We start from the raw sequence: 72089 nt of genomic DNA, 5'->3' as shown, positions 1-72089 counted from the left end.
CCATCCTCCATGGCCATGTGTGAACATGTGTTGGGCAGATGTGTGTGATGGCCGTCTATGTCACATGTCTGTGTTGTCCCATATGACATACACCCATAGATGTCAGATACTCCAGTACTCCAGTGTCCACAGGGTTATACAGACAAAGAGTTGTATGTTTGGTATGTGGGGTATGTTTTATGGGATAGTGTGACAATGTTGCAGTTGGACAACTACATGTCTGGGACATGTCATCTGGCACATCACAATGTCTGCACTCATTGCAGGGGCACATTCCACAATGGTGAATCATGTGGGGTGCCCATATCCCAGCTCACTGTGTAGTACTGTTTGTGTACCCCACATGTGTTGTTCTGATGTATAGTACATATTCCTACATTGACAACGCCTCCACCGTTGTATGGACAGCTGTCCACACATCTAGCAATGACAGTTACTGTGGTTTCATGTTGTTGTTTCATTTGGTTTGTATATATTGCACATGGGTAGCCAGTGTGATTGATGAAAGCTGCGACCTGTATATCATGACTGGACCATACATTATGTGTACATGTGTTAACTGGCCACATGGCGAATAGATCTGTGCATTCACATGCCTGATACTGATAACTGTCTCACCTGCAACGGACTGCTGTCTCTGCGGCATGCCAGAGGTACCTGTATAGGGGTGACACAGCAGTTTGATCATTATCCATGACTGTATGACAGCTACAGGGTGCACTTTGCATGTTAACACATTCGCCACTACAATAGCATATACTATGGAGTATGCATATGTGTGCATACACAGGGTAGCATACCATAGTATGCGGCATGTGTGTAAACATACCTTGCATATGATGTTACATTACATAGTGTACAGTGACACATGCGACTAAATGGGATATAATATTTATATGTGCAGTAGTGACTTACCAGGCAACTCCAGGCTCTGTGGTTGGGAGACACCCACCTCCACAATGGCAGCTAGAGTTTGTGGATGCTGTTCTGATGGGGTCCCCAGGCTGGCCAGTAGCTCCTCGGTAGGTGTGAGTGGGGGCTGGGTTGGTGGCCCACCACCTGTTCTACCTTGTTCCCTGGCGATTGCACTGGCATGCTGTTTTGCATGTCGGATCAGGTCTGTGCAGTGTCTGCGCACCTGCTGGTAGGTGCAGTTATGGCCACCTACATCATTAACCCTCATGCGAAGTTCCTGCCACAGGTCATCACGCTGCTGGGCATGCTGTGGCACATGGCTGAACAGTACCTCATAGTTATCATGGAGGTATGGTATGAGGGCATCATCCTCCAAGCGGCTGTATGCCGGCAGTCGTGATCGAGACATTATCTGTAAGACATAATGGTGGAGACAGGTCACAGCATCTCAGAGATGCACAGAGATACAGATGCACATTCATGTGTATTACATTTAGTACTTATGAACAGTTGTCTTTGCAAATCGTCATGACACTCACACGACTGACATTTTTGTTTCACACACATGTAACATCCGATGGGGATTGGATATTATCACCATATACGTGTGTCACCTCATTACATTGCTCATACTCCATTTGAATGCTGTCTTGATGTGGGCATGTCTGTTTGCCTGTACTGGTGTTCTTACCTATCAGCACATGCCTGGATGTGTGCACATTAATGCTGATGACCTTGATGCTGTGTATATGTCACATATCATCACATACACTGCCTTCACGGACATGGGCAGTGACAATGGAGACATGCGCACGGAAACCTTTACATGCATGTGTTTTGCCATATACATCTACATGGCACTGTACAACAGTTCAACATCCAGCCACGTATCGCCGGTGTTGCACATGTGATACACATGGGACAATGGGTAGCCGGATGGTATTTGCAGGGATGGTTATCAACTATAGCATGTACAGCCAATATCATGTAGTAGTGTGTATGCCCTGGGCCATGTATGGGCATAGGATGTCAGGTTTTCTAGCTGTATCCGACAGCCATGTCCCCGCCGACAGGTGAATCAGTGCCACATTACTGATCCAGACAGTCACTGATACATCTACTATGCGGTCATCGCACCATGTATGACAGAGATGACATGTGCAGCATTGCTGGACAGGGTTGCATGGTATGGCAGGAGTATTTCATATGTATGGCACAGGGATCTGTCCAGCATGTGGCGACCCTTGTACTAGGAAGGTGGCTGTCCATGACGTATGTCTTTCAGATCAGGATATGTACGTGTAGCATGTCCAACATCACAGTGTTGCACATGTCTTTATGCAGGGTAGGCAGCATGCTGCATAGTGGAGATGAGGATTGCGAAGGCTGGTGTCGCCCATCCAAGCATGGCCAATACCCCTTAAAGGTGATATGTGATCCAATATTGGTCACGTGAGTGCTGAGTATGGCTGTCCAATGATCTCCATGCTCATGGATGGCACCCTGTCATGACTTGGGTTGCCTCTTATGACTACCTAACAGGCCTGGTGATGTCACTAGCTCAGGGAGGTAAACTGCACAGAACTATCCCTTACACACAATGTCCATAATGTTGACCGCTGCCCAGGTGGTAGTTAATGGGTACAGGGTTATTAACACAGTGGTGACAATGCAATAAGCAGCTGTCAGATTGTGCACATATGTCACGCACCTCACCCACAAAGCCCATTCTGTATGTTGTCCACAACACTGAGTCAGCTATTCACATTCTCACATATGCAGATGCCTCCCATTTGTCTGTGTGGTATGGGCTACAATGACAGGGGAGTACAAAACATTAACCCTGTTTTAGTGTAGCTGCCACTGGTGTGATATGCACATGTCACTCAGACACCTTTTGTAGTGTTGCTTCTGTGAACAGGCCACTGGTAGAACACTCCTGTGACATACGAAGGTACATGTAGTACACTGAGTGTAGGTGGAACACAGTATGGGTGATGATGTCCTCTGATCTGTCACAGGTATGCTATGTAGTGTGAATTCATCGGTACTGTCATCTACATCTGTACTGCTAACAACATCTACGTTGCTTAAGGTTCATAGGCTTTCAGACCATACTCAGCAGGGTAATAGTGCTGTGCCTCCCATTATGAGTGGCATCTCCACTTTGTGGGTTGTGATAACTGTCAGTGTGATCCATTCCATATTTTCACAGACTGCCATGAACCTATGTTTTATATGCCAGTGTATGTGTAGAGTAAACTGTTTTACCATATGTGCATTATACGACCAGGGATTTGAACAGGTCACATGCAGCCGGAGTGTACCTTGTACCATCATAGTTATGGTAACAGGGGCTCTGTCATGTTCATGGATATGTGATTGTGTACCTATTGGGGGGCAGTGAGTTTATATTATCCAACACCCTATCTGTATTGCTTATTCATGCTCAGCACTTGTTCAGAACATGTACACACTTCATGAGCTACTAATTACTATATCACTCAATCCTACTCATTTCCTACATGTAAACACTGTTTGTCCTTACATTTCCAGCATGCTTACAGTACAACAGCTGTTGTACACATTTACCTCATATATCTTGTGAGTAATGGTTTACTAGACAGGCATGTCCAAATGTCAATTACCAGTGTTATTGCCTGTCTATATGATGAATGTGGGCAACATGAGGCAATATAGCAATCGTCTCATGTACACAGTCAATGCTCACCTCCTAACATACGACACTACAGCCTGTGGGAGATGCACATATGTAGCCATGCTGGAGGTAATGCTCTCTCCAACCAAGACTTACCCTGACAATCATGTGGAGATGTTAAACATTTGCAGCACACCCCACTCATCACATAGTCTCAGTAGATCTCCACCACCACAGGCCACACATAGTAAAAGTACAACATTTGCGGAGCCTCTCCATACTACTCTATGTAGGCAACAGAGGCAACCCCCATCACCAAACACAACACCAATTACTTATAGCCCACAGACTCATGTGTGCCCATCAACTACAGCCAATAGGGTGTTATAACATACCCAACACACTAGTCATAGGTGACTCTGTAGGCGGTCACACTGATGTCCCACTCAGCAGGCCACACAAGGCGATAGTCACTGTCATCTGGCTGTCAGGTAACAGGATCCACAACATAACCTATGCACTCAGGTCACTCCTCAACAGGTACAATATGACTGTCATTCTCCACGTTAGTGTGAATGCCCTGAGATGTAACTTCCTGGACTACATGTACAGGGACATGCAATAGCTCTCCAATCTTGTAGCCCAGGCAGGTATTGCCCAAGCCCTGAGAAGCAGTCTGCATTAGTCCAGACTGATGACACAGTAGAACAACAGAATTATTCACTTCAACAGTTGCCTATGCTTCTGGTGTCATTCCAAGGGTATCCAGTATCTGTCTGCTTTGAATGACATGGTCGACAAACCACAATGCATTGGCAGAGATGGCCTGCACCTGACAGCCCTGGGATTATGGGTAACATCTAAGGCTCCTGCTGCTCCTATACTGCCTCTTTTAGACACATTTCAGAAACATATTCACCACCAGAACAGGTACAGGCAAGCAAAACCTGAGGGTATTGTTACTCAATGCTTGACATCTTCATCTCAAACGCACTCATCCGAGGCACTCCTTATAATGGACCACTTTGATGTCTCTGCAGTGACTGTGACCTGCTTCTAGACTCCAGAGAGCACCCCTGCACTGACAGGCTATTACACAGACCACACCTTTCAGTCATGTAACCAGGACCAGAACACCCACGGCAGAGGTGTGTCCATATTTCACAGGGATGTACACACCTCCATGCTGGTTGCTTAGCACGATGCATCAGAGGCAATCCAAGTGCAACTAACTGTGGCCAGAACTGCTATACAAATTGTAGCTTGCTACAGATTCCACACCATACACCACGGTTAACAGCCCTCATTTCTTGGTGTACTGGAAAGTAGGGTTCAAACAGGAACTACTGATGTGACACTGACACTACCCCACAGCTAACTGTGATACCTACTCATGTACCGACACATTAGGCCAACACTTTCATGGATTAATAATCTCCATTCAGCTGGATCAACCTATATACACCACCACCAAGGCCAACTATATCCTAGACCTGGACATTACCAACATGTATGACTGGTGTTACACACCTGGGGTTATCCCCTCATTGGTCAGTTCCGAACATATGCTAATCACCCTTGTTATCCACATCCTGGCACCACACCCTTCACGGAATACACGGTACAATATTTCTACAAAGCCAACTTCAAGTTTTGTATGACAGACGTAGTAAATGCCATGACACCTGTGCAGATGGACAATATAGTTACAAACGCAGAAACATTCCCAACTGCACTTCATTAGCACTTACACGACTGCATGAATCATGCTATCCCAAACAGAGCCATGACAGTACCCACCATATAATGGACGCCACTCTGGGGGTCCACTGCCATGGACATACTGCACGACAGAAGGAGACAGTTGCAAAGTAGAGTACACTCCCATGGGTGGGGTAGCTCCCTTGTCAGCCTCAGTAGTATTCTGAGATCCCTTCTTACATCCTCCAACGCTAGCTACATAAACGTTACTGCGACACATTCAAAGGACTACCACTAAGCATTATGGAGGTAGGTCACTACTCTCGATGGCAATACCCACATCTGCTCTGACATACAACGGTTAGGCAGAAACATTACAGAACCGACTGATATTGGCAACAACCTGGCAGCTAACTTTACACCCCTCTCACACCCTAAAGGGCCCAGATCTATACAGGATCAATACAGAGTCCCTGCGGTCACAACTACGCATTTCAGACCTGCTCTCTCTAAAGCCTGGAACACACACTCCATGTGACCATCCAACATCCCAGGCTGCGATTTACACAAACCTCAGAACGACATGGCTTCCCACTTGGGCACCAGATTCACTAATAGCCTTGTATCAGGCATTGTGGACCCTGAATGGTGCACAGCAACAGTTATCACACTCCACAGAGGTGGCGCCACAATGGACCAGAGGAACTATTGCCCTATACGCCTGACTAGACTGTTCTGCAAGGCTATGGAGAACATCATCATGGAAGTCATTCACAGAGACATTGTTGGCCTCCAAACCTTTGATACCACCCAGGTTGGATTTGTTAGGGCCACACCATGGCTCCTACACCTGGTAGAGTCCTTTGAGACAGTTACCAAGGTAGTGGATGATGGTAAGGAAGTCCACACAGCCTACCTTGTCCTCTCATTGGCTTTCAACACCATTCACCATTCTGGTATTGTCAATATACACATCCACCTGCACAGCGGCCCATACGTCTTGAAATGTTATGCAAAGTGGCTTACAGACAGATACGCACTCAAAAAGTAAAAGAAACACAAACCAGTAACAGGAAAACTCCACAAGCAAATACCAGCGTTGCTCAGCTTTCAACTGTAATGTCACAAGCAGCAGAAGTAAATCCCAACTGGAACAATAGAAAAAAACAGATGCAATCTTCAATAAGCAACCCAGTTAGTACGATAAATCCTTTATTTGGACAAAAAGACAAGCTCAAAACAAGCGCTTTCGCCTGGTTGTACCAGGCTTTATCAAGTTCATTAACACAAATAGTTCCAAGTCTTTTATACTCTTGAAAGTTGATCATGTGATCTTAATAACTTAATTGATTAATTGTGAAGTTGCTAGGTAAATTACTGACCTTAAATGGAAATAGTACAAATTTTGTTAAAGAAATAAAAATATAATGTTCAGCCTAAGAATAATAATACTTCTGCTGCTTGTGACATTACAGCTGAAAGCTGAGCAACGCTGGTATTTGCTTGTGGAGTTTTCCTGTTACTGGTTTGTGTTTCTTTTACTTTTTGAGTGCGTATTTTTCCCCATGGCAGAAGACCCAGCTAGCTCTGACTTTTTGGACACTCCTTTACTTTATAAAAGACTTGGAACTATTTGTGTTAATGAACTTGATAAAGCCTGGTACAACCAGGCGAAAGCACTTGTTTTGAGCTTGTCTTTTTGTCCAAATAAAGGATTTATCGTACTAACTGGGTTGCTTATTGAAGATTGCATCTGTTTTTTCTATTGTTCCAGTTGGGATTTACTTCTGCTGCTTGTGACATTACAGTTGAAAGCTGAGCAACGCTGGTATTTGCTTGTGGAGTTTTCCTGTTACTGGCTTACAGACAGAACACACGCAGTGAGAGTAGCATACCGCAATTCCTACTGTACATCACTTACAATTGGCATACCCTAGTCCTCGGTCATAGGGACCCTCATGTTCGTTATATGCTTCCCTGAGGTACAGTCCAGCACAGAAAGACTTTCCCTGAATAGGTTTCCAGACGACTGCAAACTAGGGCCCATGATTGATTCACCAGCTAATACACACACCCTCCATACGGATATCACCGTGACGGATACCTGGTGTCAGTAACATGGCCTCAAGCATGCCAGAAGGTGCATAGACATCCCCTTTGGATTATAACAATCACCCAGTGACTATCACATTGGTGGTAGTCCCCTACATACATAAGACATTATAAGGGATCTTAGTACACATGTAGATAGCATCCACTCCTTTGATAACCTTATTGCCAAGGGGGCGTGGATATCCTTCTGCATGGCCACCCTAATCTGTAATGGGTTTGCAGCCAGAACAAAGGCTGCCATTGTACCTCTATATTCCTGACTTATGAAACACGTTCAAGGGTACAACACCCCATTTGGGGTGTGCCTTACGGGACAGCAATGGCTTTAAAAACCACAACATTAACGCACCAACAGTATTACTCACCTCCAAAGGATGACATATGCAGCACAACTACTGAAACCCCAACTGTAGTCATTTGCATACTGCATACTCAGAGGTGACCTCTACTGAACATACAAGGTCCATGTCCACACCAATATTGATGGATATGCTCCACATAAGCAACATAAGCAAAAGCCACTGAGAGCAAAATGCTCTGGGATATGTACCCAAATGCAATGATGAGTAGCACGTGCTGGAGGGATACATTCCTGAAACAGACACTCATCATGCTTTGGAACATGATTCCTATGTACATCAGGCAGGGACCCTCACTAGCACTCTTCATGAGATACCTCGATGGGTGGATGGGGAACAGACATGTACGCCAGGGATCACTGCAGTGGCTGTACTGTACACAGTTTCAGGAAACAAATGGCTGCACTGTTCACAGGCACAGGACACTAACCTAGGGAGGTGCCGCCAGTGAAAACACTGTATTAGGGCTTACAAATGGACTTGGCCAGACAGCATAGTACCTTACTATGAACCTATGAAGCTATTACATGTCCTTTGTGCATGGATAATTGAGTAGCTCTTCCATTTCAATTAGCTATCATGTTGTTACACTGTCTGGTGACTACAAGACATATGTATCCTGTTATTGTGTATTGTACATTCCAATACACATACCTTATGTTTGCATAATATAACAGTCATGCTATGTAAAATATTTGACATATCTACCTACAATACTGTACTTTTCACATTTTTGAAACCATATCCCATAATGCAAAGCATAATTGCACAGCAGGACCACCTTAGGAATGTTATTCTCGTTATACGCCCATACATATGCCTACTGTTACAGTATATCTACATAAACTATCCCCTGTTATGGCATGTACTTGTTGGACAAACCCTACCACCGACAGTGGCTGGAGTAGAATTGTTATGTTTAAAGCCCTTATGTAGCATCCTTTGTGGTGTATGAGGTGTTTACCTTGTGGCCCATAGCAGTACACACAATTTCTACAAGCGTAACTATGCTCAACAAGACATCACTACATAATTCCTTTTCCCACTGTCTGCATTGCGTACACTTTCATTAATACAGAACAGGCACTACATACACTAACATATTGAGTGTTCTATATACCTTCTTAGTGGTCCGAGCATACGATAATATCTATGTTACTCCTTTCCTCTTTAAATGATTCAATGGTATGAGCATACGGTTTGAATGTATGGCAAGCCATCGTTTTATACGTGGATACCTGTAACATGTGGTATCCTGCCACCAATTGGTGTTCCGGAGTAAATTATTACATGCACATCAGCTGTGCAGCTACTCCATTGGCCAATTACATGGCAACAGTGGGGTATAATTGAATACTCCACTTGGGCATTGTCCTTTTGCCCTACCTTCAAGGGAGACAGTCTGTATGTATTTTATTGTGATGAACTGCAACAGCTATATGGAGAGACACAGATACTTTGAATTCATGTCCACTGTGGATTGTGTGTGATGGCTAGAGTAAATAGTTCTACATGTGAGTGTAGCTGTTATCTCAACCGTCTGATACGAGACTATTGCAAACAAAACCTGTAACATCGGCGTCTGTTCCATTGTACAACAGCAACGATTTCACATGGCGCCATTACAAGTGTGTCTCTCACAAGGTATGTTAACACTTCTGCAGATGTCATTGAGTGAGTGGATGTTTGTGATGTTATTACGGTCTGTATTGCAATTGTTTCAGGTGTGGGGGAGATGTAGGTGGGTGTACATAGCAGATAAAAGTTTGTGGGGACTGCATTTATACATATTCCATATGTGTGTGGGGGCCCCTTCCCTAATTGAAGACCTGTCATTTGTTAGACTAATACTATGGTTATTGCAGGCTTATTCATTAAACCATTGTTAATTGGTTCCTATATAGCATGCGGGTGATGTTGATCCTTCAAACCCTCTGAAATACATCGATATGTACTGAACTGTTGCTACATGAAAGCTGTCTCGTGTATTTCTGTCACAGATATTTGCACTCATTGCAATTGTGTTGGTGACTCAAACTGTTTGGCTTGGGTTGCCACCTTTTCAAATGGCCATAGTGGGACATTTGCAGGGCACACATCAGGGTTTAGAGGCCGACACATACCCACTGTCAGTACAAAGGATAGAACTTACTTTTGCCCTAAGTAAAACCTTATTCTTGTAGCACTTTAGTTGCTTATTATGTTTCTTGTACAATTTACATATTTGAGAGACAGAAATAACTATTTAATGCAACTATTACTTAATATATGGGACATCATTATGTCCTACAATCTCGGTACATTTGCCCTTTGTAATATTTGTTGTCAGGACACAACTGGCCAAAGAGGGACTGTCCCTCTCAAAGTGGGACAGGTGGTAACCGTATGCCTAAGGCCGGCTATGACCACAACTACTGTAATAATCTACCTCCGAGTTAGCACGAACAGACCCATGATGCAAACACACACACACACACACACACACACACACACACACACACACACACACACACATTACAGTCCCACGGAAACACACACCACACTCTCAACATGTACTTACACACACTACAGCAATTGGAACCACACTTAAACACAGTACCTACCTGGACCGCAGCACCGGCAGCAATAACTAAATGTCCCTTAACACCGTGATAATATTACTCGCGGTTATAGTGTTCCGGTACTGTAGTCTTTTGGTCTTTAAGCCTCGTGATTACGCGTGTCGGTATGTAAAGCATTCGGTATTTGCAGTATCCTATTCATTTGTACCTCCATGGTTGTGTACAAGTCATTAACCTGTGTATATATTCGCAGATATATGTATTTCAGTATATATCGACATACATCTCTCTATCACCCTTTCTATCCCTATTTTACATATATATATACATATATATATATATATATATATATATATATATATATATATATATATATATATATACAGGGAGAGTGTACACACCTTTCATTGGGTACATGGTGGTGTATTACGTTTGCTGAACTCCGCCCTTTTGTGTTTTAACCTGTCACAATACACACCTGCCATTGGTACATCTCGGGTAGCTTAGTGGTAGGTGATTGTGTACATGGTTGCGTGTTGTACTCCTGCCAGTGGTCGTTTTACCTCTCAGAGCAGGCACTGTTAGTACAAGGGTGAATAATGCTGGTTTCACCTGTTCTGGACATCTTTGACCGTGATCTGTGTGGAATTCGGCAAAGCTTAGACCTGTTTTGCTCATATCTGTGTAATTATGTTTAAACGACACTTACCATCACTTGCCGCTGCATAAACCCGTTAACATGTGCTTACACATGCTCTAATGACCTACATCTAACATCCATTATTCGTGCCATCGGGATTACGTAACGGACCTTGCAGGACGTGGAACCGGGTACATACATGACACAGTCAGTGGCTTTACCACTTGGCCATCTGGTGTTTGTACAGGTGTTAATGGTGTTTTGTATGTGGACTGTACTATGGCTGTTCCTCCATACTGCAGTCAAATGTGTAACTCAGTTAGTTTACATATGGATGATACCAATTCATGGTATGTCCAAGTGATGTTTAATGGATGTGCTCCAGCATTGGGAATCTATGTCAGAGTGAGCCACACACTGTAATGTGCTACAAAAATCTTGTTTTCCCACCTTACTGAACTAGAATAGTCCAGTCTTCAGAGTTTGCTGACCTCTGGGCTTTGTCTTGGTTCCTGTGCTATTCCATATCCTTATTTGGATAAAAGGAAGCGTCTTTGTTCACCAGTGGGAGTGGGGATCACTGAGCGGCCTGTTTGTCCCTAGAGGAGTGGTTCCAGCCAGAAACTTGTAGTCTATTGGCCATTTTGGGTCAATTCCTAGCTCTTTTCAGCCCCCTGTAATAAAGCTTTACCGCTTTTAACTGTATTCAACTCAGCACAGCTCCTCGTGGTGTCCTGCAGAGTTCTACAAGCAGCAGAGAGCAAAAGAGTGACTTTTTCCTGATTTAAGTATTTTTTCTGGCTTTTGATTATTTACTGCTTAGCGACTGCATTTTCACCTGTTTATACAGCTCTGCATTCTATTTAAACTGTTTTTGTGTTGATTAACTGTTTTGCACTTTTAAAAAGTTATTTGTTGCTTAATTTTACCTGTAGGCTAACACACTCAAGTGCTAGCTTTAAAAGCATTTATAGCATTTACTGTCTGTTTTTCCTCTGTTTTCTGCAAAAAAAAAAAAAAAAAATCTTGTTTTCCCACCTTACTGAACTAGAATAGTCCAGTCTTCAGAGTTTGCTGATCTCTGGGCTTTGGCTTGGTTCCTGTGCTATTCCATATCCTTATTTGGATAAAGGGAAGCTTCTTTGTTCACCAGTGGGAGTGGGGAGCACTGAGCAGCCTATTTGTCCCTAGAGCAGTGGTTCCAGCCAGAAACTTGTAGTCTATTGGCCATTTTGGGTCAATTCCTAGGTCTTTTCAACCCCCTGCTATAAAGCCCGCTTTAGCGTGCTTTGGTGTGATTTAGCGCAGAGTTGCCCATAGAGCACCATCGGGCAGCGCCAGTTAAACAAGGTTAAACTATTTCTGGCTCCGTAAAGTCTGCTCTTCAATTTTTCCCTTAGAACTTCTCTACTTGCAATCTAAACAGTCTATTCTCTATCTCAATAGCTCAGCACTTGCTCCTAAAGCATTTTTATATAGGTAAAGTACTTGTATACTAAACAAAGTACTACATTAGCCTAGAATCCCCTTGAGTACCCATTTCCCTATAGGTCCCTTCTGACTCAGTTACACAGCAAACTTTTTCACTTTTTCTAGCATGTCGAAGGGTCAGTTGCTAGCGTCCTCTCCTGTTCAGCTGGTGAATCTGGGCATCTTGAGGCAATGTTACAATTGCCTCATGTACACAGACAACCCACTCCTTCTCCCACAAAACACAAATACATGTGAGAGATGCAACTATATAGCCAAACTGGAGGCTGAGCTCTCTCAACTCAGGACTGGCAAGACCAGACAGGAGGAGAAGGAAACCATGCACACCACAAACCCAGTTTCACATAGAACTATCACAACTGCAAAACAAACACATAAACACACAAAGACATACCGGAGGCACTGATCAAAAATCTACCAAAACTACAGAGGCCTCCAAAGCAGACACCCAAGCAACTGCCACCTCAAGACATAAGACATGCAACACATAGTTCTCAAAGTCAGTGTGCTAAACAGTCACAGCCCTTAAGGCCAAACACAATGCCAGACACACTTGTTATAGGTGACTCCATAGTCAGACACACTGACGTCCCACTCACCAGACTGAACAAGGAAAAGATCACAGTTAGCTGCCTGTCAGGCGCTAGAATCCGCCACATAACACAAGCACTCAGGTCACTCCACAGCAAGTACAAGTATGACTCAGTCATTGTCCATGCCAGTGTGAACGACCTGAGACGTACCTCCCTGGACTACATGAAAAGAGACATAGAGGAGCTCTCAGATTATGTAGCCCAGGCCGGTATGACCCTGACCCTGAGCAGTATCCTACCCTCACCAAGAATGATGCCACAATACAGAGACAAAATGATCAGCTTTAATAATTGGCTTAATTACTGGTGTCATTCTAAGGGGATCCAATGTCTGTCTGCCTGGGATGACATGCTTGACAAGCCACGCTGCTTCAAGGGACGGCTTGCACCTGTCACCCTGGGCTTCCGGATATTGGCAAAGGCTCTTGCCACCCCCATAGTGCCTTTTTTAGGCAAGGCTCAAATGATAAACCTACCGCCCTAGAAAACAAAAATGGAGAAAAATTAAGGGTAATACTGCTCAATGCCAGAAGTCTAAACCTCAAGATGCACTCGAAGCCCTCCTCAGTATGGAGAACATCGATGTTTGTGCTGTGACTGAAACCTGGTTCAAGGCTCCTGAGAGCACCCCAGCACTATCAGGTTATACCTCATATCATGCGTTCCGGCCCCAAAATCTGGACGAACTACAAAAGGAGGGGAGTTTCCATATTCTTATAGGATACCCACACCTCCAGGTTAGTGGCAACGCATCGAAGCATCGGAGACCATCCAGGTGCAATTAACCATAGGTAAAACTGCCCTACAGTTTGTAACATGCTACAGACCACCTTCTCAAACACAGGAAACCCACACAGCCTTCCTGAAGACACTGGAGAGTATAAATGTCTCCAAACACCATCATATTGGGTGACTTCAACTACCCAAACATAGACTGGGAACATTACTCAAGCCCCAACACCCTAGCCCAAAGGTTCCTTGAGTTCATAAACTCAAATGCTATGGAACAACTAGTCACCATTCCCACAAGAGGAGAAAATATACTAGACCTGATCATCACAAACATGGGGACAAAATGCTCCACACCGGAAGTATATCCCTCATTGGTGAGATCAGACCATAAATTAATCTCACTGGAGATCCACATCCCGCCCCCCCCCGCAAAAGACCACAGTGAAGAACTTCTCAAAAGCAAACTTTACACTTCTTAAGACTGGAGTGGTATCCTTCAAGGCCCCCGAGCCAGTGGAAACCACAACCCACACTGCTGAAACCCTTACAAATGCCTTCTACGAGCACCTCCAGGAATGTATGGATCAAGCAATCCCTAATAAAATCAAGACCTTTTCCACCAAAGGCAGGCGCCTGGTCTGGTGGCCTCCAGCCATAAACAAACTCTACAACAAGAGGAGAAAGCTACTACATGACAGAGCAAAATCCCTAAATGGGAAGGCATCTCTGATCAATACTAGCAAAAAACTACGATCACTCATAAAATCATCCAAGGCCAACTTTGAGAGAAAAATCGCTAATGACACAAAAGACAATCATAAAGCCTTCTTTAGCTATGTTAGAAACCTGGGTGGAAACTCCCAGATATGCTCAGAATTAGTCCAAAATGATAAAAAAATCACTGAACCCACAGACATTGCCAACATACTGGCAGACAGGTTCAGTGCAAATTTATCCCCTCCATCACCCCCAAAAGGAGAAATATCTATCCCACCAGAGTCTAGCCTCACAAACATCTCAGATGCCCAGGTGAGAGCTGCTCTCTCTAAAGCAAAAAACACAGCATCAATGGGACCAGACGGTGTCCCCGGCTGTGTGCTACACGAACTCAATGAGGAACTAAACCCACACATAAGGCTGCTGTTTAATCTTAGCCTTACTACAGGATACGTACCCAAAGAATGGCATACGGCAACTGTGGTCCCACTCCACAAAGGGGGTGCTTCTACGGACCCTGGAAATTACCGCCCCATAAGCTTGACGAGCCTTGTCTGCAGAGCTATGGAGAGGATCATAATGGAACTCATAAATAAAGACATTGGGGACCTACAGACACTGGATCCTACCAATTTGGCTTTGTCAAGGGCAGATCCTGCCTCTTGAACTTGGTCGACTTTTTCGAAACAGTCACTAAGGCCATTGATGAGGGTAAGGCAGTTCACACAGCCTACCTTGACCTAGCAAAAGCATTCGACACAATACCCCACTCGGGCATCATAGCAAAGCTCACCAGCTTAGATGTAAACCCATATGTCACAAGATGGGTTGCAAACTGGCTCAAGGACAGAACACACAGGGTTAGAGTTGCTGGTGCCATGTCAGACTCTAAGCCGGTCACGAGCGGTGTCCCACAGGGCTCAGTCCTGGGCCCCCTCTTGTTCGGCATTTATTTTTCTGAAGTGCAGGCAAACATAGGGGGATTGTAGCTGACAAAATTTGCAGATGACTGCAAACTGGGCACCATAATTGACACTCCATCAGACACAAACATCCTCCAGAAAGGTCTCATAGAAATGGATAACTGGTGCCAGAGCCATGGCCTTAAGCTAAATGCCAAAAATGTATAGTCATACCCTTTGGGAAAAACAAGGTAACCCCTAATTACCACATAGGTGGTAATCCATTAAACACGGAAGAAGTTATCAGGGACCTGGGGACCCAAGTTGACAGTAACCTCTCTTTGACACTCACATTGCCAAAGTGGTTAGGAAGACCTTCTACATTGCCCACCTGATCATGAAGGGATTCACATCCAGATCAGGAGAGGTCATTGTACCCCTGTACTCTTCACTTATCAGACCAATGATTGAGTACAACGCCCCATTCGAATGTACCTTACCCGACACCTGCAGCAGTTGGAAAGACCCCAAAAGTTCCTCACCAAAAGGATAAAGGGGCTCAAACATATGTCATACGATGCCCGACTGAAGAAACTCCAGCTCTATTCAGTCGCATACCGTCTGCTCAGATGTGATCTGTGCCTGACATACAAGGCCATGTCCAACCCGGAATTAATGGACATGCTCCACCTCAAAAAATCCAAATCCACCAGAGCCACGAGAGCAAGAGACTTAAACCTCAACACGGATATAAATAGGACGTGCTGGAGGGACAGATTCATCACCCAGAGACTCCCTACACTATGGAACAGAATCCCAGTCCATGTGAGGCAGAGCCCCTCACTGACTCTGTTCAAGAGAAATCTTGACGAGTGGATGGGAGATCGTAGGTTTACCCCGGGAATCATCTCTGTATCACTGCTGGACAGAGGCACAGCAAACTAATGGGTATAGTATTCTCATCCTAAGGGGTGGTGAAAGCCACACACACTCTGGCTAGGCTTATAAATGCCCTAGGGCAGATAGCCTAGTATGAACCTATGAACCTATGAACACCTTGACACAACCATAACTGGAGAATGCTGGGGTGGCAGATACCTGTCATGGGTACTTCCCATGCTTTGGCACTACATCCCTAATTACATTATATGGAGGCCCTCATTAACACACCAGGGAATCCATGCAGAGTAGGTGGGGAACAGTGGTTACACACGTGGATCCCACAATTGGCTCTGCGCCACAGAGGGACAGTTGGTTAATCGATGGGGTGGCGATAGCAAACACATTTTGCCTAGGCTGCTGAATGGACTCTGACAACAAGGCATGTACCTACCGATGTACCTAGGAACCTATACATACAGTATCAACATATGCTGTTAGCTTCGTTTACTGTTCAGGTGTTGACTTTCCTTGTTCCAATAGCTGTTGTGTGTGCAATAGTTGAGGGCTGCCTATGTAGGATTCACACAGTAAGCCACCTATACATTACAATTTGCAGGTGGTCATGTGTGTGTGTGCCATCCGTTTTACTGTGTGTGCAGGTGGAGATGTGTGTCAGTCCATAGGGGCCTACACTGTCAGTGAATGTGCTATACGTTCCCTCTTTGCCAAGGCATGGGCATATTGGGCATGCCTCCATCTGCCTACTGGGGCTGGCACAGGTTGTTCGTGGTCTGAATCCCTCTGTGTCTGTGATGGCCTTGGCAATTGCAGTGGGCTGTGAGGGCCTTCACCATTATGTCCCTGCTACAGCTGTTTCCGCAGGATCATATTATGTAGCATGGCACATACTATGAAGATGTGGGTACACATGCCTGGAGAGTACTGCAAGGCTCCACCAGATATGTCCAAGCAACGGAACCGTGATTTCAGCATCCCAAACACACGCTCTATGATGATTCTGGTTTTTGCATGTGCCTCATTATGGCGTTCTTGCATGGGTGTGTGTGCATTTCTGATGGGAGTCATCATCCATGGCTCCAGTGCATAGCCAGCATCCCCCACAAGGTGGCCATATGGGATGTCCCCCCTGACAAATATCTGATACAGCTGTGAGGCATGCCAGATGTGGGAGTCATGGTAGCTTCCAGGGCTGCCAGCACACACATCCGTGATAATACCCTGGGCACTGCAAACGACCTGGCAGTTGATGGAGTGGTATCCCTTGCAGTTTATGTAGCGCCTACCATGGTCTCCGGGTGTGACTTGATATGTATGTGCGTGCATTCTATTGCACCCAGTACCTCCGGGTAGTGTGCCACATGGTGGAAGAGACGTATATTGCTGGCCAACTCCTCCTGAATTCGGGGGAAGTATATATGCTCACTGGCATGTGGTAACATGGCATCCAGGAACTGGTGGAGTACCCTGGATGCTGATGCCTGTGAGATCCCCATGATATCTCCAGTTGGCCTTTGAAAGGTACCTGTGGCTAGTATTCTCAAGCTTACACATACCTTCGTGTCCACTGGGATGGGTTCCCCTCTGTTGTTTCTGGATCTCAGGCATGGCCGGCACATCTCAACTATTTGCTGTATGATGTCCCTGTCCACCCTGTAACGCTTTACTATCTCCAGATCATGTAGCCCCTGCTAGGGTACCCTTGGTCTGAACACTCTTCTCCTCCTCCTCCGGGGCCTGAGGTGGTTGTCAACATCATCCTCCACAACACCTTCAGTCTCCAACACATGCTGATGAATCACAGCTATAGCAGCTCCCAACAAGTACATTGTAAAAGTTCCCCATCTGTTTACACAGATGGTGCAGTATTTGGGAATACACAAGTGTGTGTGAGGTGCCTTCACACTTTATACTATTGTGCTTTGAACACTGATGATGTCATAGGGTGTGTATGTACATTCGGAGCTGCAGAGTATCTTGTGTTTTACCACAGATACTGCTATTGTGCTGCCTTTGGTGTTGAATTACATTTAGCTGCCGTGGATTACCTCTTGCCCTTGCCTCAACTTTTCTTAACAATTACCCTCCCATTGTCTGGCATGCATCCAGCAGCCTGCTTTCTTGTTTTGTACTTTCCCGAACCAGGATTGTCTTGCAAAATGTGTTCTATTGCCGATCTACTGCAGGTTTGCTTTGCTCAGCGGTTACAGTTCTCCTTTCTTTGCAATCCGACACCTCCCCTATCCTGTTCTGCAGGTTGCTGCTAGCAGCCTTGTTAGCTGGCATCAATTGCCCACTGTGAGTTAATAGGTGTTAATTGCTCAGTTGTACTCCAATTACCCTACTGCGGCATTTCCTTATTGTCTTCCCCTAAATTTCCTTTTTGGGCTGTGGTGCGTGGCACGTAAGTCCGCTTACCGGGTTTCGGGCACGTTTTCATCCACATGCACATGCGCTTTCGGGCACCATGTATGCTCTCAGCTGAGCAAAGCTATACCTACATCCACGCCCCTGTCCTGCGGCTTTGCTTAGCAATGGGCAGCCCAGATTTTCATTGCTCCAATGTGCTTACAGCTGCAGTGGCACACCCCACTGCTGATGTCATGTATTCCTCCAGACCACTCCTCGGTGTTGTAGTGCTGCGCCGTATTGTACATCCTTAGGCTGGCGGGACATTTGCGATTCACTATTACTTGCCTCATTTGCATGGCATTGACTACTAATTCATAGTTACCATGCCGAACACTGTCACACGCCCTTAGCAACCCTTACAGCTTGGTTGTGGTGTAGCATGCATACCATTGACTATTATGGTTCATAGGTTCATAGGTTCATACTAGGCTATCTGCCCTAGGGCATTTATAAGCCTAGCCAGAGTATGTTTGGCTTTCGCCACCCATTTTAAATTAATTTTGCTATGCCCTTTTTCGAGGTAAGTATACTGTGCCTCTGACTAACAGTGACACAGAAGTGATACCCGGGGTAAACCTATGATCTCCCATCGACTCATCAAGATTCCTCTTGAAGACAGTCAATGAGGGACTCTGCCTAACCTGGACTGGGATTTTATTCCATAGTGAAGGGAGCCTCTGGGTTATGAATCTGTCCCTCCAGCATGTCCTATTTATTTCAGTGCTGAGGTTCAAGTCTCTCGAGCGTGTAGCTCGATGGGATTTGGATTTTTTGAGGTGCAGCATGTCCCTTAATTCCGGGTTGGACATGGCCTTATACGTCAGGCACAGGTCACCTCTGAGCAGGCGGTATGCCACTGAGTAGAGCTGGAGTTTCTTTAACCGGGCAGCATATGGCATCTGTTTGAGCCCTTTGATCCTCTTGGTGAGGTACTTTTGGGGTCTTTCCAGTTGCTGCAGATGTTTGGTAAGGTACATCCCAAAAGGGGCATTGTACTCGATTATGGGCCTGATGAGGGATGAGTAAAGAGGCACGATGACCTCCCCTAATCCAGATGTGAATCCCTTCATGATTAGGTGGGCTATATAAAATGTTTTTCTAACCACTTTGGCCACGTGGTTGTCAAATGAGAGATTGCTATCAACTTGGGTCCCCAGGTCCCTAATGACTTCTTCTGTACTTAATGGATTACCACCTATGTGGTAATTTGTGGGCACTTTGTTTTTGCCAAAGGGGATGACTATACACTTTTTGGCATTTAGCTTGAGGCCATGGCTCTGGCACCAGTTGTCTGTTTCTATGAGGCCCTTTTGGAGGATGCTTGTGTCGGCTGGAGAGTCGATTATGGCGCCCAGTTTGCAGTCATCTGCAAACTTGGTCAGCCACAGTCCTTCCGTGTTGGCCTGTACCTCCGAGAAATATATACCAAACAAGAGAGGTCCCAGGACTGAGCCTTGTGGGACGCCACTTGTAACTGGTTTGGAGTCTGACATGGCTCCAGCAATTCTAACCATGTGGGTTCTGTCCTTGAGCCAGTTTGCAACCCATCTAGTGACATATGGATTTGTATTTAAGCTGGTGAGCTTATCTGTAATGCTTGAGTGGGGTATTGTATCGAAGGCTTTTGCGAGGTCCAGATAGGCTGTGTGGACCACCTTCCCTTCGTCAATGGCCTTGGTGACTGTTTCAAAGAAGTCAACTAGGTTTAAGAGGCAGGATCTGCCCTTAACAAAGCCAGACTGGGTAGGATCCAGTGTCTGTAGATCCCCAATATCTTTATTTATGAGGTCCATGATGATCCTTTCCATAGCTTTGCAGACCAAGCTAGTCAGGCTTATGGGGCGATAGTTTCCAGGGTCCGTTGAGGCACCACCTTTGTGGAGAGGGACCACTGTTGCTGTACGCCACTCTTTGGGTACATATCCTGTAGTAAGGCTGAGATTGAACAGTAGTTTTATGTTTGGGTTTAGCTCTTCTTGGAGTTCATGTAGGACGCAGCCTGGGACACCGTCTGGTCCCATTGATGCTGTGTTTTTTGCTTTGGAGAGGGCGGCTCCCACCTGAGCATCTGAGATGTCGGGGGGGCAGCAGTCTGCTGGGATAGATATTTGCCCTTTTGGTGGGGAGGGGGGAGAGAAGTTTGCGCTGAACCTGTCAGCTAGGATGTTGGCAATGTCTGTGGGATCAGTGTATATTTTGTCATTTTGGACTAATTCTGAGCATATCTGGGAATTCCCACCCAGGTTCCTAACATAACTAAAGAAAGCCTTGTGATTATCTTTAGTGTCCTGTGCAATTTTTCTCTCGAAGCAGGCCTTTGACGATTTTATGAGTGCCCTTAGTTTTTTGCTAATACTGATCAGAGATGCCTTCCCTTTTTGGGATTTTGCTCTATCATGTAGTAGCTTCCTCCTTCTATTGTATAGTTTGTTTATGGCTAGGGTCCACCAGACAGGTCGTCTGCCTTTGGAGGATTGGGTCTTGGTTTTATTTGGGATTGCATGATCCATGCATTCCTGAAGGTGTTCATAGAATGCATTTATAAAGGATTCTGCAGTCTGGGCCGTATTTTCCACAGGCCCGGGGGCTTTGAAGGATTCCACCTTGGTTTTGAGGAGTGTGAAATTTGCTTTAGAGAAGTTTTTCACTGTGGTTTTCTGGGCAGGGGGTGGGGTCGGGATGTGAATATCCAGTGAGATCAGTTTATGGTCTGATCTTACCAGTGAGGGATACACTTCTGGTCTGGAGCATAGAGTCCCCATGTTGGTGATGATCAGGTCCAGTATGTTTTCCCTCTTGTGGGAGTGGTAACAAGTTGTTCCATAGCATTTGAGTTTATGAATTCTAGGAACCTTTGGGCAAGGGTGTTGGAGCTAGAGTAATGCTCCCAATCTATGTTTGGGTAGTTGAAGTCGCCCAATATAATGGTGTTCGGAGAGACCTTCATATTTTCCAGTGTTCTCAGGAAGGCCGAGTGGGTTTCCTGGGTTTGGGAGGGTGGTCTGTAGCAGGCTATAAACTGGAAGGCAGTTTTACCCACTGTTAGTTGCACATGGATAGTCTCTGATGCTTCGTGCTTTGCCACCAACCTGGAGGTGTGGGTATCTTTGATGAATATCGATACTCCCCCTCCTTTTGTGGTTCGGTCCAAGTTTTGGGGCCGAAAAGCATGGTATGAGGTATAACCTGGTAGTGCTGGGGTGCTCTCGGGAGTCCTGAACCAGGTTTCTGTTACTGCACAGATATCGATGTTCTCCATGCTAAGGAGAGTTTCGAGTGCGTGCATCTTGAGGTTTAGACTTCTAGCGTTGAGTAGCATTACTCTTAGTTTCTTATCCCTTGTGATACCTATGGAGGTGGGTTTGTCTTTTGAGCCTTGCCTAAAAAAGGCACTATGGGGGTAGCAAGAACCTTTGCCAATATCCGAAAGCCCAGGGGTGACAGGTGAAAGCCGTCCCTAGCAAAGCATCGTGGCTTGTCGTGCATATCATCCCAAGCTGACAGGCATTGGATCCCCTTTGAATGACACCAATACTTAAGCCAATTGTTGAAATTGATCATCTTGTCTTCATATTGTGGCATCATTCTTGGTGAGGGTAAGATGCTGCTCAAGGTCAGGGTCATACCAGCCTGGGCTACATGCTCAGAGAGCTCCTCTATGTCTCTTTTCATGTAGTCCAGGGAGGTACATCTCAGGTCATTCACACCAGCATGGACAATGACTGAGTCATATTTGTACTTGCCTTGGAGTGACCTGAGTGCTTGTGTTATGTGGCGGATCCTAGCGCCAGACAGGCTGCTCACCGTGACCTTCTCCTTGTTCAGCCTGGTGAGCGGGACGTCAGTGTGCCTGACGATAGAGTCACCTATTACAAGTGTATCAGGTGTGTTGTTTGGCCTTAAGGGCTGTGACTGTTCGGCACACTGGCTTTGTGAGATATGTGTTGCACGTGTTTTGTTTTGGGGTAGCGGTTGCTTGGGTGTCTGCTTTGGAGGTCTCTGCTGCTTAGGCAGATCTTTATTTAGAGCCTCCGAGTATGTTTTTGTGTGATTATGTGTTTGGTTTGCTGTCGTGGTAGGTCTATGTGAGACTGGAATTGTAGTGAGTGTGGTTTCCTTCTCCTCCTGGCTGGTTATGCCAGTACTGAGTTGAGAGAGCTTAGCCTCCAGTTTGGCTATATGGTTGCATCTTTCACATGTGTTGGAATTTGTTGAGAGGAGGAGAGGGTTGTCTGTGTACATGAGGCAGTTGTAACATTGCCTCAAGATTCCCATATTCACCAGCTGGACCAGAGAGGAGATTGACAACTGACCTTTGGATATGCTAGAATAATATTGGGAATTCCTTTATAAATGAAAACAAGGGCCAATGGGGAGCGAGGATGTAGTGCTTTTAATTTTTAGTGCTGACTTATAATTGCTTTAGTGAGCAAGTGCCAGGTAACAAGTGCAATGTGTTACAGGTAACTTAAATGCAAAAACGACAAACAGTAACTTTCTTTCAAGCGAAGCAAAGAAATAAGTACAGTAAGCAATGCAGATATCACTAGGGATCCACAGAAGCGCTGAGAAGCCGCGTTTTAGGTGGAATTAGCGTTCCAGGGAAATAACAAGCATACAAACAAAGCTAGATTCAGCAGGCCTGGATCTAGTCTATGCTACAGCAAACAAGGTGTACCAATTTCAGTAAGATACAGTTCAAATATTCAGGCACTATAAACCTCTAACCAGAAATTCCCAGCTCAGAAGGGCAGAGTCCAGCCTCTCCTCCCACAAGAGTGCAGACCACGAACCTTCTTAATGTAAAATAACTGGCCTGAAGCCCAAGTGCTTAAACCAGAGCTAATACACTTTAAGAATAACAGACACTGAGCTCTCAATCAGCAGTTCCCAACTTAGAAGGATGAAAGCTACCTGTCCTGCCACCACAGTGCATGCCACAAACCTTCCTAATGTAGAACAACTGGTGAAATCATGATTTGTGTTACATTGCTATTTTATGACATTTGTATATATATTTCCTTGTGTTCCCATTTGCGCACACTTGCCCTACAGTTGTACTTTGCGTTACTGTGCCCATGACATTAAATGTTATTTTTTATGTGTTGTGCATCTTTTCTTATGCCATTGGCTATATATTTAGCCATTGGCATATGTTAACTTTGTAATACATGAGTCTGGTCCGCTTTCAAAGCTCCAATGTTCTGTTTCTCGACATGTAAACCGTTTTTTTGGTTTACATTTCTGTAGGCTTACGCTACGCCTACGCCACTTCATGAATCACTATGTACCTTCATTTGCATGCTGCAGTACTGCGCATGGGGTGATTTGCATACCTACGCCAGGAGCTGCGGAGATCTGGTGTACACTGGTAGTGCACGTGGAAATGGATTGTACCTGAATCGCTCGGCGGCCATATTTGGCATTATACCGCCTACGCTATGCCTGCACCTGGCGCAAGCTTCATGAATCCCGGGCATGGATTATCCATTCTCCTTCATTTTTAGGTTCATGATAGAAAACAAGGAGATGGATAGTTTGGCTTAAAGTAAACTTGGATACCACTTTAGGCATAAAAGGATTAGTTCTCAAAGATACCCAGTCCCTGTGGAAAATGAGATAGGGCTGACTCACCATAAGAGTGTGCAACTCAGCTACCATTCTTGCAGAGATCAGAGCAATCGGTAAAATTGTTTTCAATGTTAAGAACCTCAAGTTAGACAGATTAGCTTGTTCAAAGGGAGCAAGAACATTTTGAATTGAGACTGCATTGAAAGAGGAGGATTTGTGAGTAGACATGCTTAAATGGATGATAAATGAACTTTGATAGAAGAATAAGAAAGACCGTAGGATGGTAACTCATACAAATATTGTAAAACCAGAGAACAACTACCTCTGAATGTGTGCTGGTTATGTTGTTGGCACCAACTAGAAAAACTTTTTCCATTGGATAATACATGATTTTCTAGTAGCAGGCATTCTTGCCTCCATTAGTACCTGCCACACATCTTCAGAAAACAGGTGCCTAAAAGGGATTAAGACCCTATAATTCAGGCAGTCAACTGAAGATGACTGATGGGGTGTATCAAACACCCATGGTCTTGTGTGAGTAAAGCCAGTCTGTGAGGAATCTTGTGGTATCTGCCTCTGGCCATTCATAAAAGAAAAGAGACCCACAGTTGCTTGGGCCGGAAGGGAGTCACCACAATGATTTCTGGGGATTACTTCTGAATTTCCAGAAGTACCCTGGATATTAGAGGAAAGACTGGAAAGGTATACAGGAACATTCCTGTCCAAAGAAAAGGTATCTGTCTTCCAAGCCTTTTTGCATGGAGTCCTGGAAAATAAATTTGCCAGTTGATTGTTCAGAGAGAAGGCACAGAGGTCTACTTGAGGAATTCCCCACACATGGAACAAATCTTGGAAAATCCCAATCTAGTTTCCATTCTTAAGGGTCTGCCCTGGTTCTGCTCAACTTATCTGCACCACAGTTTTGCTCTGACAGAATGCAGGATACCTACATAGTGAGATTGTGCTGAGAAGCTATATCCCATGCTAACATGGCTAGTCTACAAAGGAGGTATGTCCTGGATCACCCTTGCTTGTTGATGTACCACATGACTGTGGTATTGTCTGTAACCACTTGAAGAGATTCTGGGGACCAAAGATGGTTTAGATGGTTGAATGCCTTGATCAGGGCAAGCATCTTCTAGATATTTATGTGCTTCCATCTGTCCTTGGGATCCCACACCCCTGTGCTTCTATCCCTCTTGAAACTGCCCACCAAGCAAGTCCAAAGTGTCTATGGTGAATGACTGCTTTGGAGCAGGGAGAGAGGGAGACTTGGATTGAGGGATATCTGTTGTCTCCACCAAAGATTGCTCTTCTGACACACCCTTAGCATTGGGATCTAAAAAGATAAGGGATGTTGATGCTGGTGCCTCAGAGATTTCAGATAGTACTCTACCTTTCTCATGTGATGTCATGCAGTGCCATCCTGAGAATCACACACGCCATGTGACCCAAAATCCTGAGGTAATCCTTGCTAGTGATGGAAGTCTGAGTGGAAAACCACAGAGATATATCTAAATAAAATCCATTTTTCCTGTGGTAGGAAAGATCTTTTAAATGAGGTGTCTAACTGACATCCCAGGAACACCTGTAGCTTGCCATGAGCTATAATCAGAGCTAGAGATTCTCTGAACACTCTTGGTGCAGTGGATAGCCCAAAGGGTAAGACAGAGAACTGATAATGTGATCAAAACACACAAAACCTTAAGAAATGTCTGAAGTCTGGATGGATGGCAATCTGATGATAAGTGTCTTTTATGTCTAGTGTGGGCCTATATTATAACCACAAAAGGCCGTTTCAGCGAATACGTAAACGTTGACACATATTTACACTGAACGCCCGAAACCGCAAAATTCAAAATCAAGAACTGGCATAGTTGGCCCTTCTGCAGTATAGCTCCATGAGGTAAGTGTGAGATAGTTACGGACCTTAGGGTTAGGGTGCGGGTTAAGGTAAGTGCATAGATAGTAATGTATGTAAGGTTTAGTGTAGGGTTAGAAGTAGGGTTTCAGTTAGTGTATGTATGTGGTTTATTTATTTTGTTTGGGTGGGTAGTATGTAGCGAGTGGTGGGGTTGGCCAACTATGCCAGTTCGAGATTTTGAATTTTGCGGTTTAAGGCATTCAGTGTATTCGCGGTTCTCGCAATATGTGTTGACATTTATGTATTCGCTGATATGGGCTTTTGTGATGATATAGACCCATCTAGTGTTACTAGGAAACTTGAAAGAGGAAGAAGTAACAGGTTGTGAGGTGACAACATTTTGAATTTGGGCACTATCACAAAACAAGTTTAGGAAAGAAAGATCCAGAACTGGTCTCTAAGCAATTTCTTACTTTGGCACTGTGAATTCCCTTGAATAAAACTCCTTCCCCATCTGGGAAGAAGGAAATGGTTCTAGCACTCCTTGGGACATCATGGGATGAACAGGTGGAAACAAAAGAATCTGATCTGCAGGATGAGGAATGACCCCCTGGAAAGGAGGAATTTCCTAGAACTGCCATCTGTAATCTTGATGAATGATTTTTAGAACCCACTGCTGGAAACAATCTGTTGCCAAAGAGAAAAATGGAGATTCAAACTTTCTGGAAGAGAAAAAGGGCCAAGGTATGAGATGGTCACAAGGTCTGTTAAACTGTCATTCAGACTTGTTGGACTGTCCTTGGTTTTGGGAGGTTTGTCTTCTTTTTGGAATCCCGTTTCCATTTCTTCATAAATGTATGTTTATCTGAACTCCGAGGCTGTTTATTCTGTTGTGTCCACATTGGATGAGTTGAAAGACAATCCCTTGGACAATTTGGAAAAGGAGGGCTGAAAAATCTTAGAGAGTCCCTTGATCAGCTTGCCCCTTTCATCACACTTTTTAATCACCTCTGCAGCAAAGGGGATAAATATTAAATCTTTATTCAAATGAGAATTTAAAATCTAATTTTTTACATCGTGTGGGAGCTTCTGAGAATGCATTCAAGCAAAGCTCCTTACAACAGTACTGGTGTCCATAGCCCTGGAAGAAGTATCAACAGAATCATACACACACTGCAAACAATGAGTAGTGGCCTGTGGAATAGAAGAAACAAAATGATTTAAAGCAGAATTTTCTTCACAAGAAGAAACTGTAGATAAAACATTCCTCATGTTTTCTCAATTTGTCAGAACAAAGTTTAATATATGAGCCTGGTTATTCAAAATTTTGAAAAAATCAAAGTTGCAAAAGTATGCAATTTTTCCTCATACCTATCAGTTATTTTCCATCGTTATTACAGAGAGTAGGACTGGAATTAACTAAATGCTTAGCAGACAGTGGAATCAACTAAGACTATAACTGCTGGGTCAGATTTGGAAATAGTGTATAAATATTTAAAAGACAGAAGAACTTTATACATCTGGATGGCTGATTATCAGGAAAATTGCAGGCAGTAAGACACATACCCTCTAAAGCAGACAAGACAGGAGAAATGGGTGTAGGCTCTAGAAAATCCTTCTGTAACAACACACAGTATTTCCTGAGGGACTGAGAAACCTCTGTGTTCTCCCACTGAAAACAATGGGACATTCTAGCAATAGTCTCAGAGAAACAGAAACCCCCACACAGAGAATCAGAAATGGAGTTTTCCTCTGAGTCCGAATAAGAAATCTGAATACAAAACCCTGAATCCATGCCTGCATCTTCCTGATCAGATTCAGAATCCTGAATCTCTTCAGGTAAAGAAGAATCCCCCTTTTTTTACCAAAACTACTTTACAAGAAGGATCAATAGCCTGAATTATACCCGAGCCAGTCCCAATAAACTACTCTTATCCAAAGAAATCTGAGAAGGAAAAGATATATGCTTTTGACAGGAAAAATGGGGCCAAACAGGGATGGGTATAGTATTTTGACACAACAGGGAAATCTTCCTTGTTCCCTCTCCCAAGATCAACAAAAGTGGCTCTTCTTTGCCCACTGAGGGGACTCCAAAAGCTGCACAGGACTTTGCTAACCCCAAGTCCAGAGCTGGCTTTAGGTGCTACACCAGAGAGAGCCAGGATAAAAGATGAGTGGTCTGAGGTACAACAAATGGCCACAGCAGAGTCAGCCACCTGCAGCTGAGGCAAACTGTTAGCCTTCTGTGGTGGCAAAGGCTATTAGCTTAAATTTTTCTTTTTGCGGATAGAAGGACTGACCACAGGACAGGTAGTCTGTTCCATGGTCAAGCCAAGAGAAGACAAACAGCAAATGCTGGTAAAACTACCAGTCCACTTACGTTTTGAGAGAAAAAGAACAATGTAAAGCACTTCAAAACTCTATGGCAACCCCACAACAGAAAAATAAATACAATTTCTCCACACAAAATATGTTTTCAGTTAGTTTACACTACTTTTACGCTGACAGACAGAAACAAATGCTTCATTTAAAAGAACATTACAGTCCCGAGACAGTCTGTTAAATAACAACAATTCTAGCTATAAAATAACTTTTCTGAAGAGGAAAGCAATAAAAGATCAATATAATTTAAGAAAATAGAAGTTTTTTCCCCAAAGTGAACTTAGCTGTCAAGCAAAGAAAAGCACAAACTGACCACCAATCCTCAAAAACCTGAGAGGAGCTTACTCTTCAGCAGCAGTAAAGCTCTGAAGGGCATCACACCCAAACTTGTCTTCCACTCAACTCAGCTTGAGTTGCTTGACAGTGTGGATTCATGGGAGGTACCCTGAAACTTTAGAAGCTGGCTGGCTGTTAAATCCTTGGTAGGCTCTAACCCATATAACCAAGGCTACTGTAAGGGTGATCAATATGAAGAACATATATCTTTGTATGCAGATGATGAAGTAATAACTTTAACGTATCATACAGAGGACATAGGGACTTTTTGGAGAATAAGGCAAAACATCAGGGTGTAAGATAAACCAAGAAAACACTAAAATATTAAGGATAACACCAGAAAGGTTGCTGAAGAGTTAGAAGGGGAAGGGATGATAAGTGATGAAATAAAGTACTTTGGAATAAGGCTGAAAGGGGTTTATATCACTTCATCAAAAATTCACTTCAGCGAATCTGACTTCATCGACCCCAAACCACAGAACTTAATTTCTGCAAACATTCACATCGAAAAAAGATTTCACCAGGGAAAGAAAGCACTTGGCCAACGCCACAACGGAACACACACCACAGTATGTCAAACCCACACACAACCCCTAAAATGGGGCCAATTCCAAGATCACACTACAGTGGGGAAAAAGGCAAAGTTGTGCTGTTGACCATCTGCTTCCTTTCCCTGCTTAAATCTTTCACTGATGTGAACATTTACGGAAGTGGAGCTTGATGGTTTGGGGTTGATGAAGTCAGGTTCGCTGAAGTAAATCTTCGACAAACTGATATAGACATGCCAGAAAATATTATGAAGGCAACACATGAGAATATATATGGGAAAACAGAAACAGTTAATGTGCTGGAGAACAATCAATTTCAAATTAGATCAGAAGGTGCACATTTTAAACATAAACATAATCCCACAATGTACGTAAGCAGGGCAAGCCTTCTAGGAATTTCAGAGAATACATTGCTAAAGTCAAGCAGCTTTTTAGAGACTACAGAGGGGAAGGGGAAGGTCAATGGCTAACCTGCTGCAGATTGGAAAGAGAAGTCGAGAAAGAAGAGAAGAGGGATACAGAGTGGCATAACAGGAGTTAGGAGAAGGAATTAGGGAGAGCAGATAACAGGCAGGGAATTGGTGGAAATAGAGTGGTTACCATTATATATTAAGAAAGTAAGGAAGCTTAGGATTTTTGCATGGAAGTGCCTCCATAAATATTTTCACTACCTAGTTGGGTTAGCAAGGATGTTACCAGTAGTGGAGAGTAGATGCTGCAAATGTGGGGTGGAAGAAGGAACTTGATCACATATTTTTTGGAATTATGTATTACTAGGGGAATTCAAGGAAGGACTGACTTTACTAAGCAAAAAAAAAAAAAAATTTGAGACAGGGATACTGGGCTGAAGGAAAAACTTTTCAGCATAGGGAGGATATACATGGAAATATAGAGAGACTGTAGGATGATTGTTACAGCAGACAAGAAAGCAATAACAAAAAGATGGAAACAACAGCAACCCCAAGGAGACAGGAGGAAAAAAATACTATAGAAGTTAAAGGAGGAGGTGGACAGGGATGTAACATGAAGAAACAGAGAGAGATTTAGGAGGGGTGAAGGGATGGATAATGAAGAGGGGGGGGGGCTTAAGAGAAAGTAAACAGAGAAAGAGGAACGGAGACCAAGAAAGCATCAAGGCGAAAGAAGGAAGGGAAGAGAATGTAAATAGTTGGTGACTGTAAATAGGTTATTTCGTTAATAAGCAAACGACAAAAGAAGGAAGAGGCTACACATGTGTAGCCTCTTCCTTCTTTTATGGTTTGCTTATTAACGAAAATATAAGGTCCGACTTGAAAAAGGAGCACAGATGGCAGTACTGGAGGAAAGCAATTGTAAATAGTAGAAGTAAGGCTCACAGGGGAAAGGGAGATAATAAGGGACTGAGAGAAGACACCAAAATAGGATGAACAATAATAAGTGAGATAATGATAATGATGCAGGATTGATGTGAATGAATATGAAGAGAATAAAATAAGTAAGAAATTGTTAATGCCAGTATTGGATTGTTGGAAATTTATAAAATAAAATGAAGGAAGAAACAAGGAATAACCCACAACTGCTGGCACAAAACATGGGTACCATGCATGCAGACTGCCCCATATGGATTATAATAGGTAGTAATGTAAAAGATGTAATAAACACTGGTTGCAATAAAAAAAGAGTCGGGTCATCTGTTTTGTAATCTTGCCTAGTATAGCATCACATGAGGCTGATAATTAATTGCCCAAACAGCAAGGGTTGCAGATGTATAAGTCATTGAATCGCACAGCCATACAACATCTTACTATTTTATCATTTGTCATGGTGGATTACACGCGTAGCAAGCTCAGTAAAAGATGAGTCAGACAGTAAATTTCGGTATAACAACCTAAATTGCTCTTGTACTCTATGAACCCTAGTATTCTTTTTAGAAGAAGAAAGTGGATACTAGATAGACTCTGTGGACAGACTGTTCATACAAGCCGTCAGAACATACTAGACCTTGAGAAACATCAAACTCTTTTTTTTTTTTTAATCCTGAAATTTCATCAACCCTACATACCTCTTTTTGGTGAGAAAAACTGGTTAACAGATCACTGAAAACATTCAAAAAGTTTATACTGTTGCAAAATAAGACAACCTCTGCAGGGAGCCAAAAGGTAAAGGGTGGTCATCCCTATGGTCATTATCTAGAATAAGACCTTGAATGATGGTGGAAGAGGAGAAGTTGTCCTTTTCCATTTTCTGTTATTGGGAGTTCCAAATATCAACGATTTTCGCACTGCTGAAACCTGCAGGACCTGCTTAGCTAAACTAAAGTACTCTTGATCAATGAGTTTGTAGTCAAAGGTATAAAGTAGTTCAGACATCTACAGGACCTGTGTCTGATCCTTAGATGCTCCAAAGGTAGACGTCCAGGTACTGTCTCTCAAGTCACTGTGAAAAATAGTTGCCATTGATACTGATGTCTGCTTATCAACACCTGTCCCTCAAACAGTCCAACCACAACATATCACAGTTTATGCAATAAGGTAGTGGAAGAAACTGGGAGACCTTCCAAAACTTATTACAGTGAAACATAATTTTTTTAGGTCCAGTACTGAATACCCTAGGACCTGTCCTCTAAGATGTGAGAATCTCACACAGCAATCTGGAATGATTCATATCTGGGCAACATTTTCAGCATGATAACTAGTAGCAAAGCTATCTGAAAATACAACTTCTTCTTATGGAGGACCTTGTTTAGTCACTGAGATAGTAGGGAGAAAGGAGACTTTAAACAAATTTCCTCTTGTGGAATGAGCAAAAGAACCTTGACTCCAGTAGCTGAAGGAGGAGGAGTGGTCTTACTTGGAAAACAATCTTGGGACCCATCTGATTCTCATGCCTGGTAATATGAACCATCCAAAAAAGCCTTCTTGTTCTTTATTTTATTTATGCATTTTTTCCATGTGTGAAAGGCTCCTTGCTAATTTTATGCCAAGAGGAATCCCAGTGCTTCCTTTTCTCCTTACTAGACTTTTATCAGCAAGGCAACAGTGGTGCAGCACTTAGCGTTGTCGCCTCACAGCAAGAGGTTCTCCCATTCGATTCTCGGCTGGTGTGCCTTCTGTATGGAGTCTACATGTCCTCCCCATGGTTGAGTGACATTTAAAGTATGTGTGTGCCTTCTTTGAAGGTTGGGTGTCTGACTGGCAACTCTGCACCATTAAAAATCCACTGCCAATCATTAGCAGACTGGAGTTCCGCTGTGGCAACCCCTAACCAGAAAAAGCCGAAAGACTTCAGACTTTTATCAGGAAGATATTTATTTTTGATCACATTTACTTGCATTCATTCTGAAAAAAGATAAGCTAAAGTGTTGCTAACTTAATGTGATCAAGAAAAAAAAAACACAAAATTAAAATTCTCATAAAGTCCCCCAGTTAAAAGAAACACAGTGTTCCCTATAATCAACATCTTGATTCTTTCCTAAACTCAAAAGACACTGAAGGTGGAAAATAAAGAGGAATGTGATACCTACAAGAATACTTGTTGGCAAATTATACTGTTAGTATCATTAGAATTAGCCACAAAAAACACAAAAAATGTAATACATTGCCAAAGACTTAAAGGAAAAATATGCACAGTATATTGAAAAGTTTGAATTTAGTATTACCAAAGACAGGCCAGGTCTAAGAATGGAATTGCTAACTGACTAAACAAACTAGAGTGATAATTCATCTTAAGTGTAACTAATAATGTGATAAAGCATTCAGTGTGTTCGCTTTTACATCTGGACTCGCACTATTACCAATGGCAGTAGACTGCACCCACTCAGATCTAGAAATGCCTGATTGAAAAAATATATCAAGCTGGAGGGATTACTGTCTATCTACGACCAGCTTCTGTTAAGTTTAAGAATCATTTGCAGCAAGGATTCTTATGATACATATTACTTGATCTTCAAATTTGTCTTCTGCAGTAAATCAGAAGTGTTAAATTCTCCTTAACTACAAGCATAAGTTAATGATGTCAGAGTTCCAGTAGTAATATCAAATGCCAAACCCTGACATCTCTTCAGAAGATAATTCCTATATAAAAGGTGGCACCATCTTGTGGCACTTAACCTCTTTCAGTTCTCCACCTATAGCTAAACATGCTTTAACTGCAAGAGGAAGTGATGTGATGAATGGCTAGCAACATCACAAATTCTCCTTTATTATGAGGAATGATAAAGCAGTATAGGGGAAAGGCAGGTGAGAAAGACATGTATCTACCGCAGAATACTTTTATTATTCATTATTCTATTTATCTTTGTTTACTGGGAAATTCTGATTTGAGTTTCTTCCATTTTCAGCAGAGGCCCAGGGAGAAAAGCTCCACATAAAAGAATAGAATACATTACATGACTGAAATATTACTCAACAGAAAATATAACATACCTTATACAATGCAGTGATTTATATAACATCACATTACATATGAACAGTATACTACATTCAGATACATTTGAGTTTTTGCAGCATGAGGTAGTTGGTTAGAGTTTTGACATTTAATAATAGTTGCCTTGTGTAGTGAGATGTTTAGTTAGAATATGTAAAGTTGGGTAGTATAGGACATGTTGGGATTATACTCGAGGATGTATTTAGAGAAAGTGAAAAATTACAGATAGATACTAGATGTGGTGGATAAAAAAGAAGAGTGCAGGCAGGAGCAGACAGCATGTACAGCCTTACAGAAAGAACTGGAGGTCAGTACAGTACTGTAATTATATTTTTGTAGCTAAAGGAAATAATCTGTGCAGATTAGGGTAGAGAAAGATTCAGCTATGATAATATATATTAAAATAAAGGAGTATGACTGGGATTTGAAATTCAGCCTAGTGTAGTGCAAAAGCACAACCAGTTTTTAGTAGGTGTTTCTTTAGTGACACTTTAAAACTACTTATCTTGTTTATCTGTCTTATTTCAGGGGAAGTTTGGTTCCAGGTTTTCGCAATCTGATTAGAATATAATGAGTCACCAGCGGTGGTATTATATCTTGTAATAGATATAAAAACTTTGTTGTTAGACCATAGGACACAATTAATACTATGGAACTGAAGTATTCTTTTTAGTGCTGGGTATTTTTCTGGGGAGTTTATTAATTTATGGGCTATAGCAAATTTAGAGTAGTACAGGTAGTTTCTAAGTTATAGCCAGTTAACACTTTTTAGAGCTATGCAGTAGTGGGCAGTGAAAGTTATTGGTTGCAGATTTTGCTATCTTGTTATAGGCCATCTGTTGTTTATTTCTGGTGGTTATGTTAAGGTTTGTAAAGATGAGTGAAGGATAGCGAATAGGGATGGGAGTATATTTGTATGGTATTCCTGGAGTGGTCAGTGAGGAATTTTTTGGATCTATAGAGGGATCCTAATTTCCAGTTTGTCTTTTTGATGGGCAGCAGTATGTGTTAGTCATACTTGAGACGATCATCAAGTAATAGTCTTAGGAGTTATGCTTGTTTTACAGATTCTATTTTCACTCTATTTGAAGACAGGATATGGAATGATGATTTTTGGATGTTGTTGAGGGTGAAAAGCAACAACTGAGTTGTTTTAACATTTAGGAGCAAGTCTGAACTATCTATCCATGAGTCAATGGTTAGGAAGGCCTGCTGGATGTTGCCCTGTAGGGAGGATAGGGCTTGGTCTAAGCGGATGAGCAAAGCATCATCTCCATATTGTGCAGCATGATTAGTGGCGGACTGTAGTTTATTGATATTGAAGAGTAGGGGGCCTAGTACTGATCCTTGAGTGACACCAACTGTTACTAGGAAAAAATCAGAGTAGTAGTGTTGCCATTTCATGGTTTGTTTTCTATTGGATAAGTAGCTGTAGAACCAGAACCATGCCCTTAAGCTCAATGCAAAAAATGTGTCGCCATCCTCTTTGGGAAAAACCTGGTTCCCATGAATTACCACATCGACGGTAGTCCACTAAACACAGAAGGCATTATAAGAGATCTGGGAACACAGGTTGATAGCAACCTCTCTTTTGACCACCACATTGCCACTGTGGTCAGAAAGTCTTTTTATGTGGCACATCTCATTACTAAGGGTTTTGCATCCAGGAAGAAAGAGGTCATTGTCTCCCTCTATTCTTCCCTCATTAGGTCAGTCATCGAGTACAATGCCCCATTTGGCATGTACCTCACTAGACACCTGCAACAACTGCAGAGGCTGAAAAAGTACCTCACAACTAGGATCCTAGGCCTTAAACACTTGCCCTATATGGACAAACTCAAAAAACTCCAACTTTTCTCTGTCTCATATCGCCTAATTAGAGGCGATCTCTGCTTGACTTCCAAAGCCATGTCTGACCCAGCACTGTTAGAAATGCTACGTCTAAAGAAATCCCAATCCCTCCGCACCACACGCTCCAGAGACCTCAACCTCATTACCACAATCAACAGAATGTGCTGGAGTAACAGGTTCATAACCCACAGACTGCCCATGCTATGGAATAGACTTCCCATACATGTCAAACAGAGCATCTCACTGGCCCTCTTCAAGAGAAATCTTGATGAGTGGATGGGAAATAGAAAATTCACCCCAGGGATCACTCCAGTGGCTCTACTCGACAGTGGTACTGGGAACTAAGGTTGGGTGGCACAATGCCAGGGTAATCCTACGGGCTAGGCTTGTAAAGGTTCCAGGGCCATTAGCCTAGTACACACTTATGAACCTATGAACCAGGTTAATGGTGGGGTTTTGAACCCTAGAGAGGCTAGCTCATGTAGTTTTTAATGTGCTACTGTATCAAATGTTCTTGACGGGTCCAGGAAGACTGTTGATACTAACTTTCCATTACGTCTGAGTTGATTTACTGTATTTATGAAGTTCAGTAGGGTGGTGGTTGTACTGTGGTTAGGCCGAAAGCCAGATTGGGTGGATTGGTTGTGGTTGGTGAAGTATTTGAGTAGCTGGGCATGAATGGATTTTTCTAATATTTAGGATAAGGGTGACAGAATAGCAGTTGGGTAGTATCTGGCAAGTTCTGTGGAATTTCCACTTTCATGGAGGAGTTCTCTTGTATGGATCGAACTCAGCTGGTAACTTGTCAGCAGTCAATGTGTTTGATTTCAGTTTTAATAGGTATTTTATTTACTGTTAAGTTAGGACTGTAGATAGTTTAAAGAGTGTATTGTTAGCAGTACAGGGTTGTGGAATAATAAGGGGTACTGAAAAGTTTTGATTAGTAAGTGCCAGGACAGAGTTTACAAACTGGTTACTGAACAGGGTTACTACATTATCTGGGCGGCTATCAGTAGTTGTGGGGGGAGGGGTAGAGGTTTGTCCAGGATTGAGCAGTGACTTTAGGGTCTGCCAAAAAAATATGGGATTGTTTTGGCACATACCTCTCAACCTCTTAGAGCAAGAAATCTGGACAAATCCATAAATAAAAGTGGGACAAAGGCCTAAAATAGGGACAATTTTTAAATATTGCTCTTAAAGACTTAGAAAGTTGATAGAATATCATATTTTGGATTAGCATGGATTTTCTGAAGGGTATGAAGTCTTAAATTCAAATGTCTGTCACTATTTTCTAACTTCAGTCTTTTATGATTTGCCATTAATTTGTTAGAAAAACACAATTTCATGAAAAACGGACCAAAAAATATGAGGCAAAAATCTGGACATTCTAAGAAAATCTGTACAGTTGAGAGGTAAGTTTTGGTGTGAATTTTGTAGGTGAGTAAAATATGCTTTCTTGTCATTAAATATTTGCTTTTTTGTGAGATTCCTGAGATGCCAATAATTCTTTAGGTTTGTTTGGGTTTTAGTATGTTTTACAAGCTTTCTAGGCATGGTCTCTTTTAGTTAAGATTAGCATAGTAGCTCTTGTTAGCCAGGGTAATGGGGTAGACTTAAATCTTTATTTCTTAGTGGGGCTTGTTTGTTCAGTGTGGTAAGGAAGATACATTTGAAATTAATTACTGCTTCATCTAGGGCTAAGCTTTTTAGGCAGTTCCAATTGTATTGCTTTATGGATGTAAAGAGCTCTGGGTTGAAATTATGCAAATTTCAGGCTTGTTTGTATGTTACTTGTTTAAGTATATTTAGTCACTGCCTGAAAGCGCAGGTAGGTAGGTGATCACTGCTATCTGGTAAAGTTCTGCTGCCATTGATATTTTGGGGCTTGTTTGTGAGAATCCAATCTAGTGTGGTTTCTCTACTGATTTTATATGTCCCAGTAGTTACATTTATTAGTTATGAGAACCCAAATAAGTTTGTCAGTTGTGGAATTGGTTACTTGTTTCAAATTTATGTTCATGTCTACTAGAATTATTCTCTCTTTGCTTATAGTGCTATTTATCCCACTTTAGAAAGTCTTCAATTGTAGCTAGATTATTTCCTGGAGGTATGTAAAGTCTTATTATGCAGATGGATTTGTTATTACTGAGTTTTGGGTGGGTAACAAGAATTTCAGAATTTTTAAATTGTGTGGCATTTTGAGTGTGTTAATGCTACCCCACCTCCTCTTTTTTGATAGTCAGTCTAATCTGATTATGTTGTAGCCAGATGAGTATTTCATTATTAGCTATTTCTGTTCTAAGCTGATTTCAGTTGCCATAACTATGTCACGGTTACATTATGAGAAGGATGTGTGGATGTTTTGGGTCTTGTTGCATATACTTTGAAAGTTTATATTTACAAGCAATAGATTTTGGTCAGGATGGTGGTATTGGAGAGATGTGTTGTCATGGGATGGAGGGGTTGGTTGTGGTTGTGTGTTGGTATGTGGGCCAGGGTTGAGGTGGATGTTTGGATAAGCTTTGCTGCAATGAGGAGATGTGTGTAGTAATATTTAGACTTGTAGTGCATGAAAGAGGGTGGGTTGTGTTGCCTTGCTGGTTTGAATGGGTTTATGGGTGTATGTTTAATAGTGAATGCCAAAATAGTTTGGGGGATACTGTAAAAAAATGTGAAGTGGTAGAGGAATGATGTGTTTGAGAGTTTGTGGGAGAGATATTTTGAAACTGTATAAGGGATTCTAGGGTTGTCATGTGTGTAACTAGGACGACAATAGTTGTGGTGTTTACATGACAAAGTTGTGTTTTAGAATGGGATATGAGCTATGTTAGGTACTTCATGGTTGTGAAAGTTCTTGGGGGTGTGCTGTGTGATTCTGGAAATAGTAAAATTGGTAAGTATGTATGACTATGTGTAGGTGGAGAGTTGTATGGCTTAGTGTATTAGTTTAAGATAGTGTTACAATAAGGCAGGTGTGTTCCATACTTGTGCTGTGAGACTGCACCTGACAGACATGCAAATCGGTTTGCAAATTTGCTGGGCATGGTTTGATAACTATAAATATGGATGTAGTGAGGGTGAATGTCAAAGGTAGGGTCGGGGAATGGAGCAGCTAGAACCGTCTCTGGGAAACTTTTCAGAAGTTAGAAAATTAAACAATAAAGAAGCGGCTTTACTCTAAAATAGGAGAGCACACTACAGTATAGAGATGGACAGCAGTTTTGACTTGTACTGCCAGTCAGAATATCTACTGAACATGGAAAATTGTCCTTAGCATACAATTTCTAATGCATGCTAAGGCTGTCTGGGGGGGCGGGGGGTGTTTGATATTTGGATGTCAGATTGTTTAGGACAAAACCATAAAATATTATATGCGGCACTTATGTTTGTAGAATTACTTGCTAGCCTTGCACTAAGATTATGCAGCAAGGCAGTAAATATGGTGTTTTCAGCTTGTCAAAGTACAAAATGTTACTGTTGGTTATTGTTTTTCTAATTTATTTATTTATCTACTTATGCATTTATTATTTTTTATTTTTTCATTTGGCAAAAGGAATTGATTATCCACAAGTAGCGTGCACTTTACATTTGTTATTATGCAGTAAATAAAGCATATACAAGTAGAGTACAGCAGTTTCTTTAAGTAGGTAGAAATTCAACCACTAGTTGGAGTTTACTTGGTAGTAATTGTTTGTGTGTTTCTTGGTTGGTTTGGCACTTAAAGAGCATGCACAGTTTTCAGCTTTCTCCAGGGAATGAAAGTTCCAGTGTCTTTACTGGAAGAAGCTACTTATTTGAACACGTGTTATTCTTTAATATTCAGCAGCTGTCTGCTGCATGTAGATTACATCATGCTGTTGCAGCAGTCTTCTACTGACATGATCTTTTTTTAAATGACCCCTGAAAGACCCACCCAAACTCACACAACAAAACAGGGTCATTATCCCTAATATATTCCCCGAAAGAATCTTGAACTTGTAATTCCTCCTTTCACAAAACTTTGACACTTTTGTTCTAAAGAAAGGACAAAAAGAACAAAGTAATATAACAAGACTGCACAACCTCCAACACCCTCAGAAAGTTTATTCCCATCAAGGCTGACTGTGCTTCCCCCTTCCATGTTTTTTTTTTACCAAGAATTAAGTGTAGTGTGATTAATTGTATTACAGTCCAAGAGGTTTTCAGAAGTCGGGAACTCAGTGGACACTTAGACTGCTGAATTAAGATTTTCAACAGCGCCCTTGCTGCCTCGGTGTCCTCAGTAATGGAAAGAAGCATCATTGTACTGATTTTTATGTTTTTTAAATTAGTGATAGAGGCTTATGGTTGTTGGAGACTTGGTTGACACTTATTTCTTTCCAACAATGTTTCAACAAGTCTCCATGGACTGTATATTTTCTTTGTTGGCTCTTAGCTCCCATAATATTATGTTCCCGCTGCTGCACTTTGTCCTGTCAGCCTCATTACAGCATTTTCATCCTTGGGTTTACACACACAGTTTTTGATACGTCAAGGATTTAGCATTTTGACCAATAGTTTGTCCCCCCATTCTAACCAATCACATGGGCTCCCAACTTTGCTATGCTTACATGGGCTAACCCCCCCCCACTGTGATTTTGCACCATCATGCCCACGCTAGCCTTTTCATTGGTCTACTTCCCTAAGAACTAAATTCATCATTCTTTATATTTTCAACCAGTAGAGCCCACTGATTTCTATTCCCCCACTACCAGTCTCTCCCATTCTTTCACTACACTTTGCCATTCGTACTGACTCCCATTAGTTCCTAGGAAGTTATTTGTTCTTCCTCCTTCCGTGGATTTTTTCACTAAGAATTAAGTGCAGCATGACTAATTGTATTACAGTCCTAGTGGTTTTCGGAAGTTGGTGACTCAATAGACACTTAAACTGCTGAATTAAGATTTTCAACCATGTCCTTGCTGCCTGTGCGTCCTCACTAATGGACAGAAGCATTGATGCACTGATTTTTATGTTTTTTAAATAAGTCTTAGATGCCTGTGGGCGCTGGGGGCTTGGCTGACACTTGGTTCATTCCAACAATGTTTCAACAAGTCACTCTGCTCTGTATATTTTCTCCTTTGGCTCTTAGCTCCCACTTTATTACGTTCCCGCTGCTGCACTTTGCCTCTCAGCTTCATTACAGCATTTTCATCCTTGGGTTTACACACTTAGTTTTTTGATACATCAAGGATTAAGTATTTTGACCAATGGCTTATTCCCCTGTTCTAACCAATCACATGGGCTCCCAACCTAGCTATGCTTACATTGAATAACAGTTTTGTCCTATGTATTTGGTTCTTTGCAATTTTATCCAATCATAGTTTTAATACGAGTTAAGCATTTTTGTACAAAAGATAAGAACAAAAATGCTTAGGTGTAAAAGACTACTTAAACACTGACAGCAGTACAGTTAAGTAAGAGTTACTACAGCACTGATCTGCCATACGATTTCCTTTTAATAAAGTACTTTTAAGAAACTTAATATGGCTGCTTTTTTCCTGATTAAGGTTTCAATTTCTTCTGAAAGATTCGTTTTCAGGACTGGTGATATGCACAATGGCTGTTATATTCTTCACAATCTAATTTTCCCAACCCAGCTTGTTCGGCGGCTTAGCTCTGTCTCTGATTGGAACTGTCTGTTATTACCACATTAGTAAGCCCACAGGACAACTCACGTCAGTCATTCAGAACTAGCCACACTAAGAAGTGTGATATCTTTGTGGTGGTGTATTTTCACAGAACACCCTCACAGACAATAAAATAATGTGAGATGGTCGCCACAACAGATAATGATTGAAACATCCTTGCTATTACACCTTGAAAACAGTAACAAATTCTGAGATTCATGACTCATAAATATGATAGCAAGGCTGAATGTGTGAAACTGGTGACTTTAGTTTTGCACACACATTTATATATATATATATATATATATATATATATGTATATATATGTGTGTGTGTGTGTGTGTGTGTGTGTGTATATATATATATATATATATATATATATATATGTGTGTGTGTGTGTGTGTGTGTGTGTGTATATATATATATATATATATATATATATATATATAAAGTCCAAGAATACTGTGTGTTGGAGTATTCCCTTTTTTTTGAGGTAAGACTATCTTGGAGATAGCAGTGGAAGTGTGAAGGATGCAGCCCCATTAACTGGGGAGTGCAGAGGTCTTACTCACCTGCAAAAAAATAAATAAAAGAAGAACAGTGATTGTCACCATTAATTTTTCTCCTTTAGTTTTGCTGTCCTTTTTACTTAATTACAGGGAGCAATTATATTCTTGGAATTGTAGCAGCAGCATAAATTTTTTAAACTGTCTAGAGTACAGCCCTCTTGTCAAAAGCAGAACTAGTTCAGATTTTCCAAACCAGTAGTCAATAAAGCCAATAGGTTGAAAGCAGAGTTAGCTGCTATTAATCTAGACGGATAGAAAAAATCTTGAATCTCAAAGCCAAACAAGCACCCTGCAAGAATGATGTCATTAATAAAAGATCAAACAAAGCATGTAAAAAAAAACACAAAGCTACCATACACACTTGATCTCATAAAGTAGTGTCCAACAGAAAGTAAGACAGTGTAACTCAATTCAGTTGTAAGTCGCAAACGGAAAACTTACCTTTCTCATTAGGAATTATAATGCTGGCATGGTGCGAATGTCAAAATTCTTTAGTATGTCTGCTGCATATAATAAGGTCAGTCAAGTTAAAGTACAGGGTACTACAGCTTCAGCACCTTAACATACAGTACTGAAAAAAATAGCCATTTATCACCACAGTTGCTTAAGTAAGACCATAAAATGTTTAAGCCACCATTTACTTATCTCAGAAATGGTTTCACATATCAACATAATATAATGGCTGAACATATAAAAGTTAAGAAAACAGATGAGATATGGCCCAAACAAGAAGGAGAGTGAATATGTAAACCATAAAGGCAAGGATGACTCATTCATCTACTGTTAAGGTGAGAACCTCCTATAGCTATACTATATTATTTCATCGGGTGTGGCTTAACAGTTTTCAGATTGTGTCAATATAATTCTAAGCTATAAATCCAAAATCAAAATGGAGGCCAATCTTCACTTACTGCAAAATCACTAATAGCCTTATAATCATTTTATTGAGGTATTTAAACCTAAGCACTATACAATAAATGAAAGTAATGCACTTACCATAACAACAGATCTGTGTTGTCTTGTTTTCGTTTGGTTCAACCTTTGGGTTAACAGATCTGATCAGATCCAACCTTGACATTTTAAGCTGAGACCTAGGGCTCAGACTCCTCACATACCCCACAATTCCAGCTGTTCCTCAGACTTGAGTTTGCCTGTTCATCAGTTTGAAAGTTCTTATTATTCTGATGAAAGGGAGTAGTTAAACATCTAAAAAAATTAAACATAGAGAAAATGCAGCCAGCTGAGGCTGTAAAGTGATAAGGTCCATGGTGAGAACCTTTCCTTCAACAAGGAGCCCCAGGTGACAAATTTAGAAGTAGGAAGAAGAGAGGGATGTTGAACCAGATAAAACAAGACAACATTGATGTATCATTATGTTAAGTGCATAACTTTCATATCGACTATTTTCTTTTTCATAAGGTTCAACCTTTGAAACAGATTCCTTTGCTTCCAAAATACTTAGGAGGCATTAAGGAAGGATATTCCTGGGAGTGGTGGAGCCAAATGATGTATGAGATCTTGACTGTACATCTAGCTTGTAATGAGATACAAAAGTGTGGATCATGGATCAAGTCATTTCAGCACAAATTTCAACAGGAACCCTGCGCATAAAGGCAGCAGAAGTAGCTACAGACTTCGACAATTGTTCCTGTCAGGAGGATTAAACTTCATTATATGAAGATGTACATAGTTTTGTGTGTTTGTTTTAAGTTACTGGTTTATGGGGTGTACTGGCAGTGTGCTTTTTTTAATTGAGTGTTTTTATTAAAATAAAAAGTCTTGTAAACTGTGACAAAAACAATTGTATAAGGACTTCCAAGATGGCTGTGCATTGAGTAACAGCTTAATTCTAGCTCCTCAAGTGTGAAAACAGAAGCTCACAAAAGAAGACCAGTACACTTTTGTGCTTCTGTCTAAATTTCAGTAAATGGCTAGTAAGTGCTCTGCCTGGATGCCAGGAAGAAATGAATACAGAGGACCTGAAAGAAAATCAGCTACAAATGGCAAGGAAAAACACTAACTGGGAAAAGTTCTGCAGCTGCTCAGCAGAAAGCAGTACAACATCCCGCCATGACTTCCAGTAACCTAGAGGAAAATATAAGACAACTGGGCAGAGACATGGGTAAAATAAATAAAATAACTAGAGTATATCAACTCAAACAACAAAAGGCTGGAAAAATGGAAGAAGCTTTAAACAGATAAAATGTTCAAACAACAAAAATTAGAGGTCAGAAAATGAAGAAAAGGCTGGCTGAATATGACACTGCTCAAGAAAGATGTTTAAAAAAATAACAGAATTAGAGGGCAAACACATAGGGAAAACATCTGAGATTTTTCAGCTGTACCAGAGAAGCTGGAAGGAACAAACTATATTAATTTTATGAAAGAACAAATAAGCAAGTGGACTGATATTCCACAGCAAGAGTTGTTAGTTGAAAGGGCACATCATGTGTATGCTTTAAACCTGGCTATGAGAAAGCAACCTACATTTTTAATAGTAAAGTTACAATTCTACCAGTAGGAGGAGTTCATTCTAACAAAACTGTGGCAGAAGGACAAAGTACTAAAAGTGTGAGACAGCAGAGTGTTTGTGGAGAATGATTAGTAATTGTACACCAGGCAGAAGAGGAGTAAATTATTCCACTATTTAGGGAGTGTTAAGAAGTAAGCATGAGATTGAAACTGCTGTACCCTAGCTGTCTTCAAAATATTCTTCCCTGCAGGGACAAAATTATTTTTGGTGAAGTACATGCTAAGGAGGAAATAAAAAAAGTTTGTCCAACAAAAAGTGAGCTGTGAAACAGATGGAGATTCTGCTTCTTGTTCTGCTGTTAATAAAGACCATAGAGATACCATGCCAGTGAAAACTTTTCCAATGTTTTAAGAGAAAATGCCAGAGAGAAGGACGAAAGTTGACTAGAAGAATCATGAGTACATTGGAGATGAATCAGAGACAGAATTAGGAAATGGAGATAAACAGGAATAAAACCAGTAACTTGTAAATTGACAAATGTGGGATTACAAAGCAATAATTATATTTTTGAAATATGACAGAACAAGAAAATCTGGAAATACTGTACTTTGTTGGACTTGTGGAGGACCGTAAAGCATATGCCCTACTTCATATCATTAATGTTCAGAAAAATACTTAGGAGAGGGGAAAAGGAGGGAGAAAGTTAATGTAAAACAATTTTTTTTCTTAATAATACTATTTTATAGTGTATGATTTTTTTTGCATGCTATAAAGTAAAGTTTTCTCAGTTAATTTGAAGTGTAATCGGGATACTACTGTAAGCAGGTGCTCCTATTTTTTCCCCTTCTTTTCTATTTCTCCTTTGTTCAGTTTTAAGAAATGTAGGCATTGAAATGTAAAAAAGAAGAAGAAAAGTCTAGTTAAAACAGCACAACAAAAGAAAAATTAATGTGCTTTTTCTCATTCTTACGAGGGAATAACTGGATTAAGGCCCTTAGCTTGATCTAGTAACACGTTTTAACAGAAATTAAATGGAAAAATAATATTGAATATTATAAGGCTTTTTTCTAGCAAATAAATGTATTCTTATTAGCAATTCTGTATCTCGTCCTCATGTCTCCATTGAGACAATCTGATAAAGAGAAATTGGCTACAGTCTGACAAAAAGAAATTGGCTAGAACAAAAAGAGAAACTGGCTAGGAGATAATGTTCTCTGAGAGCATTCAGGTGTTTTCACAGCTGGGACAGCTATAAAGGTAAGACAAAACCAGATCGCACTTAGTAGAAGTAGAGGCTGTCGAATGAGCCTTAGCATGTGGATAACCTTTATTTTAGGCCAACTGATTCTATGAGTGTGGCCGTCAGTTTGAAACATTTGTTCCTATTAGGAGGATAAAACTTCAATATCTGAACATAAACATTGTTTTCTGTGTTAGTATTAAGGTAATAGGTTTTAGGGGGTATTGAGGCTGTGTTTTTTTTTTGAGGATTATAAATTAAAAAAAAAATTTGCAAGACGTGACATAGGCTCAAATGGATATGACAAGAAACAACTTTATAAAAGTTCAACCTGTCAAACGGTGTATGCAAGTAACACAAAAGCTGGAATTAGACATTTAACAAAAAGCTGTTTCACATAAAAGGTGGGAATAATAACTTTAATACAATGATGCTTTCTGTAATCTCTTTAAATGTCACTGGTCTCACAGATAAATACAAAAAAGAAAGAGTAGTGAACTATATTTATTTATTTTATTTATTTAACATTTGTTGACTGGAAAAGTCCGATTAGAACTGAGCTTATTTTCACCGGAGGCCCAGGGAGAAACACTCCAGACACATGTCTTTAGAATGTGGGAGGAAAACGGGGTACCCAGAGCAAACCCACTCTATATTAAAATGTAGAGTGCAAAGAGCTATGCCACAGGAGACCCACTTAGAAAGATCCGAACATATCAATTTGATAAAAAAGGTTTTTAGGATGGTCATTCAGTGGAATATCTGGGACAAAGGAAAAGAGGAGTATTTCAACTGCAAGAGGAGCTCCAATAGCAATAGAAAAAGATAAAAAATATGATAATGGTTGATTTGCAGTACTAAGGGGCTACTGGCAAGGGAGGAGGATTACATAGGCATGTATTTATATTCCACCTAAAACTGCTATAGAAAATTCTGGGTAAAATAATCAGCTTTCAGCAAGGAATATTTCTTATAGGTGGGTACTGGAATTTGATTTGCAGCAATGAAGATGTGTGCTGGGGCCCAAAAGAGAAAGTATAACAAAGAAGAGTAGACTTTTGAAGAAAATTATGAAAATATTTGGCATGGAAGATGTGAATTCAGAACTAGGAGTTTGGAGTGAATCTAGGTATTATTCCCCAAGATACAAAAACTGGGCTAGGCTAGAAAGAATTTACATTTCACAGGAGCATGCGCATTTAACCGAAGGTCTTGTTCATAGGTTCATAGATTAGTACTAAGCTAACTGCCCTTGCGAGCCATTTTAAGCCTAGCCAATCATCCCTTCTGAGACTCAAACCCTGCACCTTGTGTTTGTAAAGCAAACACCTTAACCATTAGGCCACCCTCCCTACCCTAAACAGCATCTGCAAGGCTCGAACCCAGGACCCTACACATCGTAGCCAAAGTAATTTACCACTAAGCCATGTCAAGTATATACCTAATAACTATTTCAGATCATGCGCCAATAATAACTAAAATAAAAACACAGGATAATGAAATAAAAATGAGACAGTGGCACTTTCCCACATATATGTTGAAAACAGGGGCATTTAAGGAATGGGCAGCGGAAATTGTTCATGAGCTATTAGAGAAGATAGAAATTTATTCTGAAAATATAGCTAATGAGTAGGAAAAAATTAAAGTGAAGTTTAAAATGAGGTGGAAATTAAAGAAAGGGAGATATGATTAATAAGTAACAAGAATTATTCAGAGGCACTGACAAATGTTAAAGCATTGCAGAATAGGGGGAATCTCAAAGAACAAGAAGAGGAGCAAATGCAGAATGCTAAACAGACAATAAGGGATTACCACAATAATAAGCATGAGTTCAAAAAGATTGCTATTAAGCAACTGTTTTTGATAAATCTAATGCACAAAAACTTTTAGCACAATGATTCAAGCAACAGAAATTAGACAAGGCTGATGCTAAGCTTAGTGAGTCTACAACAAGGAAGATAACAACAGATCATGTAGATGTATTCAAAATATTTCGGAAATTCTATGAAAGTCTGTATAAAGCACAGAATATGGAAATCAAGAAAAGGTATAAATGGAAATGTTTATGGAAGAATTAAATATGCCAAGGTTAGAGGTAGATGGGGCTCAATTACTAACACTTAGGATAAGAGGAGATGAGATAAAAATTGTGATGTATAACTAATCTATCGGAAAGTCCCAAGGAATAGATGGCATTCCTGTGGAAGTTTAGAAGCTAGGAGAGAAAAAACTGATAAAGGTCTGGAAGGTTTTGTTTAACAGCATTTTAAGAGGAGGGGAAGTACCAACATCTTGGAAGAAGGTAGTGGAAGCTGTAACACCTAAACAGGATAAAGATCTATCTAATCCAGATTCATACATGCCCATTTCCATACTACACCATGATTATAAAGTATCTATAACTGCTAAAAAAATGCCAAAATTGATAGATATGTATCAATGTGGTTCTATGTAGTGGAGGCAAACATGTGGCAAGATTAACAGAACATTGATGATCCAGAGGAAAACATAATGCAAGAAAATACCATTGTTGGTGGGCCTGATGCAGAGAAAGCATTTGTCAGAACAAGCTGGGACTTTATGAGCAAGACAATGGAAAAAAATTGCTTTCCCTGATAAAATTATAAGGATGATTAGGAGGATATATGAGGGACTGGAAGTGAAAATTAATGTGGGTGGTGTCCTCTCTAAAAATTTCTGCTTGATTGGAGGAACTAGGCAGGGGTTTCCTCTTTCCACTTTATTTGAATTATATTAGAACCACTGGCAGTGAAAATAAGGGACTCCAAAATTCAAGGATATAATTGGTATGGTAGTCAAGAAAAGCTGGCTCTATTTGCAGATAATACTATTTTATAACTAACCAAACCAGAAAGGACATTACAGTGTTGTGGAACATTATGAGACAGTTTCAAATCTCTTCAGGATACAAAATTAATGAAGCTAAACCAAAGGCAATAGCAGTAAATTATGTATCCAAACACTAATTGGTTTAGCAATATCCATATTTATGGGGACATAATAAAATTAAGTATTTAGGAGTATGGATTAAAAATTATTCCGATGCGGCAGCTAAGGATATGTGGAAAGAGAGTAAACAAAAGATAAGACAAAAACTGAGAAAATGGAAGCTCTTTTATATGGATATGAATAGTAAGATACAAGCAGTTAAAATGTTTTTACTCCCTTTAGTCTTATACATGGGTCAGACATGTTTTTATCAACCAGAGGAGAAGCTGTGGATGGCAATTATTAAACAGCTGAAAGATTTTATGTGGGAGGGGAAGACTGCAAGAGTCATGTGGAATAAGCTGATTCTTCCAGTAGAACAAGGCAGATTGGGATTACTCAGTTTGAAGGGATATTTCAAAGTAACACAGTTAAGGCTCCTAAACATAGCACCAGCAGAAAACTATAATTCAAAGTAGAAAGAGATGATGACAAAACAGGGAGGAAGCTCAGGAAACAAGGAAAGACTGGGATTTTGGATACAGACCTTTAAGGGAATAACAATAATTATACAGACTTGTAAACGGATTGCTGTAGATGAAGCTGGTACTCAGAAAAACCTCCAGGCAGTCGAGTGAACAGTTCACTTTTATTGATAAACCACACTAAAATAAATTAACGCTCTTCCACATGTAATACTCGCGTTTTCGTCTCACAAATGTGGGACATCATCAGATGTAAGGTAGTTGTGCAGTGTAACATTTAAATAGGTAAATATCTTATTAATTAAGAAAAATGTGCCAATAACACTCAATTTCCACATTTTAAAATGCCCTATCGGCTTCAATTTCTCATGAATATTCATGAGCGTCTAAATTAATTATTAAGCATCTCCGTAGTGCACACGGACCCATATTCCAAAAGACATACATTCCTATGTGTTCTTACTCACGCTGTTATGCCATACACTTGATGCAGATTTGTCTCAATGTTAGGCTTGCATCTGCCATTACATATATATATTCTCAGTAAACTTAAAGTCATGCAGTGTATTGACATTACGTACTTATAAGGAATTTTTAATTCATAAAATCCTTGACCACTTCTTGATACGAAAGGAAAGTCAATGTTGCCTGTGCCACATCCGATTAATATAAAAAATTAAAAATACTTAAAAACATGACTGTATATACATATATAGACATATGAAATATATAAATATATAAATAAATATATAAATATATATAAATATAAAGTGCATTAAGTGTGTTTAAAACCAAACTAGTGACAAAATGAATATTACATACCTTGTAAATGTTAAATTTATAGGGACTTAATAAATATATCTAATAAATTTCTTAAAATCTTTGTTATTATTTTATGTGAGGTTGGGAGTGACATTCCAAACTGAAATAAAAAAGTTTTATTTTTGTTTGAAAATATTAATATATATTCATTTAATTCTTCCATGGTCTACTGCCCCCTAGTGTTAAAATCTGGGATTCAATCATTTAAATTTTATTTGCTTTTAGTCTTAATATAGCTCCTATGGATATGTAGTCATTTAATCCTGGACTTTTACTAGCATCTAAATGTACCTGCCACCAAAGCTCCCTACTTTCTAATGTGTCTTCCCATGGGCCTCCCCTGGGATCAATCTGAATCTGTTCTAACACAAAAAACAAGTAGGTTGCACCTGAACAAATTTTTGTGTGTTTATAAAGTGCGTTTGTTTCTCTTTCTTTTTTAATATCATAATTATGTTCATAGACCCTCCTTTTTAATGGTCTCTCTGTCTTTCCAATATAGAAAGATTGACATTTTTGGCAGGTCGCTAAATACACTACTCTTTGGGTTTCACAATTATAATACCTGAAACTTTTTATTGTTTTATTTCTGCTCTCCAAGTGTATTTCTTTCTTGTTTATTATAAAAATACACTGGGGGCATCTTCCACACTTAAAAGTTCCTACTAGTTCACCCAAATTCATTCTCTTGAATTTCCCCTTACTTTCAACCATATTCTTAATATTAGGTGGATTTTTGTAAACAATTTTAGGTACTATTTCTCTAACCTCTTCAATGTCAGTGTATGTTAAGAATGTTTTCCATTCTCTATTAAATATTCCTCCTATATCTTTGTTTAGGGAGTTGTACTCTATTATTAATCTTCTTTGATGACTTTCTGTTTCACCATCTATTTTTCTTGTATTCTCTGTCCTTTCGTTTCGCAAACCAACATCAATATTTCTTTCTATCCCTTTAATAGGGTGAAATCTTCCACTTCTACCTATTTCCACTTCTTTCCTTATATTTTTTATAAATTCACTAGGATAACCTTTATCTAGAAACATGTTTTCTAGTCTATCACATTCTTCGTAAAAATCCTCTTGTCTACTTGTCATCCTAGACCCCCTCACAAATTGCCCTTTTAAGATGTTTTTCTTACTATGGAAGGGGTGTGCACTTTCAAAGTGTAAAAAAGAATTAACATACGTTGGTTTCCTGTATACCTTTGTTTCAAAATTATTCTTATACTTATAAATCTCAACATCTAAATAGTTTAATATTTCCTTATTTATAGTATAAGTGAATTTCAAGAAACTTGTGGTGGTATTTAAATAGTCCATGAATTCAAAAAAATCATTTATATCCCCTATTCAGAACATAACCATATCGTCCAAATATCTATGGTAAAGTACCCATTTATCTTTATATTTGGAATTTACAATATATTTTTCTTCCCATCTGGATAGTACTAAATTCGCATATGTGGGAGCGCATGCCGCTCCCATTGAAACTCCAGATTTTTGCTTGTAGTATTCACCATTAAAAATTAAATAATTGTTTTTCAATATCACATCCATAAAACTAACTGTAGCTATTTTTTCTTCTTGAGTCATTATATTGTCAAAAAAAACACTTTCTTCGAACAATTTCATTCCTTCGTGATATGGAATACAAGAGAACAAATCAACTATATCTATAGTTATAAATATAATGTCTTCTCTAAAAAGTTTAGGTGTTATTTCCCTTAGAAAATCCCAAGAGTCTTTTAAAATAGTACTGTTGTTTACCCATATATGCTTTGCTTTTGTGTCAACGTATTTGGCTAATGGAACCGTTGTTGCCCCAGCTGCTGACACTATGGGTCTTAATGGGGGATTTTCCTGATTTTTGTGTATTTTGGGTATGCCAAAGATTGTGGCTACCCTTGGTTTTTCCACCTTTAAATAATTGACAGTTTTAAAATCTATAACTTTTTCTAAATGTAAATCATGAATTAATATCTCTATTTTTTTATGTGCAGTCTCAACCTCTTGTTGTGAAACTACACAATAATTGTCTTCATTGTTTAAGATGGTATTCATCTTTGCTTCGTATAGGATCTTGTCCATTATCACAATCCCACCCCCTTTATCAGGTTTCATGATTCTCACTGTTTTGTCATCTACAATTTCTTTCAATAACTCGTTCTCTTCCCTTTTCAAATTCTGGTAGAAATAAGTTCCTTTCTTAGCACTTTTCTTTCTTATTTCCCTTTCCAAAACCATTTCCAAGTTCTTAATTTGTGGTAAAAGGGGAGGATTGTATGTTGATTTCCTATTTAATTCGTTAATTTCTTTATTTTCTCTATAACCTTTTTTATTAAAGCCAGCTCTAGAAGCCAAAATAGTTAGGTTGATTTTCCTTAAGAAAAGTTTCATATCTATTATAGTACTAGCCATATCACCTTTTTTGGATGGAATATATTTTAATCCTTTACTAAATAGACTGAAATGTTTTTTGTCAAGCATATAATTACTAAAATTATATATAGAAAATCCCTCAAAAGAATTTTTGACATCTTCCCTAATAATATTGTTGTCCCTCATCTCGTGATTGACATTGTTTTCAGCTACTATACCAATATTAAAGTTCAGATTAAAGTTCGAATTAATATTAGAACTAATACCCATATCATTTCCCACTTCGTAATTGGTCTCAAGTACAGAATCAAGATTTTGTTCTTGACCCATATCCAAATGGGTGAGGGTATTTAATAACTGAATCTCCCTCTTCCCCTTTCCCCCCCTCGTGTCTGAAAATTCATTCTCCTATCATTTTCTTGTTCAAAAAATATTTCATGGTTTTCATTTCCAAGGGGGGGGAAATCTAGGTCATATAATTGCTCTTCTATTCTTTCCCTGTTATAATTCCTACTATTCCTCCTTTGAAATTTACTTACTTTTTTGTTGTTATTATTATTATTATTGTTATTATTGTAATTTTTGTTAATATTATGATTGTTACCATAATTCTTACTACCTTTAAAGTATTTTTGTAAAGGTTTGGGGTAACTCAAATCATTTGCGTATTCATAAATATCCCTATTTAATTTATTCCATTTACGTTGTATAATTTCATCACATTTCAGATCTATGTCACCTCTAATTTTAAAATATTTCTCCTTCTCTTCTTTAATACCAAAAATCATGTCACTTTTAATACATAAATCAATTTCAACAATGACCCTATCCAAAAGTATTAACTTTCTCTCATTCTCATCAATAATATGTTGCACAACTTCCAAACCACATTTGTTAAACGTTTTCAATAAATTTTCATAAAAAACAGTCCCCATTTGCACATTATTGGGGTATTTGCATATACGAAGTCCTTTTGGGACTATTTCCTTTTTAATGCATTCCTTCAAATAGGCATTTTCAATAACACATGTTCTATATTGTAGCATTAATTTATACAATTTCTCTAATTTAATACTATATGTGTCACCATCTGCAACACTTTTTCTCGTATAGTCAGTGTTTTGGAAATTAAAGTTCTTTTGAAGCCACTCATTAGTGGCAGTAGTAGAGGAGGGGAAGTACCAACATCTTGGAAGAAAGTAGTGGAAGCTGTAACACCTAAACAGGATAAAGATCTATCTGATCCAGATTCATACATGCCCATTTCCATACTACACCATGATTATAAAGTATCTATAACTGCTAAAAAAATGCCAAAATTGATAGATATGTATCAATGTGGTTCTATGTAGTGGAGGCAAACATTTGGCAAGATTAACAGAACATTGATGATCCAGAGGAAAACATAATGCAAGAAAATACCATTGTTGGTGGGCCTGATGCAGAGAAAGCATTTGTCAGAACAAGCTGGGACTTTATGAGCAAGACAATGGAAAAAATTTGCTTTCCCTGATAAAATTATAAGGATGATTAGGAGGATATATGAGGGACTGGAAGTGAAAATTAATGTGGGTGGTGTCCTCTCTAAATATTTCTGCTTGATTGGAGGAACTAGGCAGGGGTTTCCTCTTTCCACTTTATTTGAATTATATTAGAACCACTGGCAGTGAAAATAAGGGACTCCAAAATTCAAGGATATAATTGGTATGGTAGTCAAGAAAAGCTGGCTCTATTTGCAGATAATACTATTTTATAACTAACCAAACCAGAAAGGACATTACAGTGTTGTGGAACATTATGAGACAGTTTCAAATCTCTTCAGGATACAAAATTAATGAAGCTAAACCAAAGGCAATAGCAGTAAATTATGTATCCAAACACTAATTGGTTTAGCAATATCCATATTTATGGGGACATAATAAAATTAAGTATTTAGGAGTATGGATTAAAAATTATTCCGATGCGGCAGCTAAGGATATGTGGAAAGAGAGTAAACAAAAGATAAGACAAAAACTGAGAAAATGGAAGCTCTTTTATATGGATATGAATAGTGAGATACAAGCAGTTAAAATGTTTTTACTCCCTTTAGTCTTATACATGGGTCAGACATGTTTTTATCAACCAGAGGAGAAGCTGTGGATGGCAATTATTAAACAGCTGAAAGATTTTATGTGGGAGGGGAAGACTGCAAGAGTCATGTGGAATAAGCTGATTCTTCCAGTAGAACAAGGCAGATTGGGATTACCCAGTTTGAAGGGATATTTCAAAGTAACACAGTTAAGGCTCCTAAACATAGCACAAGCAGAAAACTATAATTCAAAGTAGAAAGAGATGATGACAAAACAGGGAGGAAGCTCAGGAAACAAGGAAAGACTGGGATTTTGGATACAGACCTTTAAGGGAATAACAATAATTATACAGAATATTATCTTCATAAAGTAGCAGACAGTATTTTAAGCTTCATAAAGTAGCAGAAAGTATTCTAAGAACTAAGCCAACATGGGCATGGAGAAAGATGATTCTGCCGATAAGTTCATAGGTTCATAGGTGTGTATTAGGCTAATGGCCCTGGAGCCTTTACAAGCCTAGCCCATAAAAGTGCCCTGAGATGTGTGCAATTAGGGATGCAGACAATAGACAAGAGGGGACTGGAATTTACTGGAGACAACTGGCAAAGAAACCAAGGTATTGGGCTAAAATAACTAGAGAGGAAAAGGTAATAGTATGGGAAGACACCAAGAATTTATTTGGGGTGCGGGTTAGAGACTGCCTTCCGTATCAAGGATTAATATCAGAGTATGAGGAAAGAGAAGGAAATAGGGGGTTCCTAAATGAAAGACCAGCACTGGTAGAGTTTTAATAGAATCTAGAACAGAAGCTTCCATTAAAAAAGGAATAATTAGTACAGCATATAAAATGCTGCAAGATAACTATAAGAATCAGTCAGAGGAAGTTAGAATGGGTTGTGAAGAGAAATTGGATAAGCAATTCACAAAGAAACAATGGGGGATATATGTATGTCTCCCAAATATGCAACAAATTCTAGAAGATTTAGGATTTTTGCTTATAAATGTCTGCATAGATATTTTTTATACCCCAAGTAGACTCCAGAGAATTTTTCCTCAGGTAGACTGCAAATGTTGGAGGTGTGATGGGGAAGAAAGAGGTAATTGGGAACATATTATTTGGCAGGATTTAAAGATTCCCTGCAGACTACTCTGTTGGAGATGCTTGGTGAGCAGTTTGGTGTAACTAGGGAAATGATTTTTCTGAGCTATGATACAGAATTGGAATTGTCAAAAGAAAGCAATCACTAGAAAATGGAAATCAAAGTCTAAACCATTTGTACTGGAAGTAGTGAATATAATAACAGGACAAAACAACTCACATTTGGATCTTCAGAAAAGGCTAGGAGCAAATTACATAGTAAAAATAGGAATTGTGGGAACAATACATGCAGGGGAGGAATGAGGTTTAAAAGAAGGCAGGACTTGAATGAGCTATGTAATGTTTAACTGACAATTACTGGGTAGATTATAAGTGATGTATAATGTTTGCCACTAGGATTGTGTCAATATGGTCTGTGATGTAAAATGCTTGCAACTAGGATTGTAGCAGTATGATTTATTTTCATTTATATAAATGCATGCTTGCCTATGTCACAGGCGATAATTTAATAAAGATGCTTCTAGTTTAAAAAAAAAACAACTGTATGAAAGATTAACCTGCCAAACATTAATGGGGGACATGTAACACAAAAGTAGGAAATAGACATTTTAAAAAGCTGTCATATATAATAGGTGGGAACAGTAACTTCTTGTCATAATGGCTATGCTAAACATATTATTTTGGAATGTGAATGCCCTCTCATTTAAAAAGAAAATATGAGTATTGGATTATATTTAGAAATGCAGAGTGCAAATAGCAATGCAGCAGAAGACACATTTGTAAAGAAGCAAGCATGTGAATTTGATACACAATTGTTTTCAGTGATATTTAGGAGAATATTACGGACAAAGGAAAAGGGGAGTACTTATACTAATTTCTACAGAAGCTCCAATAGTAGTAGAAGAGGGGGAAAAAGGATAGTAATGGTAGATTTGTGGTAGTAATGGGCTACTGGCAAGGGAGGAGGATTATGCTGGCATGCATTTATATCCCATTTAAAACTGCTATTATGGAGCTTAAGAACATTTTGGGAGAAATAATCAGCTTTCAGCAGAGAATACTATTTAAAGCTGGGGATGTATCTGGGGACCCAGAAGGGAAAATATGACAAAAGAGGGTAGAAATCTGAAGAATTTTATAAAAATATTTGGTATAGCAGATGTGAATTTGGTAGCTAAATTCAGGAGATAATTTGTATATTATTTCCCAAGGTACAGTAACTACATTAGACTAGAAGGAAATTATATTTCACAGGAACATGTGCATTTTATTGCAAGCTTCAACACACATCCAGTAACTATTTCAGATCATGAGCCAGTAACAACTAAGATAAAAATGGAGGGTATTGAAGTACAAATGAAACACTGGTACTTCCCCACCTAATTGTTAAAAAGATAGGAATTTAAGGAATGGGTAGTGGAAATTCTTTAAGAGTTACTAGGGAAGATAGAAATTTCTTCAGAAGTTTTAGCTAGTGAGTGGAATAAAAAGAAAGTAGAGTTTAAGAATAGGGTAGAAATAAAAAAAAGAGATACAGTTATGAAGTGACAAGAATCATTTAGATGGGATAACAAAGGTTAAAATATTGCAGCATAAGGGGAATCGCGCAGAACAAGAGGGGCAAATGCAGAGTGCTGCAGAGAAAAATAAGGGAGTATCTGGATAATATGCAAGAGTTTAGAAAGAATGCTGTTAAGCAACTGTTTTTTGATAATAAGTCCAAACCACAAAAACTGCACAATGACTTAGGCAACAAAAGTAGAAAGGGTTGTTGCCAAACTTAAGACAGCTTACAAGAAGAAAATTAACCAGAGATCATACAGAGATATTTCTGAAATTTTATGAACATGTATATAAAGCAGAGAAATGTGAAAATAAAGAAAAAGCACAAATGGAAACATTAATGGAAGACTTAAGCATGCCAATATTAATGATAGATAAGGCTAAACAATTAACAGTTAGGATAGAAGGAGATGAGATAAAAATGGTGACATATAGTCAATCTTCAGGAAAGTCGACAGGAATACATGGTATTCTTGTGGAAGTTTGGAAACATGGAGTGAAGAAAGTGATAAAGTTTTGAAAGGTTTTGTTTAACAGAAGTTTAAAAGAAGGGGAAGAACCAATATCTTTGAAGAAAGCTGTGGTGACTGTAATACTTAAAGACAGTAAAGACTCATTAGACCCAGCTTTGTATATGTCTATTTAAATTCTAAATCATGATTATAAAGTGTTTATTTCTATAATAGCTAAAAGAATGGTAAAGTTATTGTCAAAATTGATCATATGGCTCAATTTGGTTTTGTGGAAGGGAGGCAAACATATGACAACAAAAACAGAACAAAAATGATCCAGAGGGAAGTAGAATGCACAAAAATACTCCTGCTCTTGGTGGGTCTTGATGGAGAGAAAGCATTCAACAGGGTAAGCCTGAATTTTATGAGTAGGACAATGGAAGTATTTGCATTCCCTGATACAGTAATACGGTTAACCACAAGGATATATGAGGGATCGGAGGCAAAATTTCAAGTGGAAGGGTTCCTCTCTGATATGTTGTATCTGAACAGAGGATCCAGGCAAGGATGTCCTCTTTTATTTATATTATATTTAGAACAACTGGCAAAGAAAATAAGGGAATCAGAAATTCAAGGATATAATTGGTATGGTAATCAAGAAAAGCTGACTTTATTTGTAGATTATATTATTTTGTACCAGATAAAGCCAGAAATTGACATGTCAGTGTTTTGGAACATTCTGAGACAGTTTCAAATCTTTTCAGGATATACAATTAATGAAGATAAAACAAAGGCTGTAGCTGCAAGCTATGTGCTGCCACATGAAATGGTTCAGCAACACCCATATTTATGTGGGCATGATAAAATGAAGTACTTAGGAGTGTGGGTTAAAAAGTCTTCCATTACGGCAGCTAAGGATCTGTGTGGAGAGAGTATACAAAAGGTAATGCAAAAACTGAGAAAGTGAAAGCTCTTGTTAGTGGATATAGACAGCAAGATAGAAGCGGTGAAAATGTTTTTATTAAGAAAGAGAAGGTTGCTGTAGTACAGGGCAGGACCAGACAACAAAGAAAATCTGCATGAAGGAGAAAAATACAAATCACAGGTTCCCTGGAAAAATAACAATGCAAGATCAACTCACAATAACTTTTAATAACAATATAAGACTAGGAACACAAAAATTTGGACAAAAAAATGAATGGCGTTCAAAATGTTAACACTGTACAAAATGTTAAGTGCTTTAGTTCCAATGTTTTTCATTGTCTTCATCAGAACAAAAGTATAACACCCACATTTCAAACTTAAATGGCTGGCACATTCATACCATAATTTTCATTTAAAAAACACAAACTGAAAACTAAGTGATGTTTAAAACAATAAACCATTAAGTAAGAAATAATAAATAAATAAATAAATAAATACATCAATTCCTTAAGTTTATCAGTTGAACTTTATATATAAATAAACTTAACAGTATTAATACAAACATAATTCATATTTAAATTCATAAAAATAATTAATTAAGCATATAGTAATGTTCTTTTAAAAAAAAGTTTCACATATATATACTAACATACCTATCACCAGTTGAAAGAAGACATGACAAAAGATGGGAACATAAAAAAGATAGCAGTTGCAAGATACAAGTTAGTTGCTCTCATCTTTAGTACAATGGCTCTAGAAATATTTCCATTTAATCCCAAAAGATTAAAGGCATTTGATCGAAAATGGCAAATTAATTCCCTATATTCCAGCTTATTTTTCATGCTCCACCCCTCACATCTAGCACTATATTTTGTAGAATACAAAATAAAAAAAATTTAAAACCTTTACAAATGTTTTGAATGCTGACATAAAGTATTATTATCATCTTTATTGGGGATGTCATAACAGTGTCCATAAATGCTCCAATAATCTTTCATTCTTACCCAAATAATAAATGGAACAGGTGCGGCATGTTGTAGATCAGTGTGTGTTGTGACTTTAAGAAGGATTTCACAGTGAGGGCACATGTGTATAAACAGGGAGCATGTGCAGGCAGCAGTGTCATTTTGAATGAACAGCCAGAGTGTTAACATGTATGAGTGCAGTAGTCAGTTTGTTTATAAGTTTAAGTTACTAAGCCTCAATCCTGATGTGTTTGTATGTAATAAAGCTGTTTGAACCAAACCCACAACCATTTGTCTATTTTATCCTGACTGGAAGAGCGACATGGTGTCAGAAGTGCATGCCTGAATGGCATGGAGTCAAATGTGACATGTCTGAATGACATGGTGTCAGAAGTGGCGACTCTGAATGATATGGTGTCAGAACCAGGATGTCTAAGCAACAAGAAGCCAGAAAGAATCCAAAAGTCAAGCCATGGGGTGCACAGTTAGAAATGGAGGTATATAGAGAAATAATCTGTCCCAACCTGCTCAAACAACTGAAAAAAGGTCAGAAACTAATTTCAGGTAATTAAAACTCGTATACATGATTTACTTCATAAAGGAAATGATATGAAGCATTTGCAAAGCACAAAATGCATTATTAATCAAACAAAAAGCACGAAACATATAAATGATTAAGCAAAATGTTCGAAACTACGATATTTGATAAAATTATTCTAAATACTTATAAGAGCATTCAGAATTACTTCAGATTTGCATAACAAGCATGTTCAAAGTAAAACAGAGAAGAAAAATATAATGAGCATAACAGGAGTCAAATGAACATAATGAGTACAATAAAATGGCAAAATGAGCATAGAAAAGCATTTTTTTGGTAAAAGACCACAGTTTTTATATGAGCTATTATTTAATATTAACTAAAGCTATATGAAGTATAACTAGAGTCATAACTAAGTATCTCAGAGTGTGCAAAGTGTTTGCAGTGTGTGCTTTACTACAGTACAATTATTTTAAAGAGTTTACTGTGTGAAAAATACAGTTGTTTCACAAAGTGCAGTCACAATACAGTCATTTTGAGAAGTTTCTTGTGCTGTGTACAATTCATTTGCAAAGTCCAGTCATTTCAAAGTTTTTCTTACACTGATAAGAGTGGTTTCGCAAAGTACAGTGACTTCAAAGTGCTCTTGTGCTACGGAGACTTATTTCACAAAGTGCAGTTATTTTGAAGAGCCTAGTGTGCTGTTGAGCATAATTGCAAGTTTCTGACATCAGTTTCTCATGTATGTGTGTGTATGTTCGTATATAATTCCAAGGGTCTTTATTACTGCATATTGGCATGGCAGAGGCATTTCACAGATGCAGTCCACTTGTGTTTGATCATAATATTGCAGAGAATTGGAGAATATTTGAGCAGGAATATGATATTTTCAAACAAGCAGCTTTTTTTGATAAAGATACACATACAAGGGCATTTATTCTGCTTAATCTAGCAGGATCAGAAGCCATTGAAAGACAGCGTTCATTTGTGTATGCACCAGCAGTATATGCAGCAGAAGGGGGAAACCATCATATTGTTGAACAAGCTGAATCAAGGGAGGACCATGAATGCTTGAAAAGTAAATTTAGAGAAATGTGTAACCCCCAGAAAAATGTTACATTGGAAAGGGAAAAAAAAGTTATGTCTTATCATAATGTTCCATCTGTGTTGTCAATTTTCACCAATCAATGACAGTGCATTTGGTTTCAAACCTCAGAACTGACTCGGCTGTATACTTCAGCTCATGCCCTCCAAACTCTTGAACCAGGCATTATCCATAATGCTCCTCTCAGAAATTGCCTCAGATTGAGTTTGCCGAAAGTGGCAGTCAGACGTGAAGAAATTATGGTTAGATAGGCATAGCAACCGAGGCCAGATCATCATCATCATTAGCCCTCCTTTTTTCCCATTTTTTCTACATGGGGTTGGGGCATCATGTTAACTGTCACCAACTCTCTCGATTCAGTGCCAGATATAAGTCCTTAAAAAGGAAGCTAGCTAAGAACTAATTTGGTCTACTAAGAGTCTCAGGATGGGGGAAGGAGGGAGGGGGTTCAAGGATTGGTGAAGATCGACAACAGAGATGGAACATTATGGTAAGACAGAACTTCTTTATCTGATGTCAATCTTCACTCAATCCTTGACAGTGGGACAGAGTCCCCAGCTACTTTAATATTGGGAAGTCTCACGGAACAATATTCCTAAGCACCATAGAGCCAAATGATCCTCACCCCCCCCCCCCCGAGACCTGATCCAATTTGTAATGAGTGATAAAAGATATGATGAGAAGACCATGTGGCTGCTGCAGAGATGTCATCTAAAGATACTCTGGCATGAAAAACTGCAGAGGTTTCCACTGCTACTGTTGAATGGGCTTGAATTGGTTTTGGAAGTTGGAGCCCTTTAGAATGATAAATGAAAATGATGTAGTCTTTAAGCCATTTAGCCAAGGTAACCTATGAAACTGAATTACCTAGATGGAGAAAAGAGAATGCCACAAATTGTTGGTTCGATTTTCTGAAATCTTTAGTCCTGTGAAGATAAAAATGTAGTTGTCTGTGCACATCAAGTAAATGGAGGGCATATTCTCCCTTGTTAGAAAAATTTGGGAAAAAGACTGGCAATTGTAGCGTCTGATTAATGTTGGTTTTGGAGACAACCTTGGGTAAGAAGGATGGATTTGTTCAAAGCACAACTCTATCTCTGTGAAAAATTATGTAGGGAGGTTTGCAAGATAGAGCTTGAAGCTCAGATACTCTTTTGTCAGAAGTGATAGCCACCAAAAATAAAGTTATCCAAGACAAATGTTTTAAGTCACAACTTGCTGTTGGTTCAAAGGGGTTCATAGTAAGGGTCTGAAGAACTACAGTTAGAGCCCAAGGGGGAGCAGGTTCTTTAAATGGGGGTGTTAACATTAGGAGACCTTTTAAGAATGCTTTACAAAGTCTGTGTGGCATTAGAGAAGCACCATCCAGTCCTATATGAAAGTTCAAAATTGCTACTAGGTAAAATTTAATTGTTGATGCAGAGGGGCCAGATTAGTAAAGTGTACCTAGAAAATCTAAAACTTTATGAATAGGACTGGAATAAAGGTCTAGTCCCTTATCAAGAGCCCATCTAGCAAATTTTTCCCTTTACTTTGATAAAGTTTCCTAGTAGAAGATTTCTGACAAGCAACAATAATTTGTCGGACAGGGAAAGAAAGAGAAGGATGCTTAGCAATCATGGGAATTGGAGAAGCCATGCAGTGAGCTTGAGATGTTAGAGATTAGGATCTACCATGCCCTCTGGGTGAGACAGCAGATCTAGAGCTGGGTCCAGAATCCATGGTTTCCAAATTAAATGAGGACAAAGGAAGGGAGGATTATTGAATTTTCCATCCTTTTGGCTTTTTTTTAGGAACTGCGATATGAAGGGAGTTGGGAGAAAGGCATAGAGCGGACCAGGGGGCCAATTGCGGAGAACAGCGTCTCTGGGTGACTTCCCCCTGAGGGGGGATTAGGGCAAAGTAACTTCTGCACTTGTTGTTTAGAAAAGAGGCAAAGAGATAGCAGCAAGGTAGGCTCCAGTGGTGAAAAATCTTACTCGCCACTGCTGGACTAAGAGACCACTCGTGAGACAAGAGAATAGTTCTGCTAGATTTGTCCACTATCACATTGGAGCTCCCCAGAATGTGTTTGCTGTGAGAAAGCAGTTGGAAGAAATCGCCCATTGCCAAACTTTGAGTGCCTCTCAACACAATGGGTAAGAATTGGTTCCCCCTTGTTTGTTTATATACCAGACGACTGACACGTTGTCCATCTGAATCGCTACTGTCCCTAGAAGGAGGACATCTTGGAATGCTTGCATCTGTAGAACAGTGATGTGCAAGTAGGCCTCCAACTGGGACCACGTGGCTTAGACTGTTATTCACAGATAATGCCCCACCACCCTATCTGGGAAGCATCCATGGTCACTATGGCTTGGGGCTGAGGAAGAATGAATGGCAGACCCAAGAGAATCTGATTGGAGTGTAGCCACCAAATGAGGTCTTGTTTGCAGCAATTGGTAATCAGAATTAGATGACTGGTTGGTGCATCAGAGACCATTGGGAAGCTAGTAACCATTGCAATATTCACATGTGATACCTTGCCAAGGAAACAAGAGTAATTGATGCTGCCATGGAGCCTAATGCTTGAAGAACTAATTTTGCTGGGACCCTGTTATTCTGTAAAATTTGCCTGACTTGGGATCTGATGCACTGTAGTCTTTCTGGAGGGAGAGATGCAATTCCTGAAACAGTGTCTAAATGGGCTTAGATGAAATCCAGTTGTTGAGAGGGATGAATTCTGGACTTTTCAAAATTTATTGTTATACCTAGAGATGTACAAAGATGTATGGTGTAATCTCTTGCCAGTTCTCACGACTGTTGGTAGAGGTGAGGAGCCAGTCGTCGATATATAGAAGTACTCAAAATCCTTGCAGTCTTAGATGAGCTGCTACCACTGCCATGCATTTGGTGAACACCCTGGGAGCTGTGGTGAGTTCAAAGGGCAGCTCCCTGAATTGGAAATGACTGGCTCCTAGCCAGAAGTGCAGAAATCTCCTGGAGCTCTTTTCCATTTTTATGTGACAATAAGCATCTTGGAGGTCCACAGAGCACATCCACTCATCTTTTTCCAAGAATGGAAGTATTAACTAAACCGAAACCATCCAGAATTTGATTTGCTGAACTGCATTGTTGAACTGGCTGAGATCCAAGTTGGGTCTCCAGTCCCATTTTCTTGGGCACTAAAAAGAATCTTGAGTAAAAATCGGATCCTTTTTGGTCTGGTGGGACTTTTTGGATGACTCTTTTTGTCTAGCAGTCTTTGAATTTCTAGTACTGCTGCTTCCCTGCGACTGGGTGGTATGTCTGGGAGTTTTGTCTGTGATTTTGTGGGTAACAATAGAGGGATTTTGTAACCTCTAGATGTTATTCCCTGCACCCATTTGTCCATAGTTAACATTTGCCAGGCAGATTGGTGCAGAGAAAGTTGTCCCACTGACTGCCTCTAGAGAAGGGTAATCAGGCCATTCTCTGGATCCCTGGTTTTGCGGTCCATTTCTGCCTCTGGGTGGCATCTTCCATTGCTTCCCCCTCTGCCCCAAGGGAAGTCTTTGCCTCATGAATCTTGGAAAGGCCCTTTGTATTTTTTATAGGTTCATAGGTAGGTACTAGGCTATTGGCCCTAGGGCCTATATAAGCCTAGCCAAAACGGTATCCTCGCTTTCGCCACCCATGAAAATTATTTTCCTGTGCCTCTGCTGAGCAGAGCCACAGAACTGATCCCCGGGGTGAATTTCCTGTTTCCCATCCAATCATCAAGATTTTTCTTGAAGAGTGCTAATGAGGAGCTTGGTTTGATATAGATAGGTAGTTTGTTCCAGAGTATGGGAAGTCTCTAGGACAGGAATCTACCCCTCCAGCATGTTCTGTTTATTGTGGTGACAAGGTTTAGGTCCCTACAGCATGTAGCTTGGAGGGATTGGGATCTCTTTAAGTAGAGCATGTCCAACAGCTCTGGGTTTGACATAACTTTGTATGTTAGGCAGAGATCGCCTCTGAGTAGGCGATGTGTAACGGAGTAAAGCTGGAGTTTTTTGAGATGGTCTGCATAGGGCATCTGTTTGAGGCTGGTAATCCTCTTTGTGAGGTATTTCTGTGGCCTTTCCAGTTGTTGTAGATGTCTTGTGAGGTACATACCAAAAGGGGCATTGTACTCTATAATGGGTCTAATGAGTGATGAGTAGAGGGGAACAATGACCTCTTTTTTTCCTGGATGAGAAACCTTTTGTGATGAGGTGTGCCACGTAGAAGGATTTCCTGACTACTGTGGCAATGTGATTATCAAAGGAGAGACTACTGTCCACCTGTGTCCCAAGGTCTCTTATCATACGTTCGGTGTTAAGTAGACTACCGCCTATGTTGTAGTTCATGGGTACAGAGTTTTTACCAAAGGGGGTGACAATGCACTTTTTGGCATTGAGCTTGAGGCCATGGCTTTGACACCAGGCATCTGTCTCAGTGAGGCCCTTTTGTAGGATGTCCACATCGTTAGGAGTTTTGATTATGGCTCCTAGTTTGCAGTCATCTGTGAACTTCATTAGCCAAAGACCTTCTGTGTTAGCCTGTACTTCAGAGAAGTAGATACCAAACAGGACTAAGCCCTGTGGTACTCCACTTGTCACTGATCTGAAGTCGGATTTGGAGTCTGCTATTTTCACAGTGTGGGTTCTGTCAGTGAGCCAGTTGGCAACCCATCTTGTGACATAGCGATTTATACCTAGTTTAGTGAGTTTATCTATAGTTCCAGAGTGGGGGATGGTGTTGAAAGCCTTGGCGAGATCTAGATAAGCTGTGTGAACCACCTTACCCTCTTCTGTGGCTTTGGTGACTGCTTCAAAGAAGTCTATCAGGTTTAGGAGATATGGTCTGCCTTTTACAAACCTGAACTGGGTGGGGTCAAGAGTTTGGAGCTTAGCAATGTCTTTGTTTATAAGTTCTATGATGATACATTCCATGGCATTGCAGACCAGGCTCATCAGGCTAATGGGGCAGTAGTTCCTGGGGTCTGTGGTGGCTCCCCATTTGTGGAGTGGGATGACCATCGCTGTGCACCATTCACTGGGCACAAAGCCTGAGGTGAGGCTATGACTGAACACGGTACTTAGATGGGGTGCCAGTTCGTTCTGTAGTTTGTGTAGAATGCAGCTTGGGATGTTGTCAGGTCCCATGGATGCTGTGTTCTTGGCTTTGGAGAGTGTATTTTTTACATGTGCAGCCATGATTACAGGAACTTTGCATTCTTCCGGTACAGAGATGGGCCTTTTAGGGGGTGAGAGGGGGGTAAAGTTAGCACTGAACCTATCTGCCAGGATGTTGGCAATATCAGTTGGTTCATATGTATAGAATGCTTTGTGGTTGTCTTTAGAATCAGTGGTGATTTTGTTTTCATAACTAGCTTTGGAGGATTTTATGAGGGATCTCAGCTTCTTACTGAGGCTGACCAGGGAGTTCCTCCAGTCATGGGATTTTACTCTTTTTTGCAACAGTTTCTTTCTTCTGTTGTAGAGTTTGTTTATGGCAGGGAACCACCAGATTGGCTTCCTTTTTTTGGAGGATAGCATCTTGGTCCTGCTAGGGATAGCATAATCCATTCACTCATGTAACTGCTTATAAAGTGCATTTGTGTAGGATTCAACAATCGCTCTATTGTCCGTCTGCATGGGTGTTGTGACGTTTGTCACTTCTGTCTTAAGAAGCGTGACGTTGGCTTTGAAGAAATGTTTTACAGTGGTTTCCCTAATGGGGGGTGGGGGCAAGATGTGGATCTCTAGGGTGATTAGCTTGTGGTCGGATCTGACCAATGAGAAATTGACCTCTGGTGTGGAACACTGGTCAGCCATGTTGGTAATGACCAGGTCTAGGATATTGCTGCCCCTGGTGGGGGTGTGGATAAGTTGATCCAAGGCATTAGAATTTATGAATTCCAGAAAACGTTGAGCAAAAGAGTTGGTACATGAGTAGTGTTCCCAGTTAATGGTGGGGAAGTTGAAATCACCCATTATTAGTGTGTTGGGTTGTACCCTAATATTTTCCAGTGAGCCAAGAAATGAGGAGTGGGAATCCTGGGGCATGGTGGGGGATATGTAGCAAGCTACAAATTGGATTGCAGTCTTGTCTAGAGTTAGTTGCACTTGGATAATCTCAGATGCATTATGCTTAGCAATTAGCCTGGAGGTGTGGATATCCTTAATGAATATGGACATGCCTCCGCCTTTAGTGTTTCGGTCCAGGTTAGGTGGCCAAAAGGTGTGGTATGAATTATAGCCTGGTAATGCAGGGGTGCTCTCTGGAGCCTTGAACCAGGTCTCTGTCACTGCACAGATGTCGATGTTCTCCATTTTAGGGAGTGCCTCGAGTGAGTGCATTTTGAGGTTTAGACGTCTAACACTGAGTAGTCTCCCACTTCTCTGGTTCCTAGAGTATGGCCTCTTAGGAGTGGAGAAACATATGCCTATAGCAGAAATAGTCTTGCCATCCTTTTCAAATCTGGTTAGGGTGTCTTTTACCTTGGGACCAAAAAGGGTAGATCCGTCAAATGGAGCGTTGATAAATGACACTTTAAATGGCTCCGCAAAGTCATGCAAAGTCGCACAAGTGCATCCAGGAGTGCCTTCTGATGGCTATGCCTGAACCCGCTGCCCTAGTCATGCCTTCAGCAGCATGAGCAATGAGCCTCATGAACGAGAGTGAAGGTCGCTGAAGCATAAACGCACTTACCAAATATATCCATAGTCTTAGACTCCTTGTTCGGAGGATGGATAGTCGGACTTTCCTCAGCAAGTTCTTTCTTGGTGACCACCACTATCTCTATGGTGTCAACAGGAATTCCTTTGGACCAATAAGGCTCATCCTTAGGGGCTGATAAGATACTATCAGGTCTCTTGGGGATTGGTTCTATGGCATCGGGCATCTTCCACACCCACTGAGCAATCAATTTAATGAGATTGTTAGCAGGTGGAGAGATCCAAGAAGTAGAGGGCTGGACAAGAAAAGCCTCCAGGTATACTGATTCCTCCGAGGAAAGTTGGGTGGAGGACCAGCCACCCCTCTGTTTCATGGTTTCTAGGATGTCCCCGAAGGGAACATCATCAGGAGGTGACCTGGTCGAACGTTCCCCCCTCATCAAAATCAGTATCTTCAGTGAAAGACTCCTCTGGGGAGTCTAAGTGCTTAATTCTGCACTTTTTCTTTGCAGGGACTTCCTCAGGGGGATGATTCGGGGAAGTATCTGAAGAGGAGACCACTAAAGTGGGTGTAACCTGGGATTTTTGTGCCTTCTGTCCTAGGGATGAGGCTGATGGTAGCTCAGGTTGAGGAGATGGAGAAATGTGTCCCAACAGGGATGGCAAGGACTAAGAGTCCCCAATGGACAAAGCCTTCTCCATGATCCGGAAGGCTGTCCCCCCCCCATAGAGAGATGGAGCCCATAAACGAAATAGAGTGCTTTGGAACCAGGGTCACACCTCACACTGAGGGGGCAGCCTCTGGAACAGAAGCTTGTTTTGACGCTACAAAGGCCGAGGCACCGAGGGACATAGACAGCTCCGAAGGAGCACCTCAGACCCGTCCAAAGAGTCCCGACCCTGGGAGGCCTCCAGTGCACAAAGTTCAGAGGAACTCAAGGCAGTTCTTGGAACCAGAGAAGAGGATGCTACCAGATGTGAGACAGTCAATGCCAGGAGAGTCAGAACCGAGGGCTCCAAAGACTCCGCAAGAGTTGGAGGAGGAGGAAATGGGGGTGTCATAGATTGGCTGGTTCCGACACCAGTAGGCTATGAATTGAGGACAATCATCTTGCCGTCAGAAGCTGATCCACCTGTCTCATAATATTGGCCTCTAAGAGACTCTTTGTAGATCAAATCGAGGCAGTGGAAGGAGATTTAGAAGGTCTCACTTCCACAAAGGGACTTGGTGGCCTGTCTTTAAAAAGGTCAGTAGAAGGCTAGTAAGTCATTCTTGGGAGTGGAGGCAGCCCTAATTGCTTCGGTACCAATGAATCAGTGGGTGCCGAAGAATTATCTGTTGGCTCCGAGACAAATTTACTTTTGGTTCCAGATAAACCTTCCTGTGCCGATGAACTTTTCTGTACCGAGGTTGATTTAGCCATTTTTCTTAATGGTTCAGCGGACCTTGGAACCGAAGAAGACTTTTTCCTTGAAGAAGAAGATGAGGAGAATGAACTATTGCTAGCTTCAGTCCTGGACTCAGAAATGGCCTTATCAAATCTCGATTTGAGGATTCCCTTCAAAATAAGTGTTCTTCCTTTTAGTCAAGGTATGGGTTGAAAACTCATGACAGATAGAGCAGTCTTCTTGGAGATGAATCTTCCCTAGACAACAGGCACACCAAGTATGTCCATCAGAGTTGGGCATCTTGCCCTCACACTTCTGCCACCTTTTAAAGCCGGAGGTTTCTTTAGAAGATTTAGAAGGGGAAAGTTGTCGTTCAGTCATAACGATACAGTGAAAACTGTCATACACTCACGAGACAAGAAAAGGAAAAAGATAAAGCTAAAGATATAGATAAAGATTTTATTTTTTAAGATCGATAGGGAAAGTGGATACCAACAATGGTAATTAGGATTATATGAGGTAACGAAGCTATTGGCCCTGAGGCCCTTATAGGTCTAGCCAAGAGTTTAGCCCATGTTTAGACAAATCAGCACCTAATGCCCCTGTCCAGCAGGGACACAGGTGGAATCCCAGGGGTATATTTTCTGTTTCCCATCCAGTTATCCAGGTTGCACTTAAAAAGGGGTAAAGTGATACTCTTGCTTGACGTGGAGAGGAAGTCTACTTCATAGATGGGGGAGTCTCTGGGACACAAATCTGTCCTGCCAACAAGTCTTGTTGATGTCACAGACCAGGTTGAGGCCGCGCGTGTGGGTTACTCAAGTGGAGCCTGACTTGCGGATATGCAGGAGTCCCATCAAGGTGGGGTCGGTGATTGCCTTGTATGCCAGACAGAGGTCACCTCTGAGGAGTTTGTATGAAACTGAGTAGAGGGATAGGACTTTTAGCCTATCTGTGTATGGTATATGTTTCAGACCCTGGATTCTGCTGGTGAGGAACCTCTGTGGTCTCTCCAGCTGGTGCATGTGCTTTGCAAAGAACATGTTGAAAGGGGCATTGTACTCAGTAATGGGCCTTATAAGGGAATAATACAGGGATTTTATGACATCCTTATCCCTGGATGAGATACCCTTACTTATGAGGTGGGCCATGTAGAAGGCTTTCCATACAACGGAAGCAACATGGTGGTCAAAGGTCAGGTTGCTATCAACCTGGGTGCCCAAATCCCTCACGACTGATTGTGTGCTTATGACATTAATGTGATAATTTGTGGGGACATCACTCTCCCCAAAGGGGATGATGATGCATTTTTTGATATTCAGCATGAGGCCATGTTTCTGGCACCAGTCATTTGATTGAGTTAGACCCTCTTGGAGGATGTCTACATCACTAGGGGAATTGATGACAGCACCCAGCTTGCAGTAATCTGCAAACTTGGTTAGCCATAGCCCACTGGTTTTGGCCTGCACCTCAGAAAAGTATATCCCAGATAACAGAGGCCCCAAGACCGAACCCTGGAGTATGACACTTGTTACGGGTCTACTGCTTGATGTGGCTTCCCCTATTTTGACTATGTGGGTTCTATCAGTGAGCCAGTTTGCTACCCATCTGGTAACATATGGATTGATGCCTAGTTGACAGAGTTTAGTGTCACAGGCTTTGGCTAGGTCAAGGTAGGCAGGGTTCACCATCTTCCCCTCATTCATGGCTTTGGTGACTGTCTCCAAGACGTCGACCAAATTTAGCAGACATGACATCCCCTTGATGAAGCCAAACTGTGTGGGATCAAGTGTTTGGAGGTTGCCAATGTCCTTGTTAATGAGGTTCATGATAATTCGTTCCATGGACTATCAGGTTAGTTAGGCTGATGGATCTGTAATTTCCCTGGATTGGTGGATGCTCCACCTTTGTGTAAAGGGATGACAGTGGCTGTCCTACTTTCAACTGGGATAAAGCCAGTACTCAGGCTTTGGTTGAACAGGATGCCTAATGGTGCTGCAAGTTCCAGCCTGAGTTCATGTAGGATGCAGCCTGGGATGTTATCAGGTCTCATGGAGGCTGTATTATTTTGCCTTTGAGAAAGCAATGATGACCTGTTCCCTAGATATAAGGGGAAAGGGTCAGGTACTGGAGATGTCCTGATTTACTGATGGGGGGAGAGAGGGGTAAAGTTTTCGCTGAATCAGTCAGCCAGCAAGTTTGCTATATCTATGGCATTTATATATGTGGTGTCTTTGACCACCAGTTCTGAACAGATCTGGGTGCTTTCTTTGAGGGTGTGGACATATGTGAAGAAGGCCTTTTGATTGCCTCTAGTAGATGTAGCCAATTTGGACTCGAAGTTTGCTTTGGAGGATTTCACTAGTGCTCTTATTCGCTTGTTCAGGCTAAGGAGACATTGCTTCCAATTGGGCACCTGCTCCTTCTTGGTCTTGGACAGCAATTTCTTCCTTTTGTTATAAAGTTTATTTATTGCAGATGTCTACCAGACAGGTTTACTCTTCCTTGCAGAGGATGATAAATGCTCACATAGTGCTTTGGTGTAGTCTTGGATATTGGTGACAGTTCCTACAGAGGGGGAGGGGGCTCTAAAGCTGTTTATACCATCCCTTAGGAGGCATGTAATCAGCTTTGGAGAGGTTTTTATGTCTGATCCTAGCTAGAGAGGGTTGGGGGAGATGGTGATTTCGAAAGTGACCACTTTGTGTCGGATCTTACCAGGAAGGATGATACTACAGGGATGCTGCAGTGGTTACTCATGTTGGTTAATAACAAGTCCAAGATATTATCACCTGTTGTGAGGGTATCGACTAGCTGTTCCAAGGCATTTGCATGAACATAATCAAGGAATCTCTGCAGATTTGTGTTCTGGCATGAGTAGTTCTTCCAGTCTATGTTTGGGAAGTTAAAGTCACCCAGGATCAGGGTAAAGGGTTGAATCTTCAAAAATTCAAACAGGTCCAAATAGGCAGATTGAGATTCTTTAGTCAGATTTGGGGGCCAGTAGTTAGCTATGATTTGAATAGTGGTCTTCTCAATGGTTAACTGCACCTGGAGTGTCTCCTGTGTGTCATACTGTTTGATCAGCCTGGAGGTGTGTAT

The sequence above is a fragment of the Protopterus annectens genome, chromosome 4.part0, assembly GCF_019279795.1.
Source record: "Protopterus annectens isolate FY-2018-M chromosome 4.part0, PAN1.0, whole genome shotgun sequence".
Classification (NCBI taxonomy): Eukaryota; Metazoa; Chordata; order Ceratodontiformes; family Protopteridae; genus Protopterus; species Protopterus annectens.
This window is presented reverse-complemented; position numbering follows the sequence as displayed.